This window comes from Corvus moneduloides, chromosome 12, assembly GCF_009650955.1.
Source record: "Corvus moneduloides isolate bCorMon1 chromosome 12, bCorMon1.pri, whole genome shotgun sequence".
NCBI lineage: Eukaryota > Metazoa > Chordata > Aves > Passeriformes > Corvidae > Corvus > Corvus moneduloides.
The window spans coordinates 9,922,569-9,994,657 of record NC_045487.1 but is presented as its reverse complement, the minus strand read 5'-3'; the positions used below and the strand labels follow the sequence as shown (position 1 = coordinate 9,994,657).

The 72,089-nt window shown below is 43.8% G+C and overlaps 1 protein-coding gene across 2 annotated transcripts; it reads left to right on the top strand.

Moving 5' to 3' along the window:
- The first annotated feature begins 15,525 nt into the window (after window positions 1-15,525).
- IRX6 (iroquois homeobox 6) lies at window positions 15,526-20,338 on the top strand. Of its 2 annotated transcripts, XM_032122106.1 has the most exons (8): window positions 15,526-16,059; window positions 17,154-17,399; window positions 17,644-17,753; window positions 18,046-18,126; window positions 18,235-18,353; window positions 18,482-18,973; window positions 19,190-19,291; window positions 19,485-20,338. In XM_032122106.1, exons 1-7 carry the CDS (start codon window positions 16,015-16,017, stop codon window positions 19,288-19,290), a joined length of 1,194 nt encoding a protein of 397 aa, XP_031977997.1. In that variant the 5' UTR covers window positions 15,526-16,014; the 3' UTR covers window position 19,291; window positions 19,485-20,338. The 2 variants fall into 2 exon arrangements, with proteins under 2 accessions (XP_031977997.1, XP_031977996.1); XM_032122105.1 differs by having other exon boundaries at window positions 15,538-16,059; window positions 18,046-18,353.
- The last annotated feature ends 51,751 nt before the right edge of the window (window positions 20,339-72,089 follow it).

Here is a 72,089-nt window from a genome sequence, read left to right as displayed (position 1 = left end):
GGTCACTGACTGCAGCAGCATTCCAAAGACCCTCCCTGCTGAGCCAGGCCTGAGGTGTGACAGGGAGAGATGAGCAGGCCCACTCACTGCTGGGCTGTTCCTTTCTGCTGTGCTTCATATCCACGAGTTTCAACAAGGCAAATTTAATCAAACAGTGCTTATTTGAAGGGGAGGGTAACACACCACCCTTACAGCTTCCCAAGGTCCATGTTTCAATGATGCCAGTCCTGAATCACCTCCTACAGCCCTTACATGCCTCATTTTCCTTCCCAGGTGCCTCTCCTGCACACTTCCTTTTCTCTCAGCTCATTTTTCTCCAGCAAACTGAGACAGAAACAACCCTATTTCCATTTCTAACCATTTAAATTACAAACAATTTTTATGCACCAAAACAGGTCTTTAATTCTCATATTTCCTTCCCAAGTACACCCAGACATCCTTATTCTCAGTAAGCTGAGCCAAACAAAACAAATCAAGTCTCTAGGCCAAGCTTTCCAGGAGTTAAAAATAAGCCCCAGAGTATTAAAATAAACTTAAAAAAAAAAAAGTCAGAAAATATTTTTTAAGTATCATCATTTTTAAAACTCTCCCCAATTCTTAACCAATGCCCCAGAAGATCCTGTTTCAAAAAGAAAAAACGTTATGACTTTTTTCCCCAAAGAAAAAAGAAATCACATTGAAAATGAGCTTTATAATAAAGGAGTTTCAGCTTTAAATCACAGAATTGCATAAGCCAGCACAGCACAAAGCTCCCACTTCTACCATCACAACAGTGAACAAAAAAGAAATATGAAAACATCCTCACTTCCCACTTTTGTACCTCCCGACCCCCGGACAGTCACTGTTCCTCAGCTGGCTTCCCCTGCCTCAAAGGGCATCTGCCACAGAACAAGCCCAAAACAGTACTTGAAGCCATTTAACTTAATCATTATTAGGTTTTAGTTCAGACCTCCCTTGACACCATTGGCCAACAATAAGGCCTCCAGGTACCCTGCAGATTTTGAAGCATCAACAAGTCTTACGAGGGCACATTTCTACCTGCAGCAAGATTTAAAACTGCCCTTGTAATAATTGAAAGAGAAAAAAAGGGGGAATAAAAACCTTGGGAGCCTTTTTCACAATTACTAATTTAACAGACAAATTATGTTTTATTGATAGTTCCAATAGTAAATTTGCCTTCCATACATGCTGATGCCTAACACAAGATGTGCAAGAAGAGAATCTTGTGCCTAAGGCCTTTTTAGGATAATACAAAACAATTCAAGCAAGAGCTCTCCAGTAAAGCCCCACTCTGCAAGGGCTGCCCCTTGCCTGTCTGGCTTAGAAAAGGTGCACAGCATTTCTGCACACATGCTGCCATCAGCCTTCCCACTCAGGCAGGCACAAACTCTCACAAGTGTCAGTCCTGCAGGTTTAGTCAGAAACTAGATTTTAATTTAAGAAAATAACTCATCTGACAGAACCCTGACTTCTAAAATTTGACTGTCTGCATGCTATTGGAAACAGAGGTATAGACAACAGAGAACCTATAGCACAAACAACCCACTCATCTGGAGCAAGATGAGTTGGCTGGGATATAAAATTACTTCTGTGTATTTTGGGAAAAAATATTATCATTAAATTTTGCAGGTGAATGAGCAGATCTGGAGTGCCTCAAGGTCAGTGTGACAATTCCATCTGAAAGTCTGCCCAGGAGCTTCCAAGACCTTTGACTTGTGCAATCACTGCGCTGAAACATCACACCTTGGTCAAAGGGATGTTGCCGGAGATGCCAGCAAGCCTCCCTTCTCACACACACAACTGCAACCCAAGTGCACAGTCCCAGCTCAGCTGGCCTTCGAGAAGTTATTGCAGCTGCAAATAACTAGGGTGCTGTTAATCTGCAAACAGGCCTTTCTGCAGCCTTTCCCTTGCATTTAAATCAGTTTCACTTGAGGAAAAAAAAAAAATCTGTTTGTTTTAGCTAGGCTAACTAATCAGTGATGTGTTTGGCTGGAAACCTGTTATGTTTTGCTACTTTATCATGTTGCTATTTCCATGTTCAAAAGCTAGTTAAATTATTTACGCTACACTTCATATGTTGTGTACAACACTTGCCTTGACACGAACAGCAGCAATTGCAAAGCCAGTTTTCTTGAGCCGGTGCTCCAGAATAACAGAGTGCTCTGCCTTGCAGGAAATGACCCATTGAGAGCCTCAGCTCTCATCCCTCCCTCCTCCCCCAACCAAAGAAAAATAAAATCAAGAGCCACATAGACATGAATTGGCTTCAAAGTTTCAAGTAGCACTGTTAATTTAATTCTGGAGAATATTACAAAACACAGAGTATAAAAGGAATAAGATGAGCATTAGCTCAGTGTAAGAGCCTACCTACATCTAAAATTCACTGTGAATGATAAATTGCTTTCAGCCAATAACACCCAACATTATTTTAAAATGTATATTACAGAACATGTACTTCAAGAGGCTCTGTGAATATTTTATTATACCATCCCAATCATTTAGACTGTGTGATATACATCTCATTGTAGTTGCACTCCCTTTTAAGGTACAGCTTGATTTCCTCCCTGTCTTTTTATTTATTTAAATCACAACTGAGTTGAATTACCATTTCTTTGCTTATCAGCAACCAAATTGAGGAGAGTTAAGAAACCCTGAAAAATCAGGAAGTACTTCTGTGGTCAGAAAAAGAAACCTCCTCAGGTATCTCAGAAGCCTGAAATCACATTCTAGTGACCAAGGGAGCACATCCTTCCCCAGTCCTGCCGTTTTGAAATATCACCCAGCAGCATTTAAGGAAAACACACAACTTCTTTAAATGTGAGGGAGCAGTGTTGCAGCAGGATGGGGTTCCTACAGCTCTGCTGCTGCAAAAGCTAACACTTATTTTTCTGAGATCCACTATGGACACTCTGGTACAGAGCAAGCCATTATTGATGTTTTCACCTGGCAAAAAAGCCAGCAGCCACCTCTGCAAACTAGAGCGTGGATTTTCAGGGCCACCTCACTTTCCACTGCATTCCAGCTGGCTCTGGCATTCCCCCACTAAAGCAAGGGCTGCATGCAGTGACACAGGCAGGAAACACCACACACACTCCAAGATAATTCCAAGCAGTGGCCATCTCCAGCAGATCCAATGGTGCCTTCCTGGGATGCCAGCAGAAAATACCATGGTGCTGTACACACACACTGTAACACAGCTTGTACTTCAGGAGCTCACAGCTTCATTTCCCTTCTCTGTATTTTGGTATATTGAGAACAATAACTTGTACATAAAGCAGAACAGGGGTCACAGGCTGGGGAAGGAGATTATAAACAAAGTCTTTTGGTATAACATTACACTTTCCATATTGATCAGTAAGCTCACAAGCTGCTAAGTGCATTACTGTATATTACTATCAAAATTCAGTTAAGAGGCATTTTACTAAATCAGGTCGGGGCTGAATGATCCCTCCAGTTCAAGCCTTGATATTGCACAGGTCTTGTGAATTGAGTCATGGATATCAAGAAACATTACAAGTCAAATCAATATTTCCTACCCTTTGCACAGATCATAGCCTGAAACTCTATCAGCATGGTGTTCTGAACAGAAGGATTTGCAGGAGCTAAAATAATTTACATTAATAAGGCACTGACCCATGCAGTCCTTAATGATCATTTAGCTTTGGCAATACTTCTAACCACTATTCAGCTGCTTAGGAGTTGTGGGGTTTTTTTCAGCAGAAAACTCCTACATCAGATTAAGGACATAAGCAGTAACCCAACCGCAAGGCTCGGTGTTGTTTCATGTAAATTCATTCCTATTATATAAACTGCTAAATTAAGAAATGAGGTATTTTAAACACAGAGGTTAAAACACAGCCACAAATACACAAACAAACATCACAGAAATCCTTAATTCCATTTCTTGCCTTGTTTGCTTATTGAAGTGCCATATGTTTCTGCAAGTGCTATGAAAATATCGTAAGATCATAATTATAAGGTTTGTTGAATTATAGAGTAAAGAAGCCACTTATTTACATTTAAATATGAACAGTGGTAATTGAAATGTCACATGTTTCTCTGTTCTTGACTCCAGAAAAATATTTATCTACCAACAGCTTGATGTGCTTTCAACAATGGCCTGGATTCATGAAAGGGATTGTTACTCACATCACTCTCCAAGTTATTCATTTTCCCTTACAATTTACAAACTCAAATTGGGGCTCCTGAAGTCCTCACGCACTGTAGCCATGAAGACATTGTGATGTAAACAGTTACTAAAGATTGTTACTAAGTTGACCTTCAATAATTATTTGACCTGACAATATGTGAAGCCCTGCAATAGCTTTAGGAATTCAATTTTAAATTGACCTCATTAAACTGATGCAAAAAACAACTGCAGATGCATTTAAACTGATTAGCTCTTGTTAAAGTCCAGTAGCAAGCACACCCAAGTCAAGCTGATGTTGAGTACATACAGAGACAGTTACAAGATTAAAATTAAAATTGCGATACTTGAACTCAGTGAGGGCACTGCAGCCCTGGACACATTCTACTGTGCCAAACTCACCTATGAGACCTAAAGCCTGACGCTCCTTACAACACTACCATTGTCAGCAGAAATAGGTTCAGTTCCACTAAGCTGAAAAGAAGAGCAAAGGCCCAAACCAGATGAAAGCAACTCATTATGAAGAGTTCATCACTCAGACCCACACAGCAGAGAGCAGCCAGCCCTGGGGAGGCAGAAGCCAATACTGTAATTTTATTTTTGTTACATACTGATAATTCTCATCATGCAAGGACTGAATTTTGGGTCATTCTTTTGCTGGCCTTTCTCCAAGAGGGCTCTTTCACTGCAATGCCTGAGAACCCCAGAGATTTTACCAGCTCTGTTTAATAGCTACACATTTCACCCCCAAGTTAATGGTAAAGCTTTCCATTAACAGAAGCAGTTTTAGGCTAATGCTAAACCGGTGAAACCCAGTCTGCTCTGCTCCCCTCTACCCGTCTCAAAACACTCCTTGTTTGCTAGTTTAATAATTAAATGTACCAACACCTTTCTTGATGACTGAAAACAAACTAGACTGACTGGAGTTTAGTGAGAGTAGGTAACATTTGCAGGAAAGCACTCAGGAGACAAGGAAAAGAAATATTTAGAGGCAGTCACAACTTGTATCGAACACCAACAGAACTCTTCGAAGTCATCACATCAAAAACCAGAAGAGATGGGTCTCTGCTGGGTTGTGTCACTCAGCTTGTGGCAGAAGCAGCCAGTCCCCGAGAGCAAGAACAGCATCTCCAAAGCAGTGGGTCAGTAAGCAACATAATGAAACCTGACAGTAACTTTATTTGCAAAATATACACTAAAGCTATCAGGGCAAAAGTGCTAATAGCAAGGGCAACACCTACATAATTACACTGACTTGAAGGCTCTGGTCTTAAACTGACCTAACAATGCCCCCCACGGCTGCAGACCACAGTCAGCCATGCTATTCCCTGCACGGTGCCCTGGGCCTGGCTGCTCCCCACCCACGGCAGAGCCAAGGGACTGCCACTGCTGGGGCTCCAGGAACACACAAGTGTAACACTGGGCATTAATGACCACGTCTGGCATATGAGGGATACTGGGGTTTAAGTTTTCTGCATTTCTTTGATGTCAAAGATCTGCCAGCTGTCTCTCACTGTTACCCCTCGTTTTCTAAGCTCCAATAAAACAGCTGCACTTTATCACTTTTCCACAGAGAGTAGACTAGAAGGACAAATATGGGCAAATTAATGGCAAAAAAGAGTACAAGTGCAGACTACACTCATGCTATCTTAAAAAAAAAAAAAAATTATCCTTGGGCAGAGCAAGAATATTCTTCCCACACCAGTTTGAACCATTCCCCATGGAGTTCACTCACTGTGTCTACAAAAAACATGGGTTTTTACTAGCTCTGAATACTGCTTCTACACATATCTAATAATACTAGACTGACTGTGTACAGTCTACATGTGGCATTTACCCATTCATAAAGAATTAATCTGACACTAAACATGACATTATTCATATTGTTTTCTTTCTATTGTGGTTTTTTTCAAAGGTTTAACTTCACTTGCTACTGTCCAGGGCTTATTTGGCACATATGACCAAAACAAAGCCACAGAAACAACAAAAGGCAGCCACTGCAGTCACAGGGCTATCGAGCCCCAAACTGAATCCTGGGAGAGCAACACACACAAGCCTGCACAGGAATTGCCTGCAAACAGGAGCCACCTGGCCAGAGAGCTGGGGGCAGATGGAATGAGGCTGTTTCCCACCTGTGCCCACAGCTGCAATGCCCAGGGCCCTTTGCAGGCCTCTGTGTAGCCCTGCCTGCTCCATCCCTTCCCAGCACAGCACACAAGGGAGGCCATCAGCTATTTCCACAGCCAAACCCCGTAACAGGCTACAACCAGCAGAAGGAGGTTGGATAAATATTTAAGCTCAATGGATGAGTACAGGTAAAACAATCTGTGGGGCAATATTTTTACTGAGTGATAAAAGACATAGAAACAATGAGGAGCACAAGCAAGCCAGGCCCCCATAATAAGGCTATTCCAACACTGCTGACTGCCCACTGCACATTTGCTCAGGCTTTTGCTAGCTCTGCATAATCAAAGAGGCACTGGGAGCTGATGCATGAGGAACAAACCTAGCAGAGGAACAAATCTTTATCCATCTTTTAGGGTTCATCCCTCAGGAGACTGCATTGTCTTTGGAACAGACAAAGTTCCAATGGAACTTTGGAAAAGCAGCCCCTCCCAGGGTCACCCCACTGCCCCCAGCAAGGTGCTCAGGCAGACCCACCACTCACTGTATCAGTAGTTGGTACAACTAACTCACCTTTCACTCTCAACAGCAGCCAGAGAAAGAAAGATATACAAATATCTCTTCCACCATTACCACCAGTACAGATCTTTGGTGCTAAACCCAAAGACCAGTACAAGTTTTACAAAGATAAGAAGACAAAACAAAATAGCCATGGGAGCTATAGCACTGCCTGGGTAGGTATTCAAACATCACACAACATCATACTAAACTCTTCCTTGAAAATAATAAACATTGCAGATCCCCATTCCATCTTTGTTACATTTTAGTATTCCTAGGCACAGTAAATTAAAAACTAAAGTAATAAAACTAAAATTAAAAAACTAAACCAATGTTGTTAAGTATCTAAACCCTTTCCAGTAGCTCTGATGAGCAGTCATTATTCAGTTCCACAATAAAGCATGTCATTCATTGTCCACAGAGTCTCCCCATGATGTATAAATGAATTATCTTCTGGAGGTTTCCCCACTGTCTCTAGAGAATTTACAACACATTAAATTTAGCTCTTGTGTCTCCTTCAAGATGATATGCTACCCCAGCTACAGGCTGCTGTGTGCCTGGACCAAGGACAGAGGTACCTTCAGCCTCAGGAGACCCCCTCCCCTCTCTCCCCACACCCAGGAAGGCCCTTGGGAAGTGCTGCCTCTCCCAGGGCACTCCCCAGAACCAGCACAAGTGCAGCTGGAAGATATGAGCACAGTGGGGACACCACCACACTTTTCACTCACCTTGGGCAGTCCCAGTCCTGCAGCCATGAGCCTCGTGCTCCTACTTCCAGCCACTCTTCATCCCAAACCACAGCCCAGCTCCTCCCTCCTGCTCCAGGTGTAACAAGTCCACCTAACAAAGGCCTCACAGGTGTGGTTCTTCCCTGTCCTAAAGTGGAGCTACAAATACTCTCACCCCTGAGCAATCTCCAGTTAAACTGTGGGGAAGCAGCACTGGCACTCAGACCTATCTGCGGCTGCAATCGCCCACACCACAGCTGCATTTTGACATCATTTATAAAATCCACATTATTTATAATATGTGATGAATCCTTTAAAGCATATGTCTGAGCTTTTTACCCAACTAGGAGACCGGTCACTGACCCTCCTCCTTCAGTCCTTTCATTTTCTTTCTCTTACAGGACATTTAAAGTGACAGTCTCTACCTTAAAGATAGGTACAACCATGGAACCCAAATTCCATATTCGAAAGTAGAGTAGGCCCTTGGCATACAGGCTGAATGAACTTCCAGCAAATCTCATGCCCTTAAATCACTCATGGAATGAAGTCACCCCCACAACTGGCTTCCTGAAAAATGTTATCCACAGTTTGGTTTTAACTTTTTTTTAAAAAAGTTTATCTTTTTAAAAAATGTTAATTGCTGATTATTACTTCCTATCAGAAATAATGGCACCTTCTCATTGTGAAAGTCTATCAGTGAAAACATACACCCTTTTATGAGTTAAACTGTTTGGAATAACTTTTAAACTCAACTCCTCTGAAATTTCTTTCAAGGGATTGAAGGTTTTTCCTGTATCAAATTATCTGGATTTCTCATGGATTATACATTTTTCAAAAACTCACTCATTACAGATTAAAGAGAGAAAGGGAAGTTAGAAAGGACACAATAGAAAAAAAGATCAGTAAAGAAAAATATTTTAAATATTAATGACCAAAGGGGAAATGGAAACACATTAAAGGCAAATGTGAGAGCTTTTAAATATGTTATTAAAATTGATTTATAAATGAGACTCTTCTTTAACCACGTGCTTTAGCCTTCACTACTTATTTCTTTCTGCTGTCTCTCCAAGCATTGGTACCACCACTCAAAACCTATGGCATTAAGGAAAGATATCCAGAAGATAGTTAGGCTGACAACAACTATGGGCTGCTCAAACTGGAAGACATCATTATGTTAAGAATTTCAGAGAATGAGATGAGGAATTGGGTACTTGCAAAACGTCTGTTCCAGCTGCCCTGCTCACCCCACTGTGGCGCAGAGCCACCCCACGGGCAGTGGGCAGGCAGGCAGGAGCAAGGAGAGACCGGTCAAGTGCACAAATGCAGACACTAATTATTTATAAAGACAGAAAAAGACATTTGCCATTTTGGATCCCCTTCTCCCTCTGCACAGAAACGATGCCCGTCGCCCACGTGGCTGCGTCCGAGGGCTGATCCACACACAGGGCAAACCAAACCAACATTTCCATGGAAAAGTGCCTGCAAGTTGATGTTGAAGGAGGAAAAGTGTTTGCAAGTTGATGTTGAAGGACTGGAGAAGCCTGGGTGTGAACCTGCACGCAGCACACAGCATGCTGCAAGCCCTTCCTTCCTTCTGCACCAGATCCCAAGTTCACATAAATTACCCCAGCAGCCTGCATTTTCAGGATGTATCTTCTGGAGCTTTTCAGCTTTGAAAACAGTTCCAGAAATGCCCCACAGGGCTGGGACAGCTGACTGCAGATCACTGCTGCTGGCACGTCAGAGACCAAGCCTCTGCAGCATTCAGAGCTGCACAGGGTGCATCACACCACCAGCAACGAGCAGCGTGTGAAGCCATGTGACTCCTGGGTCACGTTTTTATTAAAGAACACAGCAGCAGATGTGTATTGCACAAACAGCCCAAGGAATATAAACAAAATTCTGGAAATTATCCTTGAAAGGAACAAACTTTGTGCATGAATTTGTGTAAATGGACAGTATAAAAGTGCATATAACAGTATATGTTTAACAAATTAGACACTATTTAACTTAAATATGAAAAATGTTTTATCTTAAAGTTGCTATCTATCATAAACCACCAAACCATTATAGGCAAAGACTCCAAACAGAAATATAAAACATCATTGAGAACTACAGATCTTGTTGGATTTTGTGATGAGAATGGTCCACAAAACTCATTCTGCATGTCCTCATAAGATCCTTTTTTATAGCAGGTTATGAATCATCACATGATATCGTTAAATGGATGATCAATACTATATTTTCCCATAAAACGTTTAGTTTGAAATCCGATTTTAAGTGCATTAGAGTTTTTGTGCACTGAATGAGTGAGTGTCATAATAAATTGTCATCAAATATGAAAGAAATATAGCTTAGATTAATTGCCATATTTATTTATGAGTCTATAAAATACATTGTGAAAGTCCTGGCACATTTTTGGGATACCAGTTTGAACTTTCAAGCAACTTAAAAGCATTAAACGAGACTGAAAGTAGATTTATTATTGGAATGTTTTTAATTGCAGTTTCAACCAGACACAGGTATTAGAATGGCTGTGCCCTTAATAGCCATCTCATGTGTTTTTTCTTTAAAAATGATATACTTTCCATATTTTTATTGATTTCATAAGATTTATTGTAGATTAGTGCTGCCTGTGTGTGAAATTGCAAGTGGTCCCAGCTTCCCCAGAGTAGAGGGCTGCAGATGGCCCACTGCCGGAGCCACTCCTCCCCAATGCCCCCCAGCCCCCAGCACAGCCTGAAACACGGCTGAAAGACCAGAGAAAAACCTGAAGTACCTGAAGGAGACTAGCAGAAGAGTCCTCAGTGAACTACCCAGAGGGTCCTGTTCTGCACTGATTTCTACAAATGCAAAACGGAGTTAATTCAGGCAGGATTTAGAGAGGGAGTCCAGCTGAGCCCTTTCTTTACTCAGATGTTAACTAAGGAAGAGGCTCAAGGCCAACTGATTTGATGGGGTGGGACTGTCTTGGGTAAAGGATTTTCTGGGTTTGGAGCAAGTTATAAGCTGTGTTTCTAGTGTACAACAAACATTAGAACAACAAACTGGGGTTTTATAAATTACAAATTAGAATAAATAAGAAAGCAGTTCTGATATTCATGTTTAATGGCACACAGAAGTTGGTGAAGAACACGAACTTCTTGGAAGAGAAGGTAGAGTTGCATATAGCCAGTGTACTAATTTTAAAATAAACCCTGGAAATTACAGCAAGCAGACTAGGTAATGGAATAAAACGGTCATTCACTGCCACAGAACAAAAATTACAAACTATACCTAAGGTGATGTTAAATTAAAAACCTTCAGCTTAGCAGCCACATGACTCCTTCACACCAACTGCACATGAGCTGATGCAAAGGCCATGAAAGCACAGGCACAGCTGGGTGGTTAGTGGTGAACCCTGCTCATGATGTGTCAGACCAGCAATGGCTTTGTCACCAAAAAAAAAAAAGAAAGAAATTTATTGATTTTACTGGAAACTGAATCCACAGAGGGGTCAGACTGAATGGGAGCTGCCCTAAGTCTTCTTAAGTCTCCTGGCGTAAATTAACCCATATCTCAGCAAAGCACAAACAAGTTCTCAGAGGTGAAGTTCTCACAAGTTCTGCATAGGTGTATCTTCATCAGATGAATTCATACTTTATAGAATAATCTACAGATACCCTGAAGAAAGTTAGTACAGAAGTATTCAACTACCCTGATGCACAGCACTCTTAAAAAAGAAGTATTTTCTCATCAGCAAAGTATGTTTTCACAAGTTGGGGTGATCACAAGTTAGTGATAGCCCCAGATCCGAGGAAAACACCACTGCAGAGCCTAGGAAAGATTCATGTCCAGCTTCCACCCACTTGGCTGCCTCTGGGCACAGAATGGTCCAGAATAAAGCCCTGGGTCCAACCATCCTCCAACTCCAGTAACACTCAAGCCCAACTGTCAGTTTTACAGCCATATCCCAAAACTTAATCACAGCAAACACAGTGATGATCTGAGATTCAGCAAACCCATCAGTCATTATGCAAGTCATGCTGGGAGCCAAGTGGAGCTGCCAGTCCTTGGAGAAGAGGCAGGAGGGAGAGGTGGCAAGGGGAGGCCACTGCAGAAGACTGTTAGGAAGAAGCAGCTCAGTGTCACACGAAGGAGCCCATGCAGAAGTGGTGCTCAGGGATCCCTGCAAACATTATTACCTTTGTCTGTCTTTTACTTAATTTCCAAATGATATCTTAAATTGTTCTCATTTATCTATCCATCTCACTAAAAGGGTCTGGAGAAGCAAAGCAAAGGCCCACCAATGTATTTCTTTCACTTTGTGCGTACCAAAACCAGAGCAAAACTGTGTAGCTTCTTAGATTAACAAGCCTACATACATAACTCTCCGGAAATTCACTGACAATTTTTGGATGTCCCCTTTCAGAAGACAAGTATCCAAAGGCACATTTATTCCTGATGTATTTCAAATGTGACAAAACCAAAATGCTACTTTCAGGTTTAGCCTTCAGCCAACAAGGTACCACCCATTAACTCAGCAATACCTCACCCCCTAAATCAGCTCTCGTCCCGTAGTTCACTGTGCCAGTTCTCCCCTCTGTCCTGAAGACAGTTCTTTCTATTTTCTGCTTGTATGTTCAGCAATTAAAATGCTTTATCTTCAACAAGATATTAATCTTAATATTGTCCTAATAATTTTCTGCCTCTCATGCAGAAATCAGTCCTGAAAATAGCCACTGAGATACAGACAGTAACCAGCAAGCTTCATAATAAACCATCATATACACTATTTTAGTTTGTCAAAACAATTAGTGTTCATTTTGGCTTTATTCAGTTAAATCTGCAGTGACTGATCAGTATAAATTATGTATTAGGCTGCCCAGCTGTACTTGTTTATTCATGCATGGACTTGAAGAATTTTCATCTTCTCAGTACAAAAAAGCAACAGCCAAAAAATTCCCCTGTATTCTAAAATATAAAGACACTTTCTTCTCAGCCACATTTCTGCTACATGTTTTTGAAGCTGCTTTCTTCTTCCTCTGCTTATTTCAATTAACCTATTATTTCATTTGCAGTTATCAGCAGCTGCATTTGCATCGGTAGGAAGCACATACTGTTACTTTCACCCCTTGCAATTACCTCCCGAGCAAAGCAATATCAGAGCTAAACCAAATGATGTTGATTTTAAAAGCATCAAAAATCGCATTGTTGGCTGCATTTGAACTCCTACTTCACTTCAAGAAGAACTGCTTGCAGAAATGTTTACAGTTAAGCCTCACAGTCCTCTCTTTCAAGAACAAAAGTTTGTGAATCAAGAGAGATCATTTTCCGTTTTTGCTTGTGTTTGTAGTCACACACTCCTCGCTAGGACGACTGGGTGAAAGGAATGCACGTTGTGGGGGTGGGTGGGGTGATATGCTTGTATGCAGGGAGAGAGATGACACAGATTTAGAAAAAGAAAAATCTGCAGTGACCATGTAGAGCATCAGTTGTGCTTCTCCGCGACATGGCATATGTGCAGAATGGAAATTGGGCTGTTGAAGCTGAGTTCCTGCAATGAAAAAATCGGCAAATTGCACACTCCAACCCAAAGCTACCCTCCACCAAACTGGGTTCAAGAATTTGTTAACAGAAGGTTTATGCCAATATTTACAAATCACAGAAAGATGTTTTGGCAGCTTTGACATGCAGAGTACAGTTGCTCAGTGATGGACAGGCAGAGTGAATGGTGGCAGCGCTCAGAACAAGAAGTGACAGAGTTTGTGTCCTCTTAAAGAGCTGGGGAGCACAGCAGAACTTGTATTTGTTAATGGGAACACCATTCAATCTCCCAGGTTGTAAGGGCAATTAAAGGGGTCACCTGGGTGGCTCTTGAGCATGTCTAGAAAAAAGTATGCTGCTGAAACATCTCCATAGGGCAGAGTGCTGTAAGTGGAGAGAGCTAAGTTGGGAAATGCCACCTCCCGAAGCTTAGCTCAGCTACAACATACCTGACAGGTAACAGAATTGCTTTCACATTGATAGTGCGTGATAAAGATTGGGAAACACAACGTTTGTATTGATCTGCATTATCACTGTTATAAAAATGCTTTTCTGCACAGTGAATTCTGCCCCAGTTTTGGTGGCCACTGTGCTCGTCACTTCGGCAAGGAGGACAAGAGCCCTGCATGCAACCTGCCAGCACAAACACACTGCCAGCGACAGCTCCTTTGGGCTCTGAGCCGCAGGCAGGATGAGCACACAGCTACGCTTGTTGTTTCTTCCATCAAATAACATATGAAATGTTCTGGTGAAAAGACTAAATTTTGCTGAATTAAGTGCTTTAGAACAAGTGGTTTTATTACTTTATAATTAGCATAATTTTCCCCATAGGGATTCTTGCAATTAAATAATTAGCAGTGATGTTACCCAAAGGTGTTCTTTAATGAATTTTAAGTTATTGCCCCTGTTAACGACAATTGACACGGCTCGGGTTTACAGCGCTCCGTCTCGCCAGGCTGCGGGCAATATTAGAGGGCTGTGGCAGCCTGCCCTGAGCTCCGGGCCCCTCCGCTCACCCCGGCGGGGCGGACGCGGCTTGGGCGCTCCGCTCCCCGCGCGTCGCTCCGGCCCCGCGGGCAGCGGCCAGGCGCGCTGCGGCCCTGACGACGCGGGCAGCCCGCTCCGCGCCCGTGCTGACCGCGGAGAAGACCCGCGAGCGCGCAGCTCCGGCCAGGGCCGCGCATCACCCGGGCTGCGGCGGGGCCGTCGCGGCTGTGCTCGCTGACTGCCCGGCGGAGCGCCGCCCGCACGGGCAGGGCAGGGCAGGGCAGGGCAGGGCAGGGCAGGGGCCGTCCGGCTCGGGGCGCGGAGGGGAGCGGCCCCCGGGCCGGGCCGGGCCGGGCCGGCGCGCATCGCTCGCGGATCGGCAGCGCCACCCGTCGGGGAGCGGGACGGCGGCGGAGCGCAGCGGAGCGGAGGCGCTCCGGCGGGGCGGGCACGGGGCACAGGCACGGCTGCCAGGGCTGCCCGCCGCGTCCGCGGGACACGGACAAGGCGTGTTCGGGACAAGTGCCTCCGGGCCGCACAGGGCTGCGTTTTTTCTTGGTTTTCTTTTTCTTTATGAATTGCCACTGGCAGGACATCGCGCCCTGTCCGGTCCGGGAGCGCCGCGGCAGCTCCAGGCTCGGGAGAGGGAAACCCCTGTTTACCTCCCGGTGATCTCGCCTCAAAGGCAAATTCGCAATATGTAAGTCGCTGGTTAAACAAGGGCATTTCCATTTGTTAATTGATGCAATTACGCCGCGGCGGTAACGGGCCGGCCAGGCTGCAGGCAGCCATCCATCCATCACCGCCCCGCTGACCTGCCATCGCCCCGGCGCCCCTCCCCGCTCCCGGAGGGACCATCACGGGGCTAAGGGGGAACAAGGGATGCCCCGCTCACCACTCCTTAAAGAATGGGCTTCGGGCTGCCCTGTGGCCCGCGTTCTGTCCCGGCCCCGGGCCTGCCCCAGCCTAGGCAGGCAGCGCACGCTGTGCGGGGCGAGCTCCGACCCCGCTCCCGCGGCTCCGGGCCGCCGCGACGGGCAGCGACGCCGAGGCGGGGAGCACGGCTCAGCGGCTCCGGTGTAGAACCGGGGCCGAGTTGTACAGCAGCGCCCGGCCCTAGGGGTAGGCGCGGGGCCAGCGAGAAGTGCCAAAGGGACTGCGCCGGCCGGGCCGACCTCGAGAGCTGCTTCCCTGGGTACGCCAGGCACCGCCGCTGCCACCGCGACCCCTGCCCGGCGCCCGTCCTCCCCGTGGCGGGCCCGTGACAGGGGGCACGCTGGGGCTGGCCGGTGCCGCGATGTCCCCGCTTGATATTTATTCCCCTAAGGCAAATTTTGATTGTGTTTAAAAATAAAGGGAAAAGAGACCAACCGCAAGGCACCCCCAGTCCCGCCTTTGACGTGCATCACAGCACAACATTAAACCAACATGAAACAAGTGCTGCGAGCGGGCGCGGGGCGCTGCCTGCTCCTGCCCGCCGCTGCCTGCTGCTGCCGGCAGGGCCGTGACGTCACCCCGCTCCTCGCCCACCGATGAACGCTAAAGACCTATAGAGCAGAAAATAATACAAGCAAGCTCCGTATCTTGCAAGCCCTACGTGATTTTCCCCCCCTCTTTGCAAAAGCCCCTTTGCACTTAAACTCTCTATACATGTGGGGTGGCTTTTTTAACTCCCTCTATACAAACATATTTATTAAGAGCGATGGGAAGTGGGGGGTAGCCTATTTTTTTAATCCAGGCACCAACCTCTCCCCCCCCCCCCGCCTCAGATGTCTGGCTGCTTTTCTTAAGTGCAATCATCTATAATTGAAAAAAAAAAAAAAAAAAAAAAAAGCCATACGTGGAAATGTGTGTGTGAGAAGGTGCATCTTGAAGCAGGGTTTAGTTACAATCGATCTTGGGGGGAAAATATTGCCTATGGTCCAAAAATAAGGAGCAACTATGTCCTTCTCTCAGTTCGGATACCCCTACAGCACCACTTCACAGGTAAGGCGAGTGAGCAGCACTCACTTTTGTTTAGATTCTGCTGCTGCTGTCCAGATGTCTTGTCCCCCCCCCCCCCTTTTTTTCTTCCCTTCCCCTTACTTAGAATATTTTTTTAAAAGGGCACATCTGGAGCCTTTTTTTAAAAAATGTGCGTGTGTGTTTATGTCTCGTTTGTGTTGTGTTAGGCTTAAACAAATAACTCGCAGTGTGCACAGCAAAGGCGTGTAGGAAACCGGTAATTCCCCCTCCTCCCCACCCATCACCGTTCAGTTTTAAGTGCAACAAACAAATAAAAACATAAATCCCAGCTACGACCGCTGCCGGGCGCAGCCCCCGCAGCGCCGCTGCCGCCCGGGCACCGCGGAGGGTGTGCGGGCAGCGGGAACCGGCGCTCGGCGGGCTCGGGGTTTTACTCGCGTTTCTGCGGAACCGGGCTGTGCCGTTTCCTCCCTCCTTCCTCCACGGGTCGGTCCTTTCCCTGTGTTTTATTAGGATTTGTCGAGAGTTTTTTTCCCCCATGCGATTTCCGAAGGACACCCCCCACTCACACCAAGGCACCCTGAATTAACTAAGTCGTCGCTATAGCGTACTTCGAGTCACGATTTATTTGGGTAGAATTATTTATACACCGTAATCACTGCAAGATGTGCCTCCCTCGCTTGGGAAGTTAGCTGTCCCCTTGAAGTTATTGAAATCAAATGCCTTCGATTGCGTTGGCTGACATATTTACTGCTGTGTCTATTGTCAAATTAACTGTAATCGCAACTTTTTGCCTTTAAATCAATGCAGATGGACCGAGCGGGGGCGGAAAGGATGGAGCCGTACGGATTTTATACCTTTTTCGAGTGCAATTATTTCCTTAAAGTTTTGTCTGCTTGATTAATCGTGCCCCCTTCCCAAGAGTTCCTGCGTCCCAGTCGGTTTATTTCCCGGTTTCTATAATTAGTTGCTTCAGCCCGCGTTTCCTATCCCCCTCCTCACCGCCGCCCCCCCCCCCCTCCGCACACACACAAGCGCGTACACCCTCCTAAATTCCCCCCGATGGGGCTGCCTCAACAGTCACTCGGCGCCGTCCCGCTCTCTCCTCTCCGCAGTTTTTCGTGCCCGCCAGCCCCAGCACGACCTGCTGCGAGGCCGCCCCCCGCTCCGGGCCGGATGCCTCCTCGGCGCCGGCCGCCGCCTCCCTCTGCTGCGCCCCGTACGAGAGCCGGCTGCTGGCGCCCGCCCGCGCCGAGCTCAATGCCGCGCTGGGCATGTACAGCGCCCCGTACGCCGCCGGCCAGGGCTACGGCAACTACCTGCCCTACGGCGCCGAGCCCGCCGCGCTCTACACCGCGCTGGTGAGTGCCCGCCCGCCCGGCAGCGCTCCGGAGGGGGAGGGGGGTGCAACAGGCGGGAGAAACTTCGTGTTTCGCACTCGGTGTCGGGGCGGGGGACCGCCGAGGGACGCGGAACCGGGAGAGGCGCCGGCCCGTCGGGGGTGGGGGAGAGCAAAGGGACTCGGCTGCCGTGGGGACCCGGGGCTGCGGGGCGCGGCGGGGTTCCCTTCCTGCTCGACGCCAAACGCTGCCGCTTCCCTTGCAGAACCCCCAGTATGAAATCAAAGACGGCGCCGGCACGTTGCACTCGGGAATCGCGCAGCCCGCTACCTACTACTCCTACGATCATTCCTTGGGGCAGTACCAGTACGACAGGTAAAACCCCTTTGATCAGCGCCCGGCAGCATTAGCATCCCCCTGCGAGGCGGCGGCCGACATCAAACGGCGGGGGACGGGGGGGCTCCGACCTGACAAACGTTGCACAAAAGAAACGAGGCGCCCGGGAGCAGCAGACAGAGGAAATCAAACTTGGGCGGCGATGTCAGGAGGGCAGGGGCAGGAAGGCAGATGGGCAGGGACCTCATCGGCCTGCGGCGCGGCTGGGCCGGGCCGGGGGGCTCTTGCCGGACTCCCGCCGGCCCTCCCCTCTCTAATCATCTCCTAGCAGGTACGGGACGGTAGATTTCGGTGGTTCAGCCAGACGCAAAAATGCAACGCGAGAGACGACGAGTACCCTCAAGACCTGGCTGTACGAGCACCGCAAAAACCCCTACCCCACCAAAGGAGAGAAAATCATGCTGGCTATCATCACTAAAATGACCCTGACGCAAGTGTCTACTTGGTTTGCTAACGCCAGACGGAGGCTCAAGAAAGAAAACAAAATGACCTGGTCTCCCAAGAACAAAGCGGGGGAAGAGAGGAAAGAAGAAACCCCGCGGGAAGAGGATGAATACAGTGCGGAAGGTGAAGGCAGAGGTAGGCGGGAGAGGCGGATGGGCACCTCCAAGTAGGCTCGAAGTGACGGCCGATTTCGAGGCCCCCAACTTCCCCGCACCCGCACTAACGCCCTGCCGCCCCTTTCTTCCCCGTGTGTGTCCAAGCAGAGCAGAAGAGCTACAAGGAGGACAAGGACCTGCGGTTCAGCGACCTGGAGGAGGAGGAAGAGGAGGAGGAGGAGGCGGGGAAGCCGGAGAAGGGCCGGACCAGCTCCCTGCAGGAAGCCCCCAGCCTGGGCGCGGCGCTGCCCGAGGCTCCGCGGAGCGAGTGCAGCCTGCCCGGCCCCTTCCACGCCTTTCCTTGTGCCAAGGCCCCCGCCGCGGACTTCGCCCCCGCCTCCTTGGCCGGCCCGCCGCCACCCTACGCGCCCGCGGAGAAGCCGCGCATCTGGTCGCTGGCACGCACCGCCGGGGCCAGCGCGGCGCGCAGGGGCAGCCCCGAGGGCCGCGGCACGGAGGGAGGCGGCGGCGCGGCGGGGGAGCAACCCGTGCCCGCCAAGGCCTTCCGGAGCTCCGCGTTCAACCTGCAGCCGCTCCCGCGAAGCTGCGCGTCCCACCGCGGCCTGGGGGAGCCGTGCCAGTTCGCGGCGGCGGGCGAAGGTACCCGCGGCGGCGGGGCCGCGGGGACGGGCGGGACCGCGGGCCGGGCCGGGACACAGGGCGCGGCGTGAGCCTGCCCGCGTAGTGACACCCCCGGTGTTCGGCCGTGCCCAGGTGTCAGGTGCAGACGCCGAGGCTTCTCCGCTCGAGGCGAGCGGGCAGGGGAGGGCGGCGGGGTCGGGCCGTGCCCACCGCGAGCCGCTTGTGTCTGTGCAGGCTTCGGGCAGGGCGCCAAGGGCGGCCCGGGAGGCACCGAGCTGGGCGGGACGTGCCTGGACAGGCTGCGGACGGCGTTCCGGCCCGTGCTGCGGAGGTGAGGTAGGTGACGGGCCGGCCGCACCTCGCACGAAGCGCACGCCAACGCGCCCGGCCCTGGGACACCGAAGTGGCCTCGGCCCGAGAGCGCTGCGCCAGGGCCGCCGCTTTGCCCCGCTCCCGGAGCTCCCGTCCGGGCGGGGCAGCAACCCGCGGCCACTTAGCACCAGCTTATCATCGCTTCTCCGTCCCGCAGGTCGGCCCGCCCCATCCTGGGCGCTGGCGACGGGACTCCGGCCGTAACGAAGCACTCGGCTGGACGCAACGAAAGAAACCTCTCCCCGCGCCGGCGACGGCCTCGCGGCTCCGCCTGCTCTGCCCTCGCCGGGAAGGGCCGCCGCGGCGCAACGTGCTGCGCACGTGGGGCCGAGGGGCACGGCGGGCGGAGCGGCCGCAGGACCGGCGCCACCCCGCCGCCCGCCTGCCACATGTTCAATACCCCATTGACGTCTTTGCAAAAAGGAAAAAAAAAAAAAACAAACAAACCAACAAACCCACCCTAATCTTTTGTCTTTCCCCCCTCATGTCGTGGTTTGTTTCTCCTTTTCCTCCCAAATCTGCGCTCTCTGCTCAGCGCCCTGCTCTGCCGAGGAGCGCCAGTTTGCAGTTGCTCCGCTCCACCCCGGGGAGGAGAAGGAGGAAAAGCGGCGCAGGTTACGCCGGACTGTATCTTTCCCGTCTCTGTACATAGATACCGCTGAAAGTATTTTTCAGAGTCTCTAATTAACACGGATGAGCTGAACGCCACGAAGCCGTCAGTGACCTCGGAGCTCTCCAGCCAGGAGCCGGCACAGCCCGGGAGGAGCAAACCCGGGCACCCGCCACCCGCCCTGGGGCACGGCCGGGGCACCCCCGGGCAGCGGGTGGCGACCGGGCAGCGAAATAGGACGTTGTTAGTGGGTCACCGTCGTCAGTCAGTCAAAAGAGCAGTGCTGCACTTTACAAGACAGACGAGAAAGGGAAACCGTATCTCTGCATTATTTCTGTTTAATTAAAAGTGTCATCAAACACTTTGTGTTCAGACTAATAAACCAAGCAGGGATGAGGAAAGAATGTTTCTTTGTTCCTGTCTCTAGAAGCAGTGGCAATAATTTAAATTAATAACTGTGGTAATTAAGAGGTCATCTATAGATCAACCCGATACCTGCTATTTCCAAGTTCACTGGGGTCAGCATTTACATTAAGTCATTTGTGGTCAATAGAGTCCAATGAATTCTGCCTTAATAAATCAGGGAAATCAATCTTGAATATCGAGTAGACTTCTATATGTTTACTAAAGGCTACTCAAAACGAGTGGGGCTGCATAACTGGGAGCCCTCTGGGTGTGCGACCGGAGAAGCAATTTGTAGGGGAAAGGAGGAGCTGCAGGTCAACGCAGGGAGATGTGACGGGGCTGCCTCCGGCTTCGGTCCCGGTAACAGCCGCGGCCCTTCCCGGGAGCAGAGCAGTCCCGGCTGCGGGGGCACTGTGAAAGAAAGCAAACTTTGTCGGGCTTTGTCGGGTCCGGAGGGGGAGGGGGGCAAGTGTACAAGAGGGCAGCAGGTGATGGCGCGGCCGGGAGCGGGGCTGGGAGCGGGGCTGGGAGCGGGGCTGGGCCCGTCAGGAGCCCCGCCGAAGACGCTCGGCCACGGCGCTTTCCCGGACTCCGTAATAGCCCTGGACAAGAGGCGGCGCAGCAGCAGCAGTCTCTTGCAGTGACCCGAAGCTTAGAGAAGGGGAAATAAGGCTGCGAAAAGATAAACATTATTTCAAGTCGGATTTGAAGGATTAGGGCTTGTAATAAAGAGTATTAGGCCCTTTCGAAGGGTTCTTGCAAGGCGACTTTTTCGCCCCTCCTCTCCCACCGGAAGGGACAGGTATTATCTGCCTTGGGAACACATCTGCAGGTTTCCCACGCCTGTCCTCACGGCCGAGCAAGGCCGGGCCTCCCTCCTGGATGTGTCCCGGCCGCCTTCGCCCGTTCTGCAGGGGAGCGACATGGCTTCCTCCTGTTCCATTTCCCGGCGGTTTCGGAAGAGGCTCTCTGGGGAGGCAGCTCTGCATCGGCCTCCTGAGCTGCTCACGGGAGACGAAACCTGCACGGCCCCCGCGGCCCGAGGGTGGCCAGGAGCTCTCCTGAGCTGCCGACTCAGCCCCCGGCCCTGGAATCCCCCGGCCGCGAAAGAGCCGCGAAGCCCTCAGGGAGAGTTAATTAGGCGGGTACAGGCCTCGGGGTCTCTTTGAGGCAGGCACGAAGGTAACCTCCAGGAGTCTTAAGATTTTTATTTTTTATTTATTACTTTTACTCCCCTTTCATTAAAGGTCAAGTGAGCGAGATGCAGATTATCCCGCCCGCCCAGGACTCCCCTGCAATCTGTCACGCCGGCAAGATATGTATCGCAAATCTCTCGAAATATAATCTCCGGGAATCATATTCCGAATACTGTTTTGATTAAAAACCAGAGCGGGGATTGATGGAGAACTAATACCGGGAGCGGAGCCTGCGTGCGCCCGGGCACAAAACTAAAATAACGGGCTCGCACGAACAGATTCCGCGCCTCCAATGCCATAATAAACGTATTTAAACCGTCTCTGTCGGAGCTTTACTACGAGATGGGCTTTTTAATGCCGCTTCTCTGGGAAATGAACTCGGGTTGTCCGGTGGAGCGGGGGCAGTCGGGCTCTGCCAGGCCAGTTTTCTGGGGCGGCTTGGGAAGATGAGGCCGGTGCGGGGTGCCCTGGGCCCGGCCCGCCTCAGCCCGCCCGGGCGAGACACAAACGGGGCGCGCAAGGTGAAGCCCCCGCGGAGCCGGGGGACCGCCGTAGCGCAGCGCTCACACACACACCACCCCCGGCCAGACACCCCATTTGGCTCTGAAGGGCCGGGTCTCCCCCTGTTCCGCAGCCCGCGGGGACGCGCTGGCACCGGCTGCCGCAGCCCCGCAGCCCCGCATCGCCCCCCAATTAGCGGCCGCGGGGGCGGGCGGGGGCGGCTCGTTGACGCGTCCCCCGCTGGGGTGGGAAGTTTCGAAAACAAAGTCGCCGGGCTAATGGCCCCGGGCGGGAGCGGCGGGGCCGCGCACACTCCACTGCGCCCGCTCAAAGCCAGCGCGACCGCGGGGCCGCCGCCGCCTCCGCCGCGCTCGCTAATGAAGTTTTGTCAAAGACAATTACGGGCCCGGCGGGGGCAGGAGGCCGCGATGAAAAGGCGGCTTTGTGCGGCCGAGACGGCGCGGCTCCCCGGCCACCCCCGGCCCTTCCTGCGCCCCCGCGGTGACCCCCGCGCCCGGCCCCGCTCCCCGCGGGGGCAGTGGCCCCGGTGCCCGGCCCCCAGGTAAGCGCAGAGACGGGTTGGTGCCGGCGCTGAGTCTCCCAGAGCTGCAGTTTTTCAGCCCGATCCACCGACGAGCGAAGCAAGCCCCGAAAAGTGAGGGCTGAGGCAGCGGGCAGCCCCTGCTCCCTCCGCACACCCCTAGTTGAGGGATTCTGCCCCATCTCCCCTCCACAGAGGTCTTGCAGCGGATTCCTGCTTCAGCGTTGTTGCATTCAGTAATTGGGAGAATTCGTCCAAAAACGACCAAACGACCGGGCTAAATCTATTTAAATATACACCAGAGAGACATGAAATTGGGGTCTAGGACTGCAGCTGCCTTCAGCTGCGTCTGGGCCAGAGGAGGTGTGGAAGCGTGGGACAATAACCATCTTTCACCACCTTCCTCAAACTCCCAGACCTGGCGGCTGTCTTCCATCTCAGGTCCTTGGTTACCTCACCTCCCATCCCCAGCCAACATGGGCAGCACAAAACACACTGGCATTCTCCTAGAGAGGACAGGGAACCACTTCTGAGTCATGAAAAGGTCTGGACAATACAAGATTATGGCTTCCCAACCTTTTGAAGCACAATCGTCCTTTTAGGAACACAGGAGAGAATAAACCGTCCTTTACTGCTGCACAAGCACAAGAAGAGAGCCCTGACACTGAGATGGTCTAGACCCCTCACCCCCAGCTGGCTGGTATTTGCCTGTGCCCTCAAACAGTTGTTCTGTTCCCCTACAGGTTTCCCATCCCACAATAAAGGGGTGAGTTTTACTGGCTTTGCAGCAACAAAACCCTTGAAGATCCCTTTTCAAAGGTAGCTGCCACAGAAGTTTTAGCATGATGTGGCTATCGAGGTTATAGAACAATGGATTGGAGCAATTAGTTCAAAATGGTCTCGAAAACTGCACAAGCAGCTCAGGCCAGGTGTCATTTCAGGATCAAAGCATCTGTTAGAGGAAAATTATTTTTGCCATTGTATTGCTTTTTTTTTTTTTTTTTTTACCTACTGTTCATCTGAAAATAAATTACAGGCCAGAACAGGTGGATAACATTCTGGAATGATTTAATGATTTATTTAATCTGGATTCTTTTTCAATCTACTTAGCAGGATGAATACTTTTTTTTAGCCTGAATCCAAAAGCCTGTCTTTTCATCTAAAGAAGAGAAAATACCCTAAAACGCTGCTCTGCTGCTGTCAAGGTGTACTCCCCACCACTGTTAGTAAAGCAGTAATAATGTCTGCTGTGCTGAAGGGCCTAAGGGGAAACCTCAAAAAAACCGAGCAGAAGATTTTAATTTTTTGTTTGTTCCTTGACATCTTCCTAGTGCTTTAAATTTTACTTCCCTTCCTGGGACAGTAGTTGGGTAATAAAAGAACTGATTGTAGTGTTCAATCACTACCCCTTAAACCTTAAAATGCGCAGGTTTAAGCGATGACAACTCGGTGACTTTCCATCTCGTTAGGACAGCTTTGTGTAGCACTGATAGGGAGTGGAGCTGGAATGGACACACGGGAGTCTTCTGCTGCAAACACCTATGGATCCACTGATACCAAATGAGGCCAGGAGCAATTCCTTCAGGCACATTCACACAAGACTTGTATCCTGTTCCTCGGTGAGCAGATCCTAACATGAGACCTTCCTTCTTGAGAAGCCATGACTTTGCTAAGGAGGGATTAGCAAAACCATTGCTCACTTATTCAGATATGAATTTCTGAGTTTGGTTTGAGCTGGAAGATGTTTTATGGGGCAGATACTCTCAGGACCTATAAAATGCTGAAATTCATGGATTAGCCCCCTGGATGGCTCAGTTTGGTACTCTAGTCCTACTGGATGGTAATGCAGATGTGCAGAGAGAGATGGGAGCTCGCAAAATGTTTTTAGATACAGGGAAGATTACAGCATATTGAAGGGGTTGTAGGCACCACTGCCAGGATGTTTCCACCTCATGTGCCTGTCCACTTTAGTTTGATGGATTCCATTAAGGTCTTAAACTTGCTTTAGTCCATCAGACTCAGTATGTGCACCCGTAAAACCATTCATTTTTTTGTTGTTTTGTTCCAGTTGGGTTTGTTGTTTTTTTTTTTTTTGTTTTTTGTTTTGGATTTTTCTTTTTGTTTTAATTCAACAGAGCTCAAAGTCTGAGTTTGCTACTAGTCAAGTCCTGAGTTTGTGCTATGGCACCTGCTCACCTGGTTGGTGAAACCTGCCAGCCCACCCCCCCAGACTGCCTGGGGTGGAAGAGAAGGGACTTGGAATGATTACCTGTCAGCCCTCCCAGTGAAGGTACTCTGAGCCACACGGGCCCTCCAAAAAATCTGGCCCACATGAAATGGCCTCCAGGGTAAATATGGCACATATCAAAGCTAATTGCAGTTTTTAAACAAAAATATCACTTCCACTTGACTAGGATGATTCATTGAAGTGGGTTCACTTCTGAATTTCAAATCCACAACATCAGTGTACAACATCTAAAAGATGCCCTCCACAGCCATCTGCTTAGTGGAACACCTTTACTGAACAGCTAAGAAACAGTGACAGAAGCTCACAAGCAATCTCACCACTGGTCACTAACAGAAAAATCAAGTATCCACATTGCCATGCTCAGGTTTGCTCTACACAAACCACACAAGGCACAGGGAAAGTAAAAGGTTAGCTGCACAAGGAAATGGACAACAAGGAGCTCTGAGTCAGCAGCCTTGCAGGGGTTCATGCTATTATCTGACCATGTTCTTCACAGCTCCACAACCACCATCTGCAATTTACTCCTGGGAGCTCTGACAGCCTGGTGACCAGGCCCAGCTGGTACAAGAATAAGTGCTGCACGTACTGCAGGTGGGTAACTCACTGCTGGCAGCACTCAGACCTGCCTGACAATGCTCTCTTGCAGTGGTCAGAGCAGCAAACCCTTCCTGGAGCTCAGTACTGCGTGTGGAGCAAGAGTCTCCCTGACAGCGCAGCTGCAGAGCAGCTCCCCAGGGTGAGAAATGGGTCATTTGTTAGACCCACAGGACCACAGGAGAAACAAAGCTCTTCTCAGGGGTGTTGCTGGCATGAGAGCTGAAATCATACTAAGAGTGGACCATTTGCTGCAACATTTTATCAGCAGCAAACCAGTCTCTAGCCCACATTCCAAACACAGAGTGATAAGGCAGGACAGCTGGTTTTCCTTTGAATAACAAGTAACCAAGAGGAACAGAAGCAGAAACGACTGCTCCTGTGAGACATGTGGTACCAGCCCTGGCTGGGTACCAAGCCTGGCCATTACCTAACCAGCACCCAAGGCACCGCTGTTCCAGGGCACTGCTTTATATTTACGAGATCTCTCCTTTGCATGTACAGAAAGATAACCCTGAAATGGCCCACAGCCACCTGGGGAGTGAGGAGACGACTGAAGGAATCCCTGTGAAACTCTGAAACATGAACAGCCCACAATGGTAAAAAAATGAAGTGTCAAAATTCTCCTCAGGCAGCAGCAGTTCTGCTGTCCAGTCATCCTCTGGGCATTTATCTGCCTGTTCCCTCACAAAGAAGGCCAAAACCACTGTACAGTAACCTTTTCATCAGAGGGGAAGGTGGTTCCACCAACTCATAAATTCTTAGCTCTCTTACACTGCCATTACTACTTTGACCACAGGAACTTCAGCATAAGCAAGTGTTTCTGTGATGTTACAATTTCAAAGCAGAAAAGGGATACAGTGACCACATTGTGTCAGGAACATCAGCAGGTTCCCGTTAAGCAGGGGTTTTTGCACCCAGCCCCAACTCGCCATAACCTCCGTGGCTACATGTGCAGGGGCACACTGCAGCACGCACATCCTCAGTAGCATGTAAAATTAGGACCTTAAAGCAGATATCAAATTACTGATTTTTTAAACAGGCAAATGTATGCTAAATACTTCTGTGAACCTTCAGCATTCAGAGAAATTTAGATAATGGAGATAATGCAACAATAGCTGCCTTAGCTGAGGGAAAGGGAGCTTCTACAAGCAGGAATTCCAATTTCCAACTTCTCACCACCTGTCAGAGCAGAGCTGATACACCTTCTGCTTCTATTTCATCATACCCTCAGTGAGTGCATCTCAGTGGAGACACTATATTCAGGGTCAGGTCTATCAAGGATTACAATTTACCTGTAGAAAAATCAATTGCCAGTAAAACTCTTCAAGTATCATCCGGAATTCAGAAATGTAACAGATATTACACTTCTTCCTGAACTTTCCCATAAAATACCAGCTTACTCAGTACTCTGTGGCAGGAAATTAATAAAACTTGTCCTAGTGGCTCTCAATTACAGCAATAATATAACCTCATTTGCTCTCCATATACATTTGAAAATCAGGCTACAAATACATTTCAAGTTATTTCATAAATGGAGCAGATGTAATTACAGTGTGGGAGTGTAGGCTCAGGGACAACTGTACTTGTACAATTCCAAAAGTTAATAACCCAGATGTTCTCTAGGTCACTTTTCACCCCAAATCCTAAGGCTGATTCTGGGCTGCACCACCTCTAGCTCCACTCAGCATGGCACTGAGATCAGTTTAACTTGCCAAGGCTCACAAGTGACATTTTAAGGGCTGAGGAGAACCAGGAGGCATCAATGACATAGTGATCTCCACTTCTTTGCAGAACTGCAGGCTTCTGAATCCAAGGGTTCTCGGAAGGACGATGCAGTGCTTGCCACTCACTGCCCCCTTCACTGCTGGCTCTCAGGTCAGACCTCTTACCTCCTGTAAGAGTGATTACAAATTAGCACACCCTGATTATTAGTTATGAAATTCAATGCACTATAATGTTTCATGCCCTATAGTTTTCTAAGCTTCACTGATGTGCTGTGCTTTTCCCTCCTGAGAGAACCACAATGATGTCTAGTGGGCTTTTCCTTGAGTGCTATAAGGATGTCACCAGAGTTACACTGCATAGACCTAAATTTCAGGTCTGTGTTTTTTTCTTATGGCAGCCCAAACAGCCTGGTCACGAGTGCAGCAGCCTGTGAAGGGATCTTGAACATCATCTGTCGCATGGTTAGCTCCCTCAGCCTCTCCCCAGAGAAAACTCTGTGCACGCTATTTGTTTTCAGAATGCACTGGTTTTGTTCTTCAGAATAAGACTTTTGGCCTGATTTCTTATGGAAACAAAACTCCTATAATCACTGTAGGAGAAGACAAACATCTGCCCATCATTGCATAATTTCTTAAATTAACCAGCATAACCCAGCAATCGCTGGCATGAGGATGTATGCACTCTGGCCTCCATCTCAAATAAATGGAGAAAGGAGTTTCTCCCATCGACACCCAGAATTGTTTCAGAGCTGTCTTCCTCTCTAGAGGAACCCAGAGCACCTGTGCTCCCAAGTCAGGCAATATGCTCAAGTGCCTGAGGTCCAGAGGGATTAATTCCAGCCTTGAGGTTGTACTTGTCCTCTGTGGTCACCCAAGCTGGTTAGGAATGAATGTTTGTTTCTTTTTCCCCCTAGAAACAATTGCTATGAGTGATCACGCAAATCACAGCAGTGACACACACAATTGAAAACACAACCCAAAAGACGTTTTTATACAAACTTGTGGTGGGTTAATACCAGGAAAAAAGTATATTTCAAAGGACTAAAACGATTTTTCAGCAAGAATTATTTGACATAGAAAGTAGGGGAAAGACAGAGGAGAAAAAGAAATTAAGTCCCCCAAAACCAGAAGGTATAACAAAATCTCTGCTAGAGTTCACTCGTGTTCTTTCAGCCTTCCAGCCGGGTATGCCAACATGTCCTTACAGCTCTGCAAGTGATGGCAATCAGTCCAAAGCCTGGGTCAAAATTTTACCCATATAAAGCTGAGAGAAAACCTAGATATTTTCCTCCATAAGATGTCAAGAGAGGTTAGCCCGACTTGTCAGATCCCACTGTGGCTCACAGCAGGTTAATTGCACACCGGCAGCTAAAGAAAGAAGCACTACAGAGAGGTCCTACTTAGTGCATTGCAAACGATATGGGTTGCTTGCTCTGAGGTATGGTTTCAAGAGAGTTGCTTGGGTTTAGGAGCGATATACCTGTTTATTATATTGATAAATGACACATTTTTCTTACTTGATTTGCTGGGGACTGAGTGACCTGGCAGTAAAACTGACTTGATATTGCCACTTAACTCTTATTGATGTCTTTTCTGGTTCGCCTTTTATTTGCATAAATGAGAAACAGAAAGGGACCATTATTCTTTAACAGAATCACACGGGATTCCCTGAGGAAGGCTGATGGATGTTGCAGACACACATCTCCCCAGGTATCAAACCAGTAACAACTTTTGTCCTCGCACTCCCACAGCCCCCACTCAGTGACCCCTCACCCCACGCTCAGCTGAGGCAGAGCTGACAGGCCAGCAGTGTTTGCTCAGCCACAGGTTTGGCACTTCAACATGTGAAGTGTGAGGGCAGGAACGAGTGAGAGAAAGTTAAATTATAATTTTTGTAATTAACCATTAAAAAAATATGGGACCTATAAATATATAACTACAAACCTAAATATATATCTATGCTTATAAATGGGCATTTTTATAAATTAAAATGTGATGCTTTCTTATGATTGAAGAGGCAAAAAAAAATGTTTTTCTAAAAGAAAAAACATAAAGACTGTAAGCACTCAAATATCACAGGGTTGCAGCTTGGGGTTTTGTCTCACTGTTGCAAAGATTACAACAATATTCTACAGCTGCATTTCACTTTACCATATCTTAAAATAAAATAGTAGTTACAACCAAACCAAAACTAAGGGCCAATTTTTGTTGCTTAATTCCACAAGGAAAAACACCAGTGAATGTATTAACATCACCTTCGTGTAAGTGAGACTTACACCACGAGGGGTCTTTGACAGGGTCGAAACAAAAACTTCAGTCTGTCTCAGAAACCCAGTCACCACCATAAAATTCTGGTAAATGACCCTTAATACTCCAGAATTTAACCAATTTCAGATTCAGATCCCTAGTACCCACTCACATCTCTGCAAAGAGTCTTGTGGAATTAAATGAAGGATGAAGATAAATTAATTTCTCTTAATCATTGAGATCAATATTCTCCTATTCTTTGCACTGCACAGCAGTGTTAAACACACACACACACTTCTGTTTAATTTTATCATACAGCTCCAAAGTCTTAAAAGAAATCATAAGTGTCTTTATAATTCATAAGATTTTTTTCCCATAAGGCATTTCTTTTCCTTTTGTTTGTGTTTTGGAAGGAAACATCAGTAGTACAAAGAAATGGTGCTGCACAGAAAAACCTACCCCTAAAGAGATCCTGCAAAACAACAAAAGAAATGAACACAACCAGGAGGAGAAAATTCTGCAAGGGGGTCCCTGGTGGAAAGAAGTGAATGGGGTTTTACACAGAAAAACTCTTATATTTTTTAATAACCAGAAATCCTCTCTTTTACTGTTTCTTTCAATTTTAGTCCTCTCATCTAGGAATCCTCTTTTTGTTTTACACCAGCATTTGAAGAAATCTTATAATTTTATTGTTTCCCTTTGCCAGCCACTGGAGTAGGACTCAGGGACCCTGTCCTGCACTGCTAGTCCTGCACTCCTTGTGTTCCAATGGTCAACCAGCTTCAAATCAGACCCAGAATTTGGGGGGGGGGGGGGGGGGGGGGGGGGGGGGGGGGGGAAAAACAGAACCCCAAAGTTTGTGCATGTATTCCAAGGACATTAACTTTTTTCCTGACCCATTTCTCTGTCTATGTGCATCATGTACTTACGGAACAGATGAGTAATGAGCATTGTGACCTATAAAAATAGCAGAAGACAGGAAGAAAAAAACCCCTGTATTTACTTTCAGATTTATAAAATATTAGTATTTATGGATAAACCATAATGGAAGGGACTGAGCCAATATGGAAGTTTTGGATGTTTATAACTCCCATCTTTGAAAAGTTTGCAATGAGGTTAAAAATATTTAGAGGAGCTGAGCATCCTCCCCCAGCCAGTTCACTGTACACAGGCAGAAGCTGTCTCACAGATGGTGACAGGATATCAAGATGACCAGATTATTTTAATATTCTCCACCATTTGCTTGGTCCTTTTTGGAGACACCAAACCCCATCAAACACTGATTTACCAAGGGGAATGGAATGAAACCAGTGGACTCTTGCTTGCCCCCACTTTTTTTTCTCCTTTTAAAAAAAGCCAATCCCCCAGAAACCACTGGCTGACGTGGAATACATTTCCCCCTCACCACAGGCAGTCTGCAGTCTGACACAGAGCTGAACCCTCAAAAACTGCATATTCCTGGGGACCAGAGCCCCAGAGGTACCACAGGACCTGCCAGTCAGTCAGTCTGTCCTCCATGGCAGCAGATTGTCCTGGTGAATAAACTACGGGCAACCCACTAGCTCTGAACCTCTCCAGCCTAAAATCCCTCCTAATTAATCTTCAACTGAGAAGGACCAGCAACAGAGCACCAACAGCAGAGCACCATGACTAGGACACCGGCAGAATCCCTGGCTCCCTTTTTTGGAATAAATTTTGCAAGATTAAAGAGCACTACCCTCTCCAAAGAGCCTGAGCAAAAAAAAACCAGGAGGCTATGGCTCACTTCAGCCTGCACTGCAGCAGGGAGGCAGGATTCTGTCTAATTTGGTTTGGTAACACCAAGAGACATGTCACAGCATCGACGACATAAGCCTGCCCACCACGTGCACGGCTGCATCCTGTAGTTGTTCTTTCGCTGTCTCCAATGCCTTTGTTGCTATGTGAACTGGATTAAAGCCAACACAGATGTACTGCACTCCACTCAGTGCCACACTGACGGCTCCTTGAAGGGCTTGATCGGTTCAGCTAAATCCAAAGGACACAGAGGAAGCACAGTGCAGCGCAGCCAGGTACCAGAGAAAATCTGGACAGGCTGCAGGTAAGGAAAATAGGAATATAAGGAATAATAATATTGAAACAGAAGGGTAATTAAGCACTAGATCAGGTGATCAAGAGATGGTAAATTCTCCATTTCTTGACACCTCCGAAACAAAACTGTGTGTCTTTCCAGAAAACATATTCCAGCAGTTCCATCCAGCTACCAGAGCATCATCTGGCCCGCAATGCATACAGGGAGCAAAAGCAGAGAATCTGACTGTCCTTCCTTGCCTTGAAATGTTCATAAACCACACTCTTTAGGAAACCAACTTTCCTTCATTCCAGGGTGTAAGGTTTTTTTTTACTTTTTTTGTTTCTTTGGTTTTGGTGTGGTTTTTACCTCAGTCAGGGACCTGCATGTATATTACAAAAAAAGCAGCACCCCACACTCATTTGAGTTAAGGAAAGACTACTCTAGGGGCAAATACTGCAGAGTATTTTCCACTGTAACCTGTGCATGCAAGTATTGTAGCACAAGCAAATAAATGGCAGGAATATCTGCGGAAACAGTGGTGCTCAAGCACAAAATGAAAAACCTGAAGGAAAGCAAGTTCCAACTGCATAGTTTTGCCTATTTGCCCTGGAGTTATATTTAGCCATGCAGAGAACAAAAAAAAAGATCTAAACCAATTGTTTACTGCTCAGATGACAGCCTATTAAAATCGCCCTTGTTACTACAGCAATAGTACATATTTACAGGAATTGTGGCTGATTTTGATCAGCCATACCAAGCCATGCCTCAACCCATTTCATACTGATTAGAGTCTGGTCATATTTTAAGTGTCTATGAAATTATGCAAATGGAATCTGTACCAGAAAATCAGATTGCCAGATAATTGACCATTAATCTTTGATAAAAGTTTAAAAAAATTAAAGCAATCAGAAATCAGCTTAGCATACTGTCTCTTGGGCCTTATTTTGGTCTAGTAAGTCTGTACACTAAGCTGATTTCTGATTGCTTTAAGTTGTAAAAATTGCTTTTTAACCCACGGATATCAATGAGATTGCACCTGGTGTAAGTCGGGGCTGAATTTGATCCGCTGTGTGCCTTAATCACAGTATATTTTTGTTAAAACCCAGTATTTGTGTGGATCTGTAGATACTGATTTGTTCAAGCGCACGATAATCTCCCCCTAAGCCCGTCAGAATACAGCAGGTTAATAATGCTGTAAGTAGAATCCAATTTATTCATAAAACACCGGAACGCTTTAACCAAACTGTTCTTTTGTGGCGAGCCCCCTCCCGCCCGGCTGCGGCAGACAAAGGCTCCTGCCGCAGCCGGTGGGAACGGGGCAGGACAACAATAGCACGGCGTCTGGCACACCAGCGTCTGTCTGTCCGTCCATTGGGCACCCGGGTCCCTCTCCATCCTCCCTGTAGCACAACCAAAGGCACCTCCTTCCCAATCCCGCAGTCCCTGGTACCTGCTTTGGGAGCGAACTATCGTTCCACATCCATAACTGTTATTTTGATAAGTGCCCCAACATTTTTGGTGGCAGCAGGAGCGCCTAATCCTGTGACAACATTCCAGCCCATTAACATTATCTCTTAATTAGCATATATAGCACTTGCTGGGTGTTTATCGGAATTCAATGAGCACATGCTGTAAAACTTCCTTTCCTCTGTGACCAACAAAGTAAATAAAAATCCCACAGGCTTTAGTAGAAAGTTAGATTTGCTTTGTACAGACTTAAGAAGAGCAAAGTCTTTTCTATTTAAAGACTCCCTGTGCAAACTGTTCCCATGAACTTTGGAAAACTCCACCTATTTGACCTTCCCTTTGTCAGCATTAGGAGCCCTTGCCAGGAATCACAGTTGTATCACTTTCTGTGTCACCTCAACACAGGGCAGAGATGATCTTACAGCCAAGGGCACTCCAGTCCAAGTATGAAAAAGGAAGAGAGGGACAGAGGGACAGACATCAGCCCTAATAAGGAAGGAATAAAACCATACTGGCCAAAATGACAGAACCACCCAAACCACCACAAAGGGATTCAAGCAGAAGGGGACGCCCAGGTTATCTCTGATTAAATCAGAAAGAGGGTGGTTTATCACAGAACTTTGATTTTTTCATTAAGCTGGATTTTAGGATATTAACTAAATGTGCATGTACAATCCTGTGCTGCTCATCTGTATGCAGAGCCAGAGGGCTGTTCACAAGCCAGGGACACATCCCACCCTTCTCTCTTTTCTTACAAGGACTGGAGGCGGCTGGAAACAGCCACATGACAGAGGGTCATTGCTCACTTCTTCAGGACATTTACTTTTGCCAAGCCCCATGATAACTCCTCTTTCTAGAGCTCCCCTCTGCACTCCTGCTCATAAACACAATTTCAAAGCTGGCAGGTTCCACAGCTGTCTGTGCCTCCACCCTCACAGGGCAGGTACCTGATCTGCATAAGTTACCCTTGCACAAACACATGCAGACTGCTGTGGAGGGCCCTTCCATGATCCCTGGGGAGGGAAAAACCAGCCAACCTGCAACACAGGCTTCAGATTAATTCAAAATTAAAAGCTTTTGATAAAATTACTGGTTAAGATAATTAATAAAGTGAACAGAGGACTGGGAAGGAGGTCCATCATTCAGTGTACTCTGGGATTCCTATGAAATAAACCACCCAGCATGCTTTAAATCAACTGAGAACTTGTGGGTACCACAGTGAAAACATAAACCCAAAATCTACGCCCTGCATTACACGGGGGGCTAATCTAACTGCTCGTAACGTTTTCTCCCAGGACAATAAAGTTACTTTGCTGATGTGATGAAATTTTTGTGAGAAACAGAAATGCAATGACCTTCAACTCCCACAGATGTTGCTGGAAGAAGACTGCAACAAGCTGATAGGGATCCAAATGGTACATTGTTGTTACAAGTCTTACACTGCTGCTGGAGCCGTACCCAAGAACTCCATCACACCTAATCAGCACAGGTAGACTGTGGTGGTGGTGTCCATTCCCCCCTCTCCCAGCCTCTTTTTAAAAGAATTGTACAATTTACAGGCATTTTCTGGCAGCAGTTTCTCATGTGCACACTGAAGACTATTAGGAAAACCTCTGTCAAATACTCCTGCAACCTCAACACCTTAGGGAGGCAACTGATTTCCAACCACCTTCTCCATTCTCAATATGACATTCACATCCCACTTCTGCTGGATTTCTCCTTTCAGCATCCTTCATGGAATTGTCTGTTCAACTTTACAGTACTTGGTCTACGCACATAATAAGAAGTGACTGTCTTGCTAATGATATTTCAGTGCTCAGGTGACTAAAAGACAATATAAACTAGTGCAAAATGAGATGATCCAGTGAGAAAGAAGGCAATTGAAAACTGAGGTTGCCTTCATCCTCTGGCATGCAGCAAGGATCTACTGGATACTTTCTGCTGACCACTTGAAAACTTAAGTTACGAGCATGCATGAGTGCCACGCACAGAGCATAAAAATTCATTTTCAAATGCTCAGAAATGGCAAAAATAACTCTCTAGATGTGGATGGAAATGTTACCACAGCCCCAGAGTCAAGGCTGATTCTCCTCAGGCATCTCTTTTCCCGTTCCAGGCCTGACCTCAGCTGGCTTGACACAGCAACTTGCATGTGCTTCCCTCCATGATCAGCCATTGTCCTCCAAGTGCTTTGACTGAGCAATTCATGATTCTGCTCTTCCAGGTATTTTATCAAGGAAAAAAACCCTCATCTAAAACTACTCCCTAATGACAAGGCACTACAGGACCACTGCAGTGGGGATTAAGACATTTCAAAATGTGCTTCAAGATTGTCAGGGAAGCATTCCTGGATTAGCAATGTGCTTTGATCTGAATGCATCAAACTTCAAAAATTTTCACAAGACAGCTACTTGCTTGGTTGTTTGCAGGAATATATTTGCTCATCCCTGACCTTTACCAGTGACCCAGAGGTGTTCTGGCCTGGAATGTACCCCCTACCTGCTACAGCCAAGACCATGGAAGTAGCAGAGCTATTGGCAGAAAGCTTTGCTAGAAGATGGGAAAACACAAGAATATAAGTGAAATTTGACAGTCATAGGAAAAGGTTCTCTGGATTTAGATAAATCTACTTGGCAGTGAATATGTTAACAGTTGACCGTAACTGCTTGGAGAGAAACAAGCTGCTTGGCTGCTGGCAGCAAAAATCCTGCTTTATCCAATTCCTACCGTGCCAAGCTCCTCCACCCTCTCTCAGAGCAGCACTTAGACAAATGCCAACATTTTAAAATTAAATGGCCCCATCATTATTAATTCATTTGGTATTCATTGTAATGACATTAATCATAGTAAACTGCAGCAGCTTTATTACACATGTAATGTGTACTTTCCTAGAATTTCCCTGTAAAATCTCTAACATTGCTAACAATGTAAAGACAATAAGACATTACAACCAAGCAAAACAATAATAAACACACAACTCAATAAATCATTATTCTGCCCACAACTATGTTAAAAAAATAAACTCATTTCAAAACTAGAGGAAAAAACAACATGCAATAAGTGACATCAGTGAGTTTGAGGCTTTTGGTTGCAACAAAGAAACAAAACAGCATGCTAATATGACATTTACAAATAATACCTAACCGCAGCCTAATTAACTTATTGTGTGCTTACTAAACTAGCATACATATTATATTAGAAGAAAAACACTTATTTGTTCTGTTGCTAAGAAACTTCAGACATTTGCATATTTAACAAATTGTTAGAGTGTTTTTAACCAGAACCCATCACTATTTATAAAAGACAAATTTAAAACATGAGATCAAAGACACAACATTAATTTTTCTTTTGTCAACTGTCTTTGTTCAATAGCTCAAAGAAGCAGTTTTATTGCTGGCTGATACATAATGAAACATCTGGTATTATTCTGAATTACAGCGGAACCCACTAATAGTCAAGGGCTTTTCTTTATTTCTCAGGCACCAGCCAATGTCCTATAGGGACCAATCCAGCAGCCCTTGTGGAACGTGCCTTTGAAATCCTTGCAAGGTTTTTCTGAATAAGGAGTCCAGGAATACCACTAATTTTTTTTCCTTTTCTTTTAAAGGCTCCAGATGTCAGCCAATTTTAATTGATCTTGTAAGTTGTGCAAGAGCAGGAAATGAAAGCACAATATTAGGGAGCAAGGCAGTGAGCAAAGCCCAAGGGCTCTCCACTCACTGGGAGGTAACGGTGGACACCGTGCCCATGGGCGTTAATCTGGAGCAGCTCTGGGTCACTGTTTTACACCTGTGAGCAGGGGCATGTGCCAGCTCACCAGGGCTCAGTGATTACCAGAGCCTGAGGCCCTTGTGCTGTCCACTGAGCACACGAACACAGTGGGAGCCTGGCCCAGCACACTCTGCGTGTGCAGCCCCACAGGTGCTCCACACACCCTGAGCCAACACAGCCACATCCAGAAACACTCTTGGTGCATCTTTACCCTGCTCTGCCACCTCCAGCACATTCTAGGAGGAGCAAGATAAAAAAGGAAAGCAAAGAGACACTGTAAGGAAATACGAAAACTCAAGGAGCTGTAACAAAACCAAGGTAATCTTAAATTTCCTGTCTCTGGGCTATGTTAACTGGAAAAGATGTTATGTTGAGCTAAAGCTCTCCTCAGAAAGCTACCCCAGGGACTGTCATCCCAGAGCTCTTTTTCCACCTACCAAAGGTAGGGGATAGTCAGGTGTCTCCTTGCTGCCCTACTCTCTGTGCTCTTCCTGCCTTGCTAAAAATTCTGGACCAAGGAATTCCTGTGACAGGACAATATCCTGCTACACTCTTGGGAGCAAGCCAATAAAATCTGTACTTCCTCCTCAGTCAACTAAATACATGGATTTATGATTTGAAACAAAAAAACTCCCAAAGAAAACATGTGACGATTAAAATCATTATTTATGAAAGCAAACACTGAAAAAATAGTAATTGCACTAAATAGTAAAATTAACCAAATGAAAGCAGTAGTTTAGCTCAGCCACCAACAGAGGTTTCTGAAAGATTTGAAAGAATTGCAAGGCAAAAATCTCCTTGCAAGGGAAAACAGCTTGCAATAGCTTCAGTAACAATCATATACAAACTTCATTTAGAAGTAGCAGCTGAGCAGAGCAGTTTGAGCTGTGCAAGGCAGAAGACAATTCTGCCAAGAGGAACTGGGTGTGACCAAAGCTGGATCTGGATGTGACGAACTGCAGCTCTTCCCTGCGCCCAAAGAGCTCTCACCTATAACACACAGGGAAAGCTGCTGAAGAACACTGCATTTTTGGCAAGACTCAGCAGGTCCTGCCAGCTCTGTCCCCTGGGGAGGAGCGGCTCGTGCCAGCAGCTCTCCCCAGCTCCTGCAGCATCGCACACACTCCCCCACAGCAGGGAGGGCATTTTTCACTGGGCTCTGCCACAGGGTCACGTGTCATCACACTGAGGAGCAGAGCTGGAAGAACATGTACAAGATGAATGTACACATTTTTAAAGCCTCTATGGGCTCAAAACACACACAACTGTGACACTCGTCTGTTAAAATTTCAGAGGCTGTGTACGATGTGACCTTATCTGTGACACTGATAGTTGGTTAAAAGCTCCTTTTTTCACAAGAACACCCTCTGCACTTCCAGCCCAACACCTGTGTTAGTTAAGATGAAGCGAACTTTGTCCCAGAGAGCTTACAGTGCTGGAAGGTGTCCCCACAGGACACTGATATCAGGCTGTAGCCCAGCTGGGCACATTCATGCTGTCTCTAATCAACCGTGTCAGTGGCCCATGGCTCCAGGCCTTCACTGCTAATAATCTTTCTCCCTTTTCCCCATGTTGCCACATTTGCATCGCAGCAGCCATAGGCACCCTTCATCCCCAGCAGCCATCCAGTGTTACAAGTACTCTTGGATTTGTTGCACAGACATATTTTGAACAGGAAAAGATTGCAATCGCCAGCAAGGCAGCAGAGTGCGGCCCACAGCCCTTTAATTACAAGTAAACAACTATTGTTCATCTATATTTTCAACAACTCAGTTTTGGGCATGAAATGGGAATGCCTGAATAGAAAGCAGTGCCAAAAGCCTCTGTATACACACAATTACAAAGCTCTCACTAATAGCACCAAGTGCTGCAGTTTCTGTTTGACGCAGAGGATTCCAACAGCAGCCAAACAAATTTCTTACATTCTTCTGGGACGCAGAAGAGGACTGATGGAGGAGAGATCATCTAGGGGAAGTTCTTCTGAAAGTAATAATAATAACAAAAACAATAATAAAAGTAGAAATAAAAGTGTTGGTGTGTAAAGCCACTCTCAGAAGACAGTCCATAAACCACCAAAACTCTTTTGGGTGAAGGCACGATAGCTCTGCAGTCAGTTCTTTCAGGAGAGACTGGAAGACAAGAAAAGTCTGATTGAACACAAGAAAAAAAAAAAAGCATTTGCCACTTCCCTGGATTCTGCCTGGTGGCAGGTAAGGAGCTGCCCACTCTGCAGGTCTCAATTGCTCTCTCTGGCAGCGCAGCCCCAGAGGCACACAGGGAGTTTCAGGCAACAGCCAAATTCCAGGCGTGCACCGAACGTGCAGCCAAGTTCTACCAACCATCCTTAATAGGAATGCTACCTCCTCAAAATGACTTAATCCAAGTCTTATGTTACAAATATGCAATACCTCCCTGCTGGAGCACTACAGCATTTCTAACCTGTCTGCTTTCTTCAGAAGAATAAAGAGATTCAAAGGCACGTTTTGGTACCGATGGACAGTTGTAGGTGGTAGTGGCAACACCACCAGCACTACAGTGACCAAGAGGGAACAGAGCACCATGACAGTAAATTCAGGAAGATCCAATAACGTAATTTTGCATTTTCAGGACACAGCATTCAACATGCAAACATGTTTTGAAAAAAGCAAAATAGAACAGTCTATTTCACACATTTAGGTACAGCAGTAATCATCATCTCCCAGTCATTTGGAAGGGAAATTGAGGCTTTGAAGAGCTCTAATTCCTACTAACTTCTGAGAATTGTGGTCTCAGGTACAGTTCTTCACCCATCAGTACCTCACAAGAGAGGATAAATTTTCCTTTTTAAAAACTTGGATGCTTATTAGTACAAGAAAAACAAGTAACTACTGATTTGGAAGCAGACTATGACTTTACCTGTCAATAATTCACTTTATCAGACCCCAAGTATAGAATATACATTTTCCAGAACTCAAAAATATGCATTTCCTAAAATGACCATAACGGTATATTTATGATAGTCCAGCACAGATTGTGTTACCTATTTTGTCAGGACTCCAAACTTTCAGTGAGGTTGTTTTTTGTTTTTTTCTTTAAAAACCTTTTCTAAAGCCCCCATCCAGTCATAGAAATAAAGGTATAAAAGAGCTTTAAGATATTTTCACTTGTTCTCCCTTAAATAATATTTCTATAATCCAACTCCATCTGCTTAATGGATTTACAGCTCTTTATGGCAAACATGGTAAAAAAAGCTTCTTCATATAAACTTCTTCATATAACCAGTGTGAGTGAATGGCCTGGTTAGGGACACTGCTGTAAGGGGTGGGCAAATTGTCAGCCAAAGGTCTTGTCTGCTAATTATGTTCCCCAATTCCCTGTATTCCTTCCCATCCCATCCTGGTTAACCCATATCTCTCTTGCAAGCTTCCAATTATTATAGATTAATTATTGTCATAAGACTATCATTCTATAGGCTTCTAATTCTTAGACTTTTTTTTCCCACTAGTTCTTGCACGCCTTAGGTAGAATATGAGCTTGGGTATGCCAGAGCAGTGGAAGAAGCTCTGAGGTATGTTGTCCTAGTGACAGCAGCACAGTTTATTGCTTCTCGAAAAAGGAGTGGGGTGACAAGCTGCATTTAATCAACTTTCAAAGAAAGCCAAAAATCAAATTTCCTTAAGATTAGTATCAAATGCTCGGATCCTTTCCTCCTAGGGTAAGACAGTGTCCAGTGGAGAAAATCTCCCAGAGAAAAGCAGAAAATTTGGAGGCAAAATCAGATGACGATATTTAAATGCATTCTGTCAATTTGGTGCTTAAGCAAGGAGTGGATTGGGTCCGTAGAGGGTTTGTGTGCAGGTCAGAGAGGGGCTCCTGTTGGACTCCTTCAGAGGAGCCTGTTCCTCCACTGGCCTTTGCAGGAAACAGCACAGAGAAGTCCTGCTGAGACAGAAATCCATCACTGCACGCCCAGCCCCAGCAAGCCCAGCTCTTCACAAGCTGCATTCGACACTCAAATGCAGAACCTAAAGCTGTCTGGGTGGTTTTAATTTATCGTCTCAGTGTTAGTGCATAATGCATATTTAATGGGGGGCAGCACTGCAGGGGCAGAGGAAAGTGGTGCCACCAGCTTTTCCTAGAACTCTCCCTCTTTCCTAGAACTCCTCCAGCTCCAGGGTAAAGGCTGTGCATGGTATTACCAGAAAAATCAAAAAACGCTATTTGAACTTTCACATTTTGATGCCACACAAAACTGGGTCACCAAAGTCCTTCTTACATTCAGAGGGCAACATTTATAGTAACAGAGAGAGAGGTTTAAGGAGATGTGGACATTCCGATACTTCACACACATGTACCAAGTGAAGTACAAAAAAAAAATCCCTTGGGAAAGTGTTGAGAGAAGGAAAGGTGAAAAGCAGTTAACATGAAATCAAATTGGTAATTGCAGGAAAATCACTGGATGATTTTAGGGAGGCTCCATTTTCACACATTTATAGCTGTGTCAGTGCACCTGCCCTGCACAACATCTAACACTGCACTGCCCCCTCAGCATCCCTCTCACAGCCAGTTATCACCTGGGGGCAACAGCCCATCCTTTAGACTACAGGTATTTCCACAGTGCCTTGCTCCCCTCAAATAAACATTAACCTTTTCCACATGTGACCAATTCTACAGATGGTCCAGGCTCGTGGCCAAACGTTTTTGCTTAAGACCCTTGATGATAGGCTTTCTGTGACTCCCCATCAGCCCAAACATGTCCTAGATTTGGCCAACATTAAAAATTAAGATCATGTAACTTGAAGTATATATATATATATATATGTATATGTATATATGTATCTATATCTATGGCACACCAAGTGTTGCTACTCATTCAACCCTTACCATTTGGATACACTCCATGGTATTTTTACTGCAATTGGGAAAACCCACTGTCATGCAGTGCATAAAGACCTCAAGGTATTTTGTTTGTAGGTTTCTTCCGTTTTTTGGTTTCTTTGTTTGCTTTATTATGAGTGGCTTCTAAATATTCTTTACTCAAACTTTCTGTAAGTGCTCAAGTTGGGACAGTTTGATCACCTGGCTGTTTGCAGGCAGTGAACAAGGCACAAACAAGGCAGAGACAAGCCAGTTATATTTTCTTGAATAGTTGCAACCAAATGATCCCACTGATCATTTATCTCTAATCACCCTAACACCACCCGTCCCTATTTTTATTTATGCAGTTTATTATTTCATTCTGGTTTTCTGATGCTTTGCAGTAAAAATGAAGCAAATAGAACTTTATATTAAATCAATATATTCAGTGGTTATTTGACCATTTCCTTTGGCAATATCACACATATTCCATCTAAGAGCTACAAGAAAGGGGATGGCACTTCTTGTTTGGAAATGAAGAGCCATGTTGCACATTTAAAAAAATTCGTAATGAAACCTTCATTATAGAGACATATATCTCACCATCCATCATCTCCAAACGTGCAGGCTTGGAAATGAAAACCTGCCTGTGTTTAATTTGATGGGCCGAGCGTTCAGCATTCCCATCCTGCTGGGGGGAGGGGAGCAGCATTTATTTATTCACATCTGAAAATAGGTAAATTTTGGAGCATCATCTGACCTCAAAATCCTGCAACCACTTATTGGAAAACAACCCCAAATTATGCGTCCTCGTTTCCCGTCGCACCAAGGGCTCCATTGTTTGCTCCCATTCATGGCAGGGGCTTTGCCCTGCGCTCCCCTCCCAAGCTGTGCAGCATCTGCTAGGGGGGGTTATTTCCTTTTTTATTTATTTATTTCCCCAATTTTGTTTCTAATCTCTGTTTCTTTGTGGTTTCCTGGAGTCATCCTGACAAAGCCACATATTCTGTTCCTGTCCTTTATAGCACTGGAGGGCATTGCAGAACACATGAAATTTGTTTCTAATTTTACATCTGCCAAAAAACATTCCTGGCTTACAAATACATGCCAGCAAAACTGGTAGGGCCTATCCCACTGACACCACAAGACAAACAAGCCAAAAGGAAATAAAAAAGACTAAAATACAGCACAAATATTTTTGCACTTCTTTCAGCTTGTGAAGCCTTTTCCCCCACCTTCTCCCACATTTAACCCAAGTTAAGCATTTTGGTATTACATATTTATCTGTTTATATTTAGAAAAAATAACTACAACAAGAAGATGAGAAGCAACAATTCAGTTTTTCCTCCTCTGCAAGTCCCATACATAAGGAGATGGCTAAAAACACCTTCGGCCAGAGGCATGTGGAGGATGGCTCCCTCCCCAACATGTGACTGAAACACTGAATACTTCAAGCAACTGGCCAGAATCTTGGTGCTCCAAAACCAGTTTAAACTCAAAAACTGATCACAGCTGCATTGCTGCCATTTCCTTCTCATCGTCACCATTTTCAAAATAATATTTTAGCTAAATCATCCTCAACTTTGTAATCATGGCAGGAAAAGTCCTGAGGTAGCCTCTAAGGAAGGAAGAGCAGCATCCCAGCACAGATGAAGCTTCCAGGTCAGCAAGGCCCTCTGGCAGGGCCCATCAGGGATGGGCAGCACCACAGTCGCTGCCCCAGTGATTTCTGCCACAGGCTGGAGGTTCAGGCTCGGTGTCTCGCTGTGCTCTGTGTCTGACACACTGCAGTTTCACCTACATATGAGCAGCAGCTCCCAGTCCGGCTCAGACTTGATGGCTGCAAATGTCAACAGACCAAGGAACACAACTCCAGGTTTATTTTCATTAGCAGCAGCACAGTGTCATGGTATTTCAATGCTCTGCAAGCGCTAATTAAAGACCTTGCCATAAGGAACCTGAAAGAACATTTCAGAGCTGGATCCAGCTCTGCAGCCTGGGTCTACCAGATTAAATGTAACCACACAGATATCCCAGCACGCCCTACAAACCACAGAGAGGACTCTTGCATTGTCACACTTGCAGAATTTTTCACTAGACAGAAAGATTCAGCTACTGATTGATAACACCAGACCTGCTCTGGCGGTGCTCACAGGCACTGGCTGTGCAGTGCTGCTTTAGGGAGTCAGGGCAGCACCCAGACAGGTGTTTCCTCCAACAGTGAGAACAGGTCAGATGATTATGGATGAGAGACTCAGCAGTTCTCTCCACCTAATCAACAAAACTCATGTCACAAAGTTAGACTCAGTTCCTTCCACTAAAACACACTGGGCAAAACTTAGCTTGAACTACAGAAAATTCATCAACTTGTACACTGTTCTCATTTAAAACTTCCACCATTCCCACAAAATTTCCCTGGACAACACTATTTGTGACCCAACATCTCTATTTAGGACCAGGCCTGAAGAGTGTGCTGCTTTGCAGATTGCATTACAGAAATTTTAAAGGGCTGAATTGAAAAACCCAATTTTTTGAGTTGTGTTTGGCCCTTCATGTTCTAACTTCCCCGGTGATCAGTCTTGGTGAGAAATTTCAGCCCTGCAGGCTTGCTAGAGACTAATCTGACTGTGTCCACACAGGCACAGCCTATCTGCACTGTACTAACGTCTGTTCCAATATGGATTATGGACTAATAAGCTGCATGGTTCTGCAAATCTTCCTGGCCTTTACTTTTTAGCTGTTATAAGAGTCATATTTCCTAAAAGGAGAAACATATGGGTTGTATCTATCCAGCACAAGATGATCACAGAGTCTGCTGCTGAAATGCACTTGGAGAAAAATAAAGCCATCTATAGAAGAACTGTGAGAAGATTCAATTTTTTGTACGGGGCGGGAGGGTGGAAGGTTTTCCTGTCTGGAGTGAAAAATATTAAAAGGGAAAAAATTGAAAAGAGTCTGTGTTTGAATAAACTGACCCTACACATTCACTCTTTTTGGTTTTATATCCCTTTTAAAACATTTTCATTGAACTTGTAAGATTCTGACATGAAAATGTTATTTCAAAATTCTTTGGAAAATGCTTCAGACTTTCAGGAAAAGGAAATTTTTTGCTTGAAACAGTTCAATACATTTCACTAAAAGCATTTCTCTCTTTTCCTTCAGCCACCACTGCATTTTCAGTTATTTTACACAATGTTTACTATAAATACTAGTGGAAAAAAAACAAAAAACAAAAAACCTACAACCAAGTCTAGCTCTAATCCTCAAAAGACAATTTTTAAAAAGATGCAGATAACAAGACTTAATTTTTTAATAGTAACTACCCACTAGATTCAAAGGTTCACTGGCTTAAACTTTTCATCCTAACTTTGATATAAATATATGCCCTTCTGATAACTATTCATCTCAATTTCTTATCTGTAACACAGGGATAATAATACTGGCTATACTTGCCTCAGTGGAGGGGATTAGTTGGTATCTACATGGATCCTGCCCGTATAAAGCACAATCATTATTGCCTGAATGTCGGTATCTGCTCCACTAGCCCTGAAAACTATCATGTGCCTTCTGGCCTCAAAATTTAAAAATGCCTTCAGTATTTACAGTATTTCAATTTTTGCTACCTCAGAAAGGAAATCTGCAGACAACTGGGAAGTTTGCAGAGCAGCCAGCACAGGAGACAGCATCCTAAGGACACCATCACAGACTATGAGACCAGGTACACAAGTTGATTCGTGTCTCAAGTGATCAGTGCCAGACCACCAGCACACAAAGCAGACTGGTCACCATATTTCAGTGGCATTCGTCACAATGTCTAGTCCTGTCTGCTCAGAAAAAAATAAGTAAAATAACCCAAAACAAACAAGTCACACATTTCCTCCCATACTTGTCTACTCATCCTACTTCTGCCATTGCTTCCCTAACAATTTTCTTACAAATTATATCTATATTTTAAATAACATGTAAGTTATCACAGTATGTACTTTTACATTTGCAGCTAGAGTTCCAGCCTGAATTCTGAATGCCCAGCTTTTTGTCAGTTTATTGCAGGAGTCAGATGTGAAATATATATATTTTTTATTGATAAAGATAAACATGATTTGTAAGATGAGTCAAATTAACAATCGATTACACACTAATGGGCTCTAATCAATACATTAATTTAACTAAAAGGGGGGGAACAGGAGGAAAGATGAAAGAGTAATTTAAAATAGCAGGACCGTTCTGCTGGTTTAAAAAAAACCCAGCGTATAAAATAAAACTGAGCCGCCCTTTGTGGAAGAATGCAATATCCTCCCTCTCATTCTCTCACCTTGTTTCTCTGTATGATGTGGCGTGTGTTTATTAAAGAATAAAAGAGCAATTATTACATTTCCAGCAGATTGCAGAGCTGAGCCAGCAGTACAGCAGTGTCAGCCTGCTCTCTAGTGTTGCTGGAGGTGTGCGGCATCCGGCCACGCTCCCAGCTGCACCCGCTTAGAACACAGCCCAAACCCCGGGGAGTTTCCTTGCTGTCTTCTGGGTGGTAAGGAAATCTCAATTATGCACACAAGGGATGTGGTTGGGGGGGAAAAAAAAGGAGAAAGAATGTTTAAATTGTATACGTAAACTGTTTTGTTTAACAAGCTGGAGTAAATCAGCACATTTGTAGGCCACATTTATCTGATCCACTCAATAATAATCTCTCTCAATGAACATTATTGATGTGGCATTTATGCCATTGCAGAACATAACCAATCCCTTAAATTCAAATAAAGCATTAGTGAAAAAATAAGAATTTTTGCTTCTGGGCAAGTCACTAGTGCACAGATTTCTTCCATGTTTCTCTCAGGAACTGAGGTGGGAGAATATGCCAGGAACGGAAGTGAAGGCAGAATTCCTCCTGCTCTCTCTGCCTTACAAATTCAGTCCTCATTTGCAGCCCCATCCAATTAATAGAGGTGTCATGGTCTAAAAACAAACCAACCAAATTCCCTCACAAAGGGATCAAGAGAGGAAACCAGTCCCTGCAGCAGCAATTTCCTAATGGGAGGTATGACCCCGCAGGCTGATGCTAACGGAGCCTCACACGGACCCTGGCGAGATTCTGAGGCTAAAGCAGGGGCACAGGCCCACAGACAGCTCCATCAGCCAGGTTTGCTTTGGATGACAAGAGTTCAAGGCTGTGTGTTCAGCCCTTCTTATTTCGTGTAACACAGGGCCTTTGTGCTCTCAAGCCTTGTTACACATACAGAGAATGAAAAGGGAGATGATCACAATTCATGCCAAGTAATTCCAAGAAAATCCAAACACAAGCAATGGAGCTGTTACAACAGCACACAAAGCTGCCATGTCCTACAGAAATTTAGAGAGAAAAGACAGCATGTTACACACTATGCTTTGTTAGAGAAAGCACTTTCAAAGCACAACTAATCTCTGAAAAAGATACTGGGTGCAGTCACAAAATGTAAATCAGGAGAAATGCAAGTGAAGCTACTCCTGTTTAATAACACTAAAACCTCATGTCCAAGACTTCAGCACAATCTCAGTAATAGACTGTATTCTCCACAGGCTTGCAGATTAGGAAACAAGACTGGATCAGAAGAGCCCTTCAGTCTCTTTGAAATTTATTTCTCTGATTACTCTGAAATGTCTTCTTTTGAATACAGTCAACAGCAGCCTTTAAAACGTATCATCATGCCTCTAGAAAAAGCATTTTGTCAGCTGAGGCAAAGACGTGGGTGTGGGTTTGTGCCCACTGAGTGAGCAGGGAGTTCATCTCCTGCCTAGGATGCCCTCCAATGGGAAACTCCTTTCATCAGCAGTCTAGGAGATACAGGCACCCACAGCAGTTTACCAACAATAATGAGAATTAGAGTCCCTGGGCTGCAGGTGGGGGACCAAAACAGAGAGTATGCCCATCCAGAACACCCATAACCCATGATGCTTCTGTGAGCAGCATTTCTCAGACCCTTCTTAAATATAAAGTTTCTGACCAGTTGATTACCAGTGCAGAGATGCTCAAACACCAGTCTCCTCTTGGAGAATGGAACTACCAAGTACATTCCAGCTGGTATTACAGAGGACACAGCTACAACTACATGGGTTTCATTAGATGTAATCAAATATTCAGCTAATATCCAGTGTATATCTAAAATCAACTCAGTCTCAGGAAGCTTTCCGTGATATATGCACAGCTGTTGAAAATGGATGACTTCTTTCATTAATATTTGCTTCAGAAAATATCTAATTCACTTTGGTGGTGTTTATGTGCTTTCTACAACTACAGCAATAAATCAGAGTGCTGGGAAGAACATTTCACAGAAAAGGCAAATCTTAGGCAGGTATTAAACAACACTCATTCAGAATGAACTCTGAACTTGTGAAATGAAAATTTGAAGATTTTATGAAAAAATCTACTAATCTAGATGATGAGAACAATATGATGTTATAACTACAGATATTGAAGACAGTTTTGATTAAGTGCAGCCACAAACTATACACAGGGAAATATTCACAGCCAGTTTGCTAGCCAGAATAACCTAAAATAATTTTGCTTTGAGGTAACAACTGCCCCAATATACACATAAACCATTTTTATTAATCTCATCAACTGTTTGTTGACAATGGGCGATCAAATACACAAATTAAAATTATTTGGTGGTTTATCTTAAATTAATTACTCTTGTTAGTAAGTTTAAGTTATTATAAAGGGTGCTGAAACCCACACAGACTTAAAACCATGCAGGCAAAACAGTCTCTGCTGTCATCATGTTTACAGTAGCTCAGCCTCTGGCTGTGCCGGGAATACCCCACCTCACTCCAGCTCTGCTCACTGGGCACATTTTACATACTTTTCATAACTAAAAATACAAGTTTTATAAGCAGAAGCCTCTTGTTTTGATTGTTTTACTGCTAGACCTTTGGAGTGTTATTTTGATTTCTCTGGCACTGGAAAAACCTTATTGATGTCAGTGAACTCTGAACCTGTAGTTCTGAGTATTTTCAAAATAATCTCTCTATGTGGAAAGTAAGACCAGGCTAGGATCAAGCAGAACACTGAAGCATAAACCTAATGTGTTTATTGAAACCATCTCCAATTAGCAGGAGAAAACAATTTACCAGTGTAAATTAAAGAGAATTAACTCCTTCTTGATTTTTTTTTTTTTAATTTGCTAATGTACACTTAGACTCATAGTAAATGTATTAAGCTTTTTTTGAATTTACCAAGATAGGTCTTCACAACAGCTCAGCCCTAACAGGCAGTTCAAACTCTGGCAGCAGACATGGTTTTAAGAAAGCCCCACACAGAGTGCCTGAAGGCCCTCAGGTTTATTTCCAGGTAGGGAAGGCCAAAACTAGCCTTATGTATATATACTACTTTGATGGCAGTACTGGGAAGTTAAATAACCAAGAGCAATAGCTGCTCACACGTCTTAGCTGGGTACCTGGGATATGGTGATCATTATTCTCAAATAAATTAGCACTGTGCAGCTTTTATCATTAATTCACTTTTATCATTAATTCCTACCAGCATGCATCTTCTGACTTGTATACTCTGACCAGCTCTGTGCCTTACAAGCCTTGTCTCAAGCCTTCTCAGCCTCTACAGTCTCAGGAGTATCTTTGCCTGCTGTTTATAATGAAGATTTCTCCAGTTTTATTTATTAAGCAGAGCAGGGCTAAGCTTGGGGCTAGCAGCAAAGGAGGAGTCCAGACCTCAGAGGAGTAACAGAGCCCATGAAGGAGGCTTGAGCTAAAGCAGAGCAGCTGCTTTATTCTGCAGCTCCCTCTACTTGCTGCAGCCCATCATGGCAGCGTGACAATTTGCCTCTCTAACCTCCCAATCACTCTTTCACAGGTCAAATCTAAGATGAATATAAACAAGAAAAAAGAGACATGTACTCATGTAAGAAAAGCCAGGAAGTTCAAAGTTATAGCTGACAGTCTGGACTTAACTCTGACTGATCTGGGAAACAAAAGTAGAGCAGTGGCATGAATGAAGGATGAAGTGTCAGGCCGTAAAGTACTTGGTTTTTCTCAATTTAAGTCAAGCCCTTACAATGACTACCCCCAAATTTCTCATATTACACAGAAAACAAATAAAAGGGAAGAAACAGTGATTTCTAAATGTTTCTGCAGGAGAGAGGCCCACAGCTCTCAAATCAGTATCTTGGTAATTTAGGCATTTAAAAAAATTAGTGCATTGCATTCTGTACACGAGGCATTTCTCTGCATGCACGACAATCCCCAAACTGTGTTGCTTCCAGGGACAGATCAGCACTTCCCCTCCAGTTCTGCATTACTTGCCTGCAAGTACAACAATAAGAAATAACAACAGCACACAGTGCATTTCACAAGTATAACCCAACAGTGAGTAATAGCTGTCAAAAAAAGACCAAAATCCACACTGTACAAGCAGCATGGCAGAGAAAGGCTGGCTCTTTAAACACTGAAATTAGCAGCAGTGACAAATGGTCTCAGCGGGCGCACACAGCTCTCCCTGGTCCTGCCAGCAGAAAACACTTCCCTTACTGTTGCTCTGAGAAGGGACAGTTGATCAGTAGTTTAGGATTGAATTACTGCGCTGGGATCAGGCAGAAAGCCTGGCTGAGATCCCCGAGTTTAGAGTCAGATCCCTTGTTAATTGCCTGCACAAGAGCAGCAGCTCTGCACACATGGTAGCACAGCAGCCTCCCAGCACAGCTCTGGCTCACTGTGCTCTCTGCAGCAACGCCATCAGAGGTCAGGGGGCTCACTGTTTCCAACTCACTTTGTTCAGGTAGCCATCCCACCCAAAACCACATCCTCAAACTTTCTGAAAAGGCACAGATCCCTACAGCTGAATTTGTTATGTAATTTTCCAGAGATAGCTTCTGGGCATTTAACAAATATTAGGATCATGCATGTATTACTTAGCAAATAAACTCCTTTACTATATTGATGGGAAGAGATAAAAATGATACAAGTTTTTATTGCAGCTCGCTCCATTTCACATGGTTAAAGCAATCTCCTGAAAGAGACCACTGAGTTTCATAATTCAATGAATATTTATATGTTTTAAAGAAAAAGAAAACTTGAGAGCCTTGTTTTGCAAGATTAAGCAACAAATGTCTTATATTTCAAATGAATTGCTAAAACTTAATCCTGCAATTCTTTTCTAATCCGGGCAGTCCTAAGGACTACCATGAGATCAAGGACTCCTGACAGGAGTGAGTTTGCAGGGTCAGGGCTTTCATCTGTGTAGAATGCATGCAGCCAGTCACCAGGTGAACTCATTTCACTGAATTTCTAATCCATTTCAGTATCATGGGTTTGAAAGTTCAGATAAAAATAAAATCTAAGAAAAAAAATTATCAAAACTTATTGAATTTCCTTTCCACTTAGACAATGAAATAGCAATGGAGAAGATGAAAAATGTGTTCAGTGAGAATGTGATGAAATATGTAATAGAACCCAGAAATGGAGGTGCTGCTCTTGAGAATGAAAAGTACAAACTGATGCTCTTCTACATTTCACCCTTAACCAGAACACGTGTCTCCATGTCCAGTCACACACATACCTGTGAAATGCCTTTGACCTACACAGAACTGTCAGCAGGGTCATTTCCTGCCATCTCACCTGCCATGGTACCAATCATTATTCTCTGTTACAGCAGCCCTTCCAGAAAAGGAGCAATGAAGGACAGAGCTGCTCTGCCCTACAACTGGGATTCCCTTACAGGTATCAGGGTGCAAGGCAGGTGAAAGTAAAGGAAGAACCTAAGTAGCTGTGCCTATTTCTACCTTAGTTTCTACAACTAACAGCAATCATCCCAGCATTGATTAGAGGCCCTGGCCAGAGCCAGGCTCAAGAGCCCTCCAAGGAGGACTGGAGCACCTCATAAGAAACTGGGAGCACCTTTATTTATGCACTAAACCCCTATGGAAACAGGCACAAGATCACCTCTAGCATCAGTCATTGAGGTCCCCCCCAGACAGCAGCTTAACAAGAGGCTCTGCCACACCAGCCCTGAAAGGGGCTGTCCTCAGTTTCCCCCACCCAGGGGTCCCAGGTGTCTTTATCCCCACCATGATGACAGAAGCACAAGGGAGCACAAGCATCTCTAAGAATAGACTTGTGTAGAAATAAAGATTTGTAACAGGTCTGCAAAGCCTTACCTGGGGCAGGTGAAGGCAGGAACAGCATGCAGGGGCACTTGGGGAGGGCTGATGGGGATGGCCCCTTGCAGCTCTGAGTTGCCCCTGCTCCAAGTCTGGAAGTTTAGTGCAACTCATTGGGATATTTCTTTCATCCACTTCATATGAAACTCGTTGCCCAGCTACAATATTTTATTTTAAACCAAACATTTTTATATTCTTATCAGTTCAACTACTTGTTCCTCAACTGAATTAAAAGGTATGTAGTAGTCAAATATGACAAAGATGCTTTTACAGGTTTTAATAATTTTTAGAAAGCTCGATTATTTGAAAGGTTTGCTCTGAATTTAAATATTTGCAACTCTTATGATACTTATAAAACTGTTATAATTTCTGAGGCTTTTGTGTTCCTTGTTCTTTTGAAATATAAGAAGAATTCTTAAGCTGCTTAGTGTGAACACAGCACCTGAATTTGTGAGTACTACTCCTCAGTCTGCAGGCTTACACTAAACACAGCTGTGATTGCAGCTGGGTCACAGGCTAAATTCATTAATTAGAGTACCTAATAAATTGTTATTGATACTGTTCAGTTGTTTGTCACCACCCAAAATGGTCAATAATGTCAACAACAGAAAATAGAACATAGCAAAAGCCAAGCTAAGCTTACATAAATTAAAGGAGGGGAAAAGCAAAGATGAAAATAGCGGCAACAGTGGAGTGAGTGAGGGGGAAGCAGAGGTGGCCAGAGATTAGTGTGTCCTGAAACGCTGCATCCAGTTAACATCTCGAATGGCACCTCACAGGGTCCTGTTCTGCATTAGCAGCAGGGAACAAACACTGGTTTTACTCCTTAGCCTCCTGCCATACCCTCAGGAGGCTACACTCTTCTTTGCCTGAGTAAAATGAAGAACTTGGTGTAGCTGAAAGGTATTTTTCCATTTGATTTTGCAGATGTGGATGGAGGGAGTGCTCCTTTGGAACATCAAAGCCTTTCATGAATATATGTTATTTTGGTAATGATCCTTCTGTAGTCTAACAAGTCTAAAACAACCATTTTGTGGAGAGTTCATTTTTCTTTTACTTTTCTTTACAAGTGTTTTCTATAAAAGAAGAATCTAGATCTTGACACTGAAATGAAACATTGGTTTTAATGTGATATATTCATAGGTGAAAAATAATTTCTTCCCATAAGCTACTTCACCTTTTTTAAACCCAAGGGTTTTTCACTGTGAACCAGAACTGCACAGTTCTTTAGACTGCACTGAGCCAGACAAACCCTGTTTTCAGCCAGCAGCAAGTCACAGTTCAAACTGTGCTGCCCTTTTCCAACACAGGCTGTGACATCTGTCTGTTTTTCCTTAATATTTGTATCATCTTCCTCCATATCTACTTGAGGTGGGGTTGTGCCAAGCAAATCATGGTGCAAGGAAAAGCTCGACGCTGCCTTCCCTTCTCACCGCGCTTCTGCCAGTGGGGCTGAAACATGGGCTGTCGAGAGACCCAGCACTCCTGGACTGGTTCAGTCTGAGCACTTAAAGGTTTGTCCCTTACTGCAGCATTTGAGTGCTTTCCACTGGCAGTTAAAAGTGATGAGAGGTGGAGAAAGGAATCACTCCTGAGGCTACAGCGAGCTGGGGCAGCTGAGCTCCAAGGAAAGCTGGGGCCTGAGCAGAGCTGCTGCTCTAGGATTTTCAAAATCTGCAGGAACAGACAGTATCACTGCCTAATCTCATGCGATTTAAAATTACCACAACCAGCATTAGGATCAAAAATTTGATTTATGCATTTTAAGTTTACCAAAAGGAGGTTTTTTTCCCTATCAGTTGAATTCCTTATGGCTCCCAGAAAGAAACAATCTTCCACAGGCAGAACTAGAACAGCCTGGCATAATCACTCATACCTAATGCTGGATATTTATGGCTGTCATCAGAGACTTAAGGTCTGAAAATCCCATCTTATAAAAATAAATAAAAAAAAAAGAACGTAATGACTTCACTGATCCTTTGCTGCTAAATCTGAAGTACATGGAGCATTTGGATTAATTCACATGTTAAAATTGATAAAATATGTTGGGCTGACCTCAGTGGCTGCAGTGTGGAATATTTGGAATACTGGATGTATACACAAGCATGCACTTGTTAACTTTTCTAACTTGCTGCAAGTCTGCTTCAGTTTCCACCAAACGGATGCAAGGTTCACAACAGTGTTAAATGGGAAAGTCATTAGGCCAAACATCGTGCATTATCGTGTGGATAACCAGTGGGATCCTATATCTGTCTTAAAAGCTTTAATCCAGACATACATATAGACATGCATATAAAGACTAAAATTTTTTTATCCTCTAAAATTTCAGGATACTCTATAAGGCTTTCACACTCTTATCCTTGTCTAGGGTTATCCACTGCTTTGTGGAGTTATGATTCATGGAAATCAAGGGACTTTGGATCATGGCAATAATTTACTGTACAACTCACTGACTTTGGTGGACTTGCACTCAATTTTCTGTTCGTCCAGTGATTTTAGGCCCTGAAATACAGACATAGCTCTCAACTCCCTTTCTATTCCTTAGGAGCAGAGAAATGCATGAACTCTGTTCATACTTTTACCACACATGTATTTCCCTTTTCTTTCTAGGAAAATAGTTTCCTGTTATTTTTAGCTCAAATCACAGCTTCATTTAAAAAAAAAATATATATATAATCTAAACTGTTTCTTAGTAGTTCCCCAAACTTAATTTCCTGGGCTGCAAAAGAAAGCTGAAAAAGGTGAAAACACCATTGACTTTTGATCTGTTTTAGTTAAGAGCATGACAGGCTTCTCAGATCCAGTTCAGAGTCCTCTTTTAAGTACCTTAAGGTAAAGGATGCAAGTCACAGCTATGTCAGAACACGCTCTGCTCACCTCTTCTCTCCCCCTCAAACCATTTCTGACCCTGCTTTGGGGGACAATATTGAAAACAGGGAAAATATAACCCTGTTAAAAACATGAATCAAAAAGTCACTGCTTGTGGACATGTTTTTAAAATTGCTTAGTTGCATGGAAGTCCCTTTAGTGCTTGAAGGACTTTAATAAAATTGATTTTCTGAGTATAGCCTTTTAGCAGCTACTGTATAAGCTTGAAATATGAACCCTTCATTGTTGGAAGTGTTTCATTTTTGCCCTGTAACTAATGATCAAGGGAAAGAATGTGTTCAGAATTCTCCATGGTTGCCATTTTCATAATTAAATTGTGCTAATAATAAAGCTTTACAGACTTTAAACAAACTGGCGCTGGAGTGGAATGTGGTTTGCAGTGTTTCATTTAGAGACCTCTGCAATTAGCCCTTAATGAATAAGCATACCACAGTGATAAGCAAGACATCTCTGTGAACAGGTTATTTACCAAAGCACAAATCTGTGACATTTTCATTCCAATAAACGAAATCTATTCTCCAGATTTCTTCTGAAGGCTCTTAAGTAATTCTGGAAGTTAAAACCCATTAATTGTCTTTAATGCCTGATGTGTAATACCAGTAATACAGCACCACTGTTCATCCTAAGTACAATGGCTCAAAAATAAGCAGCCGAGTCAGTAAGTCACAATTAGCTGAATATGAGCTGCATAAATAGTGCAGATCTACTGGCTGTAGTAAACTACACAGAATTTTAAAATACTAGAATCACATTCACTGCAGAGCCATAGCTCCAGGTTATACTTTTCCCTCCCATACTGCCTGCTTACTTACACTAAGACTCATGTTAAAAGATTCTTTCCTTTATTTGGTCATAATTAAAAGATTTTTTTTTTTAAAACAACCCACATCCTACACATCTCAGGACATTTTATGGTAGTGTAAATCTTGGAACAGTGCTGACGTACATCAGCAAGGAATCCAGCCCTTAAGTGACTGAATGCACAGAATTAGGAGATTGGGGTTAGTTCACTGACTGTGCCCCCTCATACAACTGTAATGCACTGCCCATAGGAGGGAGTCATTATTTTCTGGCACAACTCATTTCAGCATCTAATGAACCAGATGTAGTGGACTCTCAAACTCATGCTTTGGCTCATATAGCACAGCAGGGTACAGGATCCTGAGATTTTTTCCATGGACTTCCGCAGGTATTGGATCTGGCCCTAGGAAGAGAAACCTGGTGACTGCTGGTAACGGGGTGTATTGAGAAAAACACAGACTCGACAGACTGGCAGCACACTGTTGTCCCGTACAACTATCACAAAGCAATGGGAAGACAACATAGTATCTCCAAAAGTAACTGGGCTTCTACCTAGGTTATCAAACCCAACTTTTTCCAAGTCACTTTTTCCTGACAGGATCATAGGCACTACTGATCATCCAAGTGTGTTTCCTGTCTCTCACATACCTGGGTAGGCAAATTTGTACTGTCATATTTCAATTCTACTCAAGAACTTTTTTTCTCCTTTGCACACAGTCATCTTTCTGTTCTTTTGTAAAAAAGAGACAGGAATAGAGGAAAAAAAGTTGGTGTACACAAAACCAGTAGAGCGTCTGGTATGTTTTAGGCTCCCTTCCATAACAATCTGACACAAATCTTTTCCAAAAAAAAATATAAGATAAAGAGATGGGGGAATAAGAAATATGGAAAATATCTAGATATGCAATCTCCAGAACCACAAATAACAGACAACAGTTTTATACAGTTTGCAGCAATTCTTGTGGCAACACTGGCTACAGAAACACTGCAAACACAAACCTGGACCCTCACAGAAGGCTGCCACATCCTGAGTGCTCCCTGCAGCAGTGCTCAGCTCCAGTTGGTCAGCCTGCATAGGCAGGTACAGCACACACTGACAAACACAGGAATGGAATCATCTGTCCAACCTTCTATTCAGCAAATGTGCCACTACAGGGTCTCTAGAGTCACTGCTGCCTTTACAAAATACTTTAGGACCTGCTTTCAGAATCTGATCAGGCTCCACTATCCATGCAAACAAGGGATACATTGTGCAATGGGAAAAACCTGGAAAAAATTGGTTTTGAAGAACACATCACAGCTGATGGTGCAGAGCCACCCCAATGCCTCAGTATAAATGAGCTAAGGTCCAGCAGGGCTTAATTAGCTCTGGCTCACCACTGTCAGCAGGTCAGTTATGATGAATGTCCAGCTCAGCTGGACATGACCTGGCTCTTCAGAGAGCCTGCTCAGATGTCTCTGTGTCTGTAGCACCGTTGAGCAGAACGTCAGACAGTTAACTCATGGATTACTACATTCGGGCTGTAGCTGAACTTTTTGTTTCACCTACTGCTCTTGAAGTTCCTGAACTTCATCCCAGGCTTTATGCTTAAATCTACACCTGGTCATCTTATACCTACGTATCGTCCTACTAGAGCTGCCCCTAAATAGCTGTCACTCTTTTTTCTTGTGTTTATATTCCCAATATATTTGCATACAGGAAACTTAAACCGCATTTGTTAAATACAGAACCACGCTCTGAAGCACACCCTTAATGCTATCCCCTGCATTAAAAAAAAAACCTTCTTGCTAAAATTCTGCCTGTTTTTATTATTAAAAATGATGTCTTACTTTCAATATATGGGCAACAAGCCCCACAGGCTTCTTTTGGGAAGGTGTGAAAAATTACTTGCTGTTGTCTTTTTTTGTTCTCAAAAGCATTCAGTGTTAGACTTTCTACCTAGAAACACAAGGCAATGATGTGCTATAGCCCACACCAAGCAATGCATTATCTTTGTAAAACTGCCAACATTGCAATGGATTAACTTTATGCCAAGCGGTGACAGGGACAGCATCCCACCTCCCAACATGATTTCCCAGGCATGAGAAGTTGGTATGTGGCTGTGATAACACAGGATGTGATGCCAGGTGAGAAGCATCATGTCAAAATCAAACTCAACATCCATTGTGAGCAGCCTTCTTGAATGAGAGGCAGAAGATGGACCAGAACTCTTTCATGGGCATGTTAATGCTACCATCATGTTGATTCAGTGGATACTGCGTGTTGGCAGGCTTGACGTAGACTGTCTTGGGACTGGCACTTTCAATCACAGTGCAGCGGTTTCCAAGACTATTATCACAGAATTGATTGAGTCATTATGCCTCCAGGTACTGCCATTTAAAAAATTTATGTAAAAATAGATCTTGGAAGGTAATGAAAATTTAGAACAGGAAAATAACATCTCCATCATAAAACTAGTAGAGCACAAATGGAAACTTTACACACACTTCCTCCAGGCTTGACAAAATCCAGCCCCTATGGCCAGACAGTGACCATAAAGCCTGCATGGGACAGCCCATTGAGGCTGCACTGCTGTGAGCTTTCAGGGGTCACCTGGGCAAAACTGACAGCCCTAAACTGGAACCTCAAAAGTGCGTGAGGGGATGATGTGTTCTATTTACACCAAAACTATACCCTGGTACCAGGATTGCTATTCTACTTATTTTTATTCATAGGGGAGTCCCAAAAATTTCTAGAAGTATTCCTGCAAACAGCAGTTCCATGACTCACTGTGCAAAGCAGCAAGAGGCAGTAACCTCTAAAGTAGCTTCATCTTTGTTATAATGTACCATCTCCTTTCTATTTAGACTTTATACATCAGACTAAAATATTTAGCACATAGAAATGGGACAAGCAGAAGTGCTTTTCTTAAACAGAATCTCATAAAGTTATTCATAAAGCAAATAATTGAGGCAGGCAAAGAGAATACACCTCAGATGGGCCTGGCTGAAAAAAGAAGTAATACATTGTGTTCATTAAAGCAATATCAAAATTAAATTTATTACAAAGTACCTGAGACTGAAATCCAAAACTATTAACCCCAAAGCCACTAACTATTCATTAGCCAAGTCAATTTTGCATCCCATTATGATTCACAATGTGTAAATTCCCATTGAAATTGATTTAGTAAACCAGCTCTTTGATGGGCCTGAAATTAAAAGGATAGAAGAAAAGACACAACTAATTGAAAAACATAATTTGATGCTTGTAAAGAGTGCGAAATTTACTGAGAGCAGACTGGAGCTTTAATTAAAGACAACGGGCCAAATTCACACCTGGGATAATGATTGAGGAATTTTGCTGAGGTCAGAAGAACTGCAGCCACTTGTGGCAGGGCTGAATTAAGCTTCTGGTAGTGTCCGTTTTTAAAAAAAACTATGGAAAAGTGCCTTGGGGGGTGGGAGAAAGAGAGAGAGAAATAAAGTGAGAAATACATATTCCCCTGTCTGGAGGTTACCCTAACAGGCTGCCTGCATTGAGCAACAGTGGGAATTCCTTTCTGTTTGCAGCAGTTCGGGGGACAAACTATAACAAGGTGATTATTCTGTTCCCAAATTAAGAGTGATGAGAAGAGCTGAAGTTTCACAGAACTGCCAGGAAAGAGCAGAGAAATAAGCCCACATGGTAAACCAGAGCCTTTTCAATAAGATCTTTTTATTCTCCTATCAGGGATGTTCAGGCTGTTTAAAACAATTTTATATCTTCTATTTTTTTCTTGTTTCACAATTGCTTCGTGATGAACCATTCTTAGAATATTTGTACTTGGGAATCTGATACTTTATCAATTTTACATCATTTGGTTTTGTTCTATGAAAGGTTTCACCTTTATGAAAGAAAGAACAGTTGAAGAAATGATGACATTCTGCACATTTTTGTAGAAGAATACACACCAGGTCATGACAAAATTTGACATTATTTTCCAAGGAATTTTAACAAACAATTTGAGAATACGAAGGCCAGGATTAAAAAATTTATTTTGTCTGCTTCCTTTTTAAGATATAGAGGCTTAAACCACGTAATAATTTCAATGTACAGCTGCTTAACCTATTCATTGTATATCTGGATAATGAAGTGCACTTATTTTTGTAGTGCAGACAGACTGTAAATAAGGTAACATTATCTCTCAACTTGTGTATGAGTTATAATTTATTTATATATTATTATAATTTATAAAGGAGAATCTATGGCTGACAAAGTCTTTAGTACAGTAATGCAAAATAACGGCATGTTTAAACCCAAACAGAAAAGTTTAACACCTGCTATTTCCTATACTCCTCAGTGTGAAGCTGAAGAGTAAGTGTCTAAAATGGCACAAGGAGAGCCAGAAGAGAAGCTTTAAATTCTGTTTTACTAGCAGCAATATTTTGTGTTGGTTCTTATGCTCCCCTTTTTGGTACTTCAACTGATTTAACACTGAGCTTTCTCTTGCTACAAGGTTGATTACACATTTCCAAGCTGGGTCTGTCTCGCTGAACAGACTGGAATGCTCCAGTACAGATCTGTGGAATCATCTGACTAAGAAGAAGGTTCTTTTTTTGAATAATCGTAACGAAACAGAGGATTAAAATGCATAGCCTTGAAAATTCAGGAATAGTCCATGTCTGACATACTATCTACAGCCATATCTTGGAGATTGCTGTAAAGGGGCTGATGTATCCAAAATAATGTGAGGAGGAAATACACATAGTTAAAAAATCTTTACCTACCATGAAATTCATGTGAAATTTAATTTCTTTGTGTGCAACACTCAGACAGACACACTGGGATGAACCAGCAATGTGGCCTAAGCCCACCACTGCACACATTTCCTATGCAGGAATGGTATGAGCTGATTTGGATTGTTTTACCCATGTAATTTAAGGGCTGACAACAGAGTTTGTAACAGGCCTTAATCAGGTGCATGAGCAACAGCAATCTATGATCATACAAACATGCTCTTTAACTGTTCTGTGCAGCTTTAAAATACATAGCAAAGTCTACAGAGACAGGAGTTTAAAAGCTGGGGTATTTGGAGCAGAGCTCACTGGCCCACTGCCTTTGTGGCATAAATCTGTGCTGACATGGATGTGTTTCTTTAGCTGCTGGTCAGGACTCTCATCTGCACAGTGAAAGAGGTATTCTTATCCAGAAAGTATCACCAAAGTTAGGAAGGGGCTAAAAGGCAGTCAGATTTTGGTACTGAGCAGTATCTGTTTGAGCTCCATCAACAACACCCACATAAAAGCTGCTGTGCAGGAGCAAATAAGAAAAGTTGAATTCTTTGCCTAGTGTAATTCACTTCATTTATTGACTTTTTTTCCCTTTCGTTTGTCAGTGGTTCTGAGATGCCTGGCATTCAGGATGATTTGTAATGTAAATTATATAATTGTACTTTCACATATTTTAACATCAAATAGAATGATTGACTACGGAATTTGAGCTGTCTACAGGTGGGGGTCAATTATCATCTGAATAATCACACTGCCACACAAGAATAGCATGGCCATGGAGTGTGACATATTTTTATCTCTATGCATTTCAATGAAGTCAGGCTGGTACATAAAAGGTTATCACCTAGGAAACATATTTTCCTAAGCACAAGTTAAACATGCAAGCAAGATCAGCATAGATATTCAATTTAGCCAGTCAACCCTAACCTATTAATATTTTAACAAAATCCAGTGAGGATAATTTTTTTCTTTGATCCCATCTCATTTGAGCAGCCTGGAAAGGGAAGAAAAATTAAAAACAAAATAGTCAAGCATACAGAATGAGGTTATGTATTAAGTGGGCTATTTAATGTTTTTGGCATATTATAGCCCTAGGGAAAGTGTGGATGGATTTAACAATCAAGATCTCTGTTCCCTGGGCCCGCAAAGTTCGAGAAACATAAAATAATCTATACTTCTGAGCTGACAAATCTTACCTGACACTCTGCTTCATCTCACTGGGACTCTCTAGCTCAGCATTAATCATATGTTACAGGGAGTAAAAAGAAAAGTAAATCACACTAAGCTGGAAAGTGAGATGGAAGGTCTTTGGGCAAATCTTTTAATCAATAATATGTGGGATAATAACCAGGAGCTATTGTTTGAATCTTCAGATATGAAAAGGGAGCAATGCAAAACACAAAGCAACTACAAACTGCTGCCACTTCAAAGGGGTCTGATGCAAACCAAATCAGGTTGGTTTGCCCGAAATCCCACCTTCTACCCAGTCCATTAGCAACATTCTGTATTCATGGTTCACCAGCATTTTGATCTAGCTCCAAAACTGCAATTAAAAGTGTCTATCTGATCCTATAGATCAGGGGACACAGTAGTATCATGTGCATTAATTTTTGGGTGTCTAATCTGAGATCCTTTGCTATTCATTGACATTCAGAGAATGTTCTAAAAAAGGTCTTACTTCTCATGTCAGACAATTCCCCTCTTTCCCTACTAGCTTCTCCTTCACACAATTACTGCTAAGACACAGGAGTGGCATTATTTTGCTGTGAATTCTATCTCATTTCCAAGTACAACACCCACCTTCGTCTCCATGCCTTCCCTTACTTCCACTCTTCCTCATACATTAACAAAAGGAAAAAAGTAATGTTTTAATTATTTGTCTATTAAACACTGAAGAATCCTCTAGTTTATGTGGTTTTAGCCGTTTAATTTGTGGTTAAAATTAGAATATGTGATCGGCGGGTAGAAGGCAGTTTAACTAACCCAGTCTCTACGGGCTGAAGCCTCAGCCATGAAATACATGCCTGTGATTGATCTGACCTCCAGCTATTCATACAGCGCAGTTCGTGACCTCTAACTTTCCTCACCCCTTCAATAATGTGTGTAATAATATTTGGTTTGCTCAGTTATGAACAGGAGGTAGAGACGCTAGTCCTATCTCATACTTTTGTAATTATTATTATTATTTTAGGGGGTGGAGAGAGAGAGCTACAGCTCAGAGTGAAACCTAACCCAAATCCAGTTCAGGCTGTCCATTAATGCAAAACAGTTTTGAAACTGTGAATGGAGCTCCAGTAATTCCTCCACTGTTGCTCAGCAGGAGCTTGGCAACACACAGCTTGCATGACTACAGTAAAAAAAAAGTCTCACAACCATGCCTATCACTGAGGCAATATTTTTTTACTGCTGAGTGTGTGGCCACATTCTCTTCCTTTTACTTTGTTGCTTTTCTGAAATACAAATACACTTTTTCCTCCCTTTACTTTTTTTTGTTGGTGTTTTTTGCCTGTAACTCAAATTTAAGATATTTAATAATGGTCCTGCCCTGCAACAACAAAAAATATATTCTTCTGCTTTAGACAGGGATACCTGTACAGTTTATTTTTTAAACAGCTCTTTTGTTGAAGTCCAAAAAAATCTTTCAGTATTATCATTTCAACACATTAAACTTTTCAACATTCTGAGAACTTCTCCCTCAAAATAAATAAAACAATAACCTGAAGTTTTACAAAAGTTTAAGTTAATCAAAATATTTTTGAAGGGTTAAGATGGACTACTGAAAAAAAACTGTCTCAGCTTTTAAGGAGATTTGGCTGGCTCAGCAACACCTTCGATCTTTATTTCAAAGTTCCCCTATCAGTTTCCTCTCAGCAAACTCGGGGAAAACGGAGACAGTCCCGGTGAATTCACACATTCTTAAAATGAAAACAGTTTAATGGCCTAATAAACAAATAATTTTTTTATTAGTAGTTAAAAATAACTTCTAACAAATTGTTTCTCTGATGGCTCTGGACCTTTTAGCTGCTCATCATAAATTTATTAAATAAAAATCCACCTTAGCTACAGCATTGTCTCTTTTATCACACCAGCACCTGCTGACTCACTGCAAATTCTCCTCCAGAGTGTTTCTCACTCCCAGTGTGCATCCTCCTGACAAACTGTGGTGACACTCAAACAACCTCTGCGTTACCCTGGGGCCGGAGCAGATCGCGCTCACCAGGCAGAAGCACACACCGCGCTTCCCGGCGCTAACACAGGGACAGGCGCTCCCTCTCTGCCCTCCGAGAATTCCTGATGTGCTGCCATTTCTGCTTTGTTGGCCAGGTAGGTGGACCATTGCTCTATATTGACAAATGCACACACACACTTTCCTGGAGTGGCATTTCCCAGGTAACACAAAAGCAAAAGGAGCAGCGATTCTCTGCAAGGAGCCATCGCTGGCCCTGGCTGGTGCCAGACTTTCTCCAGGTGGCCTCATCACCGTGTGGCACTGACTCTACTGTGTCTTCAGCTCCTGCAGCACTAGACCAAATTTCCAATTCCCCTGCATGCAGCTGACACAGCTCTTCCTGGCACCCAAGTTCAGGAAGCATTTGGTTCCTATACCCTTTATTGTTCTCCCAGTATTATGGGCACAATCTCCTATGAGTGTTTTTGTACTGATGGCAAGCAAAGAGAATTGGTATATACCCTGAAATTATCACATGAAACATGGATTTTATTAATTTTGGTAAAATATAACAAGATGTGGTGATGTAAAAGATGTTGTGGCAATTCAGAAGCCTCCATTTTTTCAACAGAACTTGCACAGGATCACCCACAGTGATTACTTATGTGTTTGCTCTTACCCCAAATGGTGACCCACCTTTTTAATTTCCTGGGGCTTTAACTGCAGAATAAGTGATGGGTAGGAGATAATTTGGGGATGCTTGGGATGACATCAGAGCAGGCACTGTCCTGCACATGGCTCTTCCAGTATCTGCCCAGGCAGGCCAGTGGACAGTCTTTGCTGGGCTGCAGTCAGCTTCTCTGAACATCACTGAAGCATCACTGGTGCTAACAGGTTTTCTAAAGACTGTGCAAAAAGGATGTAGTTTTAAAAACAAATAGGAAGTTCTTGGCCACTTCTGCCTCTCTTGTACTTGTACATGTTCTACAGTAGTTCCTATTACAGAGTCAGCATTTGTTAACAACACTTACAGAAATCTCCCTTAAAAAAAGAGCCATTTGTTAACAGCACTTACACAAATCTCCTTTAAAAAAGGAGCCATCATTCTTTGATGCTACTTTACAGTAAGTGTTGGCATTTTCATGATGACTACTATATATTCAAAGCCACCATTTCTTAATTTGCTAATAGAAATCACTCCCCTGCAGCCTTGGTCTCGTTTGTAAGAACTCTGGTCTGCAAAGAACGAGTCAGGAAAGCATACATGGGCTGTGGATGCAGTCAAAAAACTCATCAAGGTTTTCTGCTGGTTTTTATTCTACATAAAGGAATATCTAAACCCACTAATGTCTCTGAAACCAGAATGAACTGCTTATAATGACTAGATATGAAAAAAAAATCAGCTTCTTTATCATACAATAGGCCTTTGTACATCCTTTGAGGAAAGTGGTAGTGCTGTCTGAATTTAGGCTCACTGAAACGCTGAAACGTTAAATTTAATGGTGTTTCTTGTTCAAAGCTCTTCAGAACTGGACTTAGTAAAGACTAATGACCAACCCTTTGAACCCCCAAGTCTCCTAAGATTTAATTTGTTATTTTTGAGGGAAAAAAAGCATGAATAAATAACGAGAATAACTGACACAGTGACCAGAGACAATTCACCAGTGTCATTTACATATTACAGCAGGGTTCCCAATTCCTAGAATCACTCATTATCCCAATACTACAGCAAAAAATTAACCCAAATTCAGGATGACCGCCAAAAGCAAGGGCTGCTCTATTCCAAAGCTATCTCGAAAGGTTCCCAATATTCTCTGATTGTATTTAAACTCTGTACCATTTGGAACCTGGAGAGTTAACACAGGCTGGAGAAACCAACACAAGCATTTAAGCCTCTGGTGCGTTATGAGTCAAAATTCACTTGGTTAGAGGAAAGGAAAATAAATAGCTCAACAAAATAACTGATACTATTTTTTCAGAAGATATCTATTTGCAGGAAATATAACTTTCACAAGAACATATCAGTTCCGACAATCCCCTCCACAGGAGAGTTTTCTTAGGTATTCAACTGAATTTCTTTTGTCAAACCTAGAAAGCACACAACAATTAGAGCAGTAAAAACAGTTGTTCAAAGCATGACAAATCTGGGTTTAAGTCCTTGATTCAGAGCAGGAACTTCAACCTGGATCTTTCACATCTTACACAACTGCACCAGTAATTAGGTTTTTGCTTATTCTGGGCTGGATCTATGCATCTATTTTGGATTTTTCTTTTAATTTTATTATCTCTCTTTGTTTCATCCTTATAAGAAATTTTTGCTAGAACAAAACTGTTTGCAAATGAAAAAAAAAAAAAATTGCAGAAAGAGGGAACAGTACAGTAAATGCAGTGCTAGAGCTTATTTTTCTTTTATTTAAATGCCTTTCTGAAGCAGTGAAAAACCAGAAAATTACAGTCGTGTTTTAGGAAAAAGGCTTTGCTCACAAAACAAATTTTCTTCCTGAAAAGCAGTTTATTGCAATGTAGAAAGCTCACTAATTGGATTTATGACAGGCAAGCAGTAATAGTAAAAAGGAATAAAGTGAACAGAATAAAAATAAATGCATATAAAATTTTACAGACAACTATACATTTTTTCTGCTCTCCTGAACCAAGTACGCAGTGTTTCCAGATTTCTGTCGATTCTTAGTTTACTCGGCAGAGGAGGAATGTGGTTACATATGAGGTAAATAACCTCACAGAATTAACTACAATCAGCAGAAAGGCTCAGTGAAGCTGATATGTAGATCAGCTGTGTGAAGTTCTAGAATACCTGGCCGACGAGAAATGCATTGTGCTAAGGTGCTCTCTTTAAACAACATTCAGCAAATCTGGTACTTATTTGCCTCACATACAAAGTCACCTATACATTTTACCCTCCTTTCTACACTCTAGCAGAACTGCACCACCTTCTAAAACTCAGGTTTTCATTTGAGGGTTGCTGTATTTTTCCTGCTCAGTGTAGGACTGAATGCACAGCCCAGCCCAGCCCAGCCCGGGTAGTTCTGCGTTATCCTGAGTTGCAATGTAACCTATCTAATCTTGGCAGGCATAAATGTTTTAAAACATAGCTGAAATTCTGCAAAGAGTGCTAGGCAAAGAATGTGACTGCAAAAGTCACCTCAAAATCTTGCACTTATTTCTCACTTTCATTTGGTGTCATAAAAGACCTCAGCATCAATCATTAACAAGCTATTAACACATGCAGCTGATAAAAGTGTTCAAAGTCTGGTCAGTAACAATGACAGAAATTCCTGGTTTACAGCTGGTTTAAGCTAAGTCTATGGAGCCCACACCAGTTATTTTCTTGGCTGAAAAGTGCTTCTGGGTTCTTTTGCTTTCATCCCTGTCTGTGTAACACACACAGAGGCTGCCTTTTCTCATCTCTGCTCTGCAAAACTTGTCCCTTCCCTCTGCTGCCTTTCCCACTCATTCTTAAAAGCAGTTTGCAAGCACACGGAGCCAGGAAATTATTTCATTCAAATGTCATATGATTTTAATGTTATTACCTGGTGGCGAAGGTGCTATCAAAGGAATGAGAAACCTCAGCTCAATTTGCAATTTGTAAACACAGTAAAATAGTGCCTATTAACAATAATGAACAAACAGACTGTAATTTAGGCAGCATTCTTCAAACATATCTCCTTCCAGTTTTCTAAACTGTACCAAAACTCAGCCATTCTTCTAGAATGAAAAAAGCCAGAAACAACTTTGGCTACCTGAATAAATATATATATAGCATTTTGTAATTCACTTGTTTTGATCATTCATTTTGTTAAATAAAATCTCTGATGTCATGAAACCTGAACAGCTGCTCAGTTAGCTCATTACTTGTATGTTACAAATGTCACTCAGGCTTTGGGGGGGTGCAGTGTGTTACTGATGATTTTCTCATTGTCCCTGTTGCTAGTAGCACTTGTCGATAATTGTACTTATTTGGTGATAGTTTCTTGCCCCTATGCAAAGGAATTTAAGGTTAGATTATATAGGAAATGGCATCACAAACAAAACAGGCTCAGAAAAACATGAAAACACCTAGCCTCCATCTGCTCAAGTGTGATACACTTCAGAGCTCCCATTTCACATGTAAAACAGAACATGATTTATAATTTATATCTAGTTGGTGCAATCCTTCTCAAAGAAAAAAAAAATTCTTTGATGAAACACTGGCTTTATGTTATCATAAAACTATCGAGAAAATCACAGAACATTTGGCAATTTACCTCTACTACAGCATCTTTGAAGTTTGGATATTTATATTTTATGCACTTTTCAAATCAACTGTACTGCTCAACACAAACACAAAAAAGCAGAAGTGTGAGTCAACGCTGAAATGTAATTACAGCATTATCAGCAGTAAACCACTGCAGGTATTTACAGACCTCCAGGTAACAGTTAAGACCCAGTTCTAAAAAGATTTTAAATATTCTGTGTAGTGTGGAATTTATACAGTATTCTTGATTTATTTAAAATCTATAAAACATTTTTAAAAATCAAAGAAAAAAGGCAGAAGCAATGCACCTCGCAGATTCTGCAGAACCACCAGTCTTGCTTATAACTATGGGGCTTTTTTACTAACAAAATTACAGGTTTTTGAGAGCATACTTGGGAGCTGATTCTGTATCCCTCATACCTGTGAATCACCTCAATGATTAGTACTGGTTGTGTGTAATGGGGTGAAACTCACTTCTGAATAAAATAACCTTTAAAAGATTTAAATTAGACTTCTGCTGGGTCTCGGGCACAGAAATGAATTACTTATGTGAAAAGCCATTTCAAATCTACAGGATTATTTACTAACATAAAAGACACACGATCAAGGAGCAAATAGCAATGCAGGGTGTTGAAATCTGCAAGGATCAACCTCTTGATCACACAGGAAAGCCACATGATCCTTTTCTTAAATTCTGTAATTTTCAAAGCACCTGTCCTGTGATGTCTCGGTTACAATCCTGGCTGCTGTGCTCCAACAGGCAGAGAAGTCAGAGTGGTTTGTCTTTGCTCTGACAGGTTCATCAACATACTGCAACTGAAAACACTGCACTACCACTTTGTTTTCAGTCCATTTACTAAAGGAATACATCATTCTGCTGTGATACATTTCTTGCCACTGGCTAATTTCTAAGGCTGTTCAGAGCAGTAAATAGGACTTTAAGAAGGGCCAGATGAGGGGAATTCTCAAATATCTTTCTTTTTTGCTTGTGACAAAACTAGGCAGAAAAGCTATTTGAAAAGTGTCAAAATATTGCGGGTTGGTTGGTTTGATGAAAACTATTATTTTCATATAAATGGCATTTTTGAAAAGCATCAATTAAATCTCCTTTAGCGAATCAGCAGATTTGTGACATCACCTTTTAGTATACTTATAGAAGGAAGAGATTTGAATTCGCTTTCCTAACTTTCCAAAATAAATTATATATATTTGCAGTATGGAAAAAAATAGAAAATTAGAAAGGTCAAAAGTAACATTAAAAAAGTCAAAAACACAATTCAAAAGCTTTTAAAATGTGATTTTGCAGGATTTTTTTTAAGTACCCTCTTCAGACTAGGGGGAAAATATTTTAAAAAATTGATCTTATGCAACTTAATCCAACTGGGCAGGGTTGCACTCCCCTCCTTGTTTATCAAGAGGCACAATTCAGTCCGAAGTGGGGGTGAGGACAAGGGGCTCTCCCTTCCCCAGCCGGCGGCAGGCTGTGCTCCCGAAGGCGTCACCTCTGCGGCTGCTCGAGGCTCTAGGCTCTGTGCCATCAGCACAATCGAGCTGAAAATTATTACATTCCAGAGAAATTGTAGTTTGTTCATATTTTACAAAAACATCTCTTTATTGATACAAGGAGTCAGGGCAGTAGCATACAAATTCCTGCTACATCTGGCCAGACTTTGATTTTACCATATGGATCACAACCCTCCTGTACAGAATGAGACTTCCAAAGGGTCCTGGAGGACCCTGGCACTCAAATACTGTTGATGCTCAGTGGCGTCTGTGAAGCAGGTCGTGACAAGCGATCAAATTAGGGTGTCCTAAGAATTTTTTACCCTTCATTTGAAAGCTGCCACCTGCTCATCTGGGAGACTGCTTTTCAGGCTCTCCTACTCCATTGCTACATGAAATAAAACAGATTCACAAGTCCTTTCATTATGCTTTGAAATCTCATCCACAGTGCAAACTACTACAGTCCCTGTGAAATCGGTGGAACTCCTCAGAGCTGCAATAACCTGGCATATTGTCAGCGAGGAAAACAGGAAGGTGAATAACTCTCATGAACAAGGATTTTATATAAAACCTCTGTAAGGGTTTCAGCTTTTGCTTTGTGAGCCAGCACGCTCACTTACATAAAGACTGAAGGCCGCAACAGGAGCCTTGCTCTCCAGATGAGAAGTCTTTGCAGCAAGGTACAGATGTAATTGATTGCCTGGTGAAATGATGACATTCAAAAATAAGCAAAAGCGGTGCCAAATTTGTTAATTTGGTAGGCAGCATTGCAACAAGAAGAATGAGGCTGCTTATGAAAATGCTGCAGCTTCTCCTCATTTTTTAAGTTTTTAAATATTAAAGCCATCATTCAGGCACTTGCAGCTGTTCCACCGAGTGTTTCAGCCTTAGAGAGCAGCAGCCTCTGGAGCACACCGGGGATGGCCACGGCTGCAGCACCTGTACCTGGGCAGGCCAGCACCTCCTGCGGGGCGATGACAGCATGGGAGGCTGATGCCTTCATGGGAGATCAAAGGAATTCTTGAGGGGTCAGGAGAGGATGACATGAGGGTCGGACAGCCGTACTGCTTGAGAGCCTTTCAGGCAGGTGATCCACTTACACTGTCATTTTTGGTCTATGTCAAGCAAGCATTTTTTTTCTTTATAAAGTCGCTCTGGCTCAAAAAATGCTTTCACGTTACACCGGCAGCTTCTAGCTGAGTTCTGGGTGGCTGAGTTTTTATGTAAACGGGATCTGAAAGAACATGAAAGGAACCAATGTGCTTCCATTGGCATGCAATAGTTTCGGAAGCTTTGCAAGGGGATATATTTGTTTCCATGTGATTATTCCTCTATAAAGCAAGATTTTATTGGTTGATTTAAAGGAGCTGAGTGCTAAATGACTTTCTGAAATTACTCATTCCAGTAGAAACTGCAAGGATTTTCTCAGACTCCTTATACATTTCATACTGAAGATTTAATTTCAGTGACCAATCTTTCAAGGCCTTTTTTTCTTACCCCTCTATAAAAAGTCAGTCCTGGTTGAGTATGATATCTAAATCAAAAAAATGTTGCCAATCCACTACCTTCTAATTCAAGTAAACCTCAGCCAAGTCAAGATGATGGAAACCTGTCATACAACACGGGAGTTTACTGAATGCAAAGTCTGGGCCTGTCCAGCCTCTGCTACTTCACTCCCAGTGAAGGGAGTTTGCTAATTGCGCTTAAATTAACCTTTTAGATATACCTGCAATCATGCTTGAGATCTAGGGGTTTTAGCAAGTTGTTGAAAAGCTAAACAAAAGCACAATTAACTTTAAAACACTAAGGCAGCATGAACAACTAAGACAAGGTTTAGAGAGAATACGGTCATTATTTAAGCACTGTTTATACTTATATTTCATGAAGAATTTAGCCTTCAACATTAGAAAAATTATAGGGTGGGAGGCAGGAGTCAGGAGGGGGCATTAAAACCCTCCTCAGAGTTTTCATGGTTTCAGCTTCCTGAGAACTTGCCATTGCTATTCAGAGATGTGCAAAACTTCCATAAGGAAACTCTAAACCAGGAAAAGCTCATTTAGTTCAATTTAGATGCAATTTTAATTGAACCTGGGCTGATTTATGCTTTCAAGTAGAAGTCATAAAGAACTCATCCATTGCAACACAATTTCTTTTTGAAAATTACCATCTCCATCTTTCATCTCTCTTCCTGCTCTGTCAGCTGGTTTGTGTGGTCTTTTGAGACCTTAAAAGAGAACCAAAGTCATGGGGAAATAAAAGCAGCAGTTACTTTAGTTGAGGTTGCCAGCCCTGCTCTGAGACCCTGCCATGAATTTTAAAAAAAGCAAGGTAGCCCACTGAGCATCAGGAAGAGAGAGCTTAGAGTTATGTATCTGAACACTTTGAACTTAAAAGAGGTTTAAGGAGAGGAAGAGAGGAAGGAGAGGAAGAGAGCTGCAGTTCTGCCATTTACTTAATTTCAAAATAAAACTACTACTCAGGGTAAAAACGTAACTTTTCTTATACTACTAAAAGCAAAGCCACATCTGAAAAATACTACTAGCCAAAGGCCAGATTCTTTAAATATTTTGCAAGGACTGATAGCATTATGGATACTTATGTGAGTATTCTTGTCACAAGGGTGACAGGTTTAACTTACCCAGATGCATTTCAGGGGAATTCTCTGCTAACAAGAAAAGTCACATAAGAAAAAAGGCTAAAGCACAGAAGCTGGTCTCTCACATCTCCAGCTTTCACTGATCGTAAGTGGGTGCATGTGTCCCTGGAGACAGAATTTGCCCCTATCTGAGGACAACTATAACCCGTACACCAGGGTGCTTAAATCACTTATGTCTTGAGTTTAAGCAGCTTCTTCTATCCACACAGGTCCATGTTGCTTTATCAGCTCATTGCTGCTCATTTCAGGACTGTAATCTCAAAGAACACGGGCTCTCCTTTGTACCCACTCCAATGTCTAATTTTTTACGTTGCCTTCTTTGCTTTCATTTTATCCTCCAGCTATACATTCCACCTGGCAAGTCCTCTGTCACAAACACCCAGCTAGAGCTGATCCAGTATGCTT

Coding starts and splice junctions, on each gene's coding strand:
- IRX6 (XM_032122105.1), top strand. CDS start 16,015: ATGTCCTTCTCTCAGTTCGGATACCCCTACAGCACCACTTCACAG. Junction 17,400..17,643: donor CCGCGCTCTACACCGCGCTG/GTGAGTGCCCGC, acceptor CTTCCCTTGCAG/AACCCCCAGTATGAAATCAA. Junction 17,754..18,045: donor GGGCAGTACCAGTACGACAG/GTAAAACCCCTT, acceptor ATCTCCTAGCAG/GTACGGGACGGTAGATTTCG.